The 64,507-nt window shown below is 36.4% G+C and overlaps 1 protein-coding gene across 1 annotated transcript; it reads right to left on the bottom strand.

Annotated features, from left to right (window-relative positions):
• Positions 1 to 37,950: 37,950 nt before the first annotated feature.
• Positions 37,951 to 38,259, bottom strand: LOC150038568 (uncharacterized). Its single transcript, XM_090313627.1, has one exon. The coding sequence runs from the start codon at positions 38,257 to 38,259 to the stop codon at positions 37,951 to 37,953; it is 309 nt and encodes a 102-aa protein (XP_090169753.1).
• Between the last annotated feature and the right edge of the window lie 26,248 nt (positions 38,260 to 64,507).

Consider the following 64,507-nt stretch of genomic DNA (forward strand, 5'->3'; position numbering starts at 1 on the left):
TCACGACTCTTCTATTTAGTGGAGCCTAATTAGCTCAAATGATCTGATACCAACCTGTAATGACCAAATCCTTACATATTATGATCTGACCGCTACGACATGCATGCTTAGACTTTTCTATTATGAGATGAGTTTTGGTAAAATCTCAAAAGAACATATCTAAGATTTTATTAATTAGGTAGAAAACTATATAAAAAGTTTATTTTACAAAACACCAGGATCCATAAAACACTAGCGTAGTGATACAAAAATGCATATGCCTATAATAGTGAGTTTGATGGTTAGCCATTTGAGCGACGTCCAATTCTGCCATCTACGCTGTGTCCTTACCTACAAAGTCTGTAAAAATATAGGATGAGTATATAATATACCCTGTAATAGGGTACTGACCAAATGCACAATCACAAGCAACATGTCATGAAAACATATGGTTGGGACCGAAAACGTATAATAACATGTGATGGTTGGTTATGCTTCTAACGTAAATTTCTTCGCCCTGATAAGAAGATGAGAACTTAGGTGGAAACTAAACCATCTGATGATCAGCGGGTCATGCAGTCAGTAGGGCTAGAGTCGCATCCAACATCAACCATTAACATAAATGTAAGATTGGACTAGAGAGGTGCAACCATACATACCCTGTTAGTCCCTAGCATAAACTTGACATAGAATTGGGTCTAGAGGGGTGCAACCATACATGCCCTACTAGCCCTAGAAGCATAACCTTTATCTAATTAAAATTTAATCTTATGAACAAACATAATGCATGAGGTCCCTTGTCGATAAACGTATTTTAAACATGTAATGCAACATAACAATAACATAATTATGCAACATATTAAAGGAACACTACCATGAAACACTTAAAAAGAGGGTGAGATAACTACTTACCTTGACTACGATCCTAGTTATTCCTTATTATTCCCTATGGTTAATCAGTAGAGTTTTCCCTCTTAAATCAGAAGGAAATTTGGGCAGCACTTCCCTCGCATTTCCTCCTTCAAACTAACAGAATTACTTCACCCTTTTCACACGATATTTACTACTGAGTTTTGTATGAGAATGAGTTTAACTTCCAGCCCAAAGCCTCCTATTTATGGCCATTTCCAGCTCTCCTTTGTGTGACAACTCATCCTACAAATGGCTTCTTTAAAATTACTTAGGTTTAAAAATTTCTCTTAATAAGACACCTAATTTTGGCTAACATTTGCCCTTACGTCTTCAACCTTTGTTTGTATTCAATTTTAGGGTTCTCCATGTATAATCTATAAGATCGTGGCCAAATACAATGCATAGTCCACGCTTTTGTCCAAATCTCGCTCTCTTTGTTCTCAGAATCTCGCTCTCTCCAGCTTTCTCGCTGGTTTGGCTCTCTTGACTCTCGCTCTCGCTCTTGCTCTCGTTGGTCTCGCTCTCGTTCCCGCTCTTGCTGTCGCTGTCGCTGTCGCTCCCACTCCCGTTCTCTCTCCCGCTTTAGCTCTCGATCTCGTGGCTCTCGCTCTCTCCCACTGTCTCGCTGAGGATCTCACGCTCTCCACTCTCGCTCTCTCCAATTTTCTCTCCAATCTCGCTAGTTTTCACACGTTGGTTGCCTTCATTGTTTGTGGATTCCACTTCCCCATTTTAACTCTTTCAAATTTTAAGAGTATATGGGCAATTAATTCACCTCCAATTCTTCCAATGAGCAGTGCCCAAACAAAAAGTTATCTACTGCCCTTTGTCTCTTGAATTAGCTAGCGTCCAATTTCTAATTAATCCTCCCTAATTCTACCCCTTTATTCATTATTTTTTGGATAATTAATAAATTTCTTAATTTTTTTCCAATTCTAAATTTCCACCCGATTTTCCTATTAAGTTTATATATTTTTCATTCTTAATTATATATTTTATTTTTTTTCCTACTTTCTAAATTAGGGTTAGGGTATTACATTTACCACCCCTTTAAATAAAATTTTGTCCTGCTTAACATTTGACATTTAATTTCCTGTAGTGTATGCGTACAAATTTGGGTTGTTACAAATTGAATATCAACACGATACTAGTAATAGATGATCTCCAATTCGTTTTAACGGAGGAGTGTCCTCCATCCACTAGTCCCAATGCAAACTGAACAGTTCGGGATGCGTATGGCAGATGGGTCAAAGCTAATGATAAGGCTTGGGTTTATATCTTAGCCAATATATTTGATGTATTGTCTATGAAATACAAGAAGTTAGCTACTACAAAGGAGATCATGGACTCTTTGCAAGGCCTTTTTGGACAACAATCCATATCTGTCAATGGACTCCAGATTTACAAATCTTTATTGAAAAAAAAATGGTTCAGAGGCATAAGCAAATATTGCTTCCACCTTAAAGGAAAAACCTCAGAAAGAATCTTCTTCTGGGAGTAAATTTGGCCCTTCTTTCTCTAAGAATAAAGGTATTCAAAAGAAAAAGAAGAAAATTGGGAAGGGGAAGGCTCCAATTTCACAGAAAGCTAAAAAAGAAAAGCTAGGTAAATTAGATTTACTAGTTACTGAAACATGTATGGTTGAGAATGGAGATTCTATCTGGATACTGGATTCAGGGGTCACTAATCATGTTCTTTTTTCTTCTTAGGAAACTAGTTCCTGGAGGCAGCTTGAAGAAGATGAGATTACTCTCCGGGTTGGATTAGGGGAGCGCATCTCAACTACAGCAGTGGGAGCTGTTAAGTTAAATTTTGGAAATAAATATTTGTATTTAGAGAATGTTCTTTATGTACCTTCTTGTAAAAGAAATTTGATATCTATTTCCTGTTTGTTGGAAGATTTGTACAAGGTAAAATTTTGTCTTAATGAAGCGTTCATTACAAAAAGAGGTATCCAAATTTGTTCTGCAAACATAGAAAGTAACTTGTATAAGTTAAATCCATCTAAAATTGAAGCTGTATATAACACAGAAATGTTGAAAACAGATGAAACTCAAAGAAAATGGCAACGCATTTCTCACAGTACCTATCTTTGGCACTTGAGACTTGGCCACATTAATGTTAATATGATTGAGAGACTAGCTAAAAATGGACTTCTAAACAAGTTAGAAGATGTCTTTTTACTACTATGTGAGTCATGTCTTGAAGGAAAAATGACAAAAAGATCTTTTTCTGGAAAAGGTCGTCGAACCAAAGAAACCTTAGTGCTCATGCATTCGGACCTCTGTGGATCAATGAGTATTTAAGCACAGGGAGGTTATGAATATTTCATTAGCTTTATAGATGATTATTCAAGGTACGGTTATATTTACCTAATTCGTTTTAAGTCTAAAGCTCTTGAAAAGTTCAAGTTATTTAAGACGGAGGTTGAGCACCAATTAGGTAAATCTATTAAGGCACTTCGATCAAATCGAGGTAGAGGGTATTTGGACTTGAAATTCAAGGACTATATGATAGAACACTGGATTCAACCACAACTCTCTGCACCGAGAATGCCTCAGCAAAACAGTGTATCTGATCGAAGAAACAGAACCTTGTTGAACATGGTTCGGTCCATGATGAGTTATGCTTGGTTGCCTAACTCGTTCTGGGGGTATGCAGTAGAGATTGCAGCTTATATTTTGACTAACGTTCCTTTTAATAGTGTTTCAAAAACACCTTATGAGTTATGGACAAGACGTAAATCTAGTTTATGTCATTTTCGAATTTGAGGTTGCTTCACATACGTGTTGGTGCGAAATCCTAAGAAATTGGAACATCGTTCAAAATTATGCCTATTTATAGGTTATCCTAAAGGAACGAGAGGTGGTCAGTTTTATGATCCTCAGGATGATAAGGTAATTGTATCGACAAATGCCGCATTTCTAGAGGAAGCCCACATTCGAGATCATAAACCTCGCAGTAAAATAGAATTAGAAGAGATTTCAAATAATGTTATAGATGAATCAACAAAAGTTGTTGATCAGCTTTGCTCATGAACAAGAGTTGTAGATAGATCAAGGACGTCTAGTCCATCACATCCTACTCAAGAGTTGAGAGAGCCTTGACGTAGTGTGAGAGTTGTGAGGCAGCCTGATAGCTATATGGGTTTAACTGAAACCAAAGTCAACATACCTGATGATGGCTTAGAGGATCCATTAACATACAAATAGGCAATGGATGATGTTGATCGAGATCAGTGGATCATAACCATAGACCTTGAAATAGAGTCTATGTACTATAATTCAATCGAGGGACTTATAGATAAACCTGATGAGGTAAGATTTATCGGTGTAAGTGGATCTAGAAGTGTAAAAGAGACTATATTGGTAAGATACAAACCTATAAGTCCAGTTAGTAGCAAAGGGTTATACCCAGGTTGAAGGGGTGAATTATGAAGAAACCTTCTCACCTATTGCTATGATCAAATCAATTAGGATACTCTTATCTATTGCCATTTTTTATAATTATGAAATTTGGCAAATGGATGTCAAGACTGCCTTTCTAAATGGAGATCTTAAAGGGAGTATTTAGATGTCCAACCAAAATGGTTCATTGAACAGGGTCAAGAGTAAAAGGTTTGCAAATTAGAGAGATCTATTTATTGATTGAAACAAGCATCCAAATCCTGGAATATAAGATTTGATACCGCGGTCAAATCTTATGGCTTTAAATAGAACTTTGATGAACCGTGTGTATACAAAGAGATCATCAACTTTACTGTAGCATTTCTAGTTTTGTATGTAGATGATATCCTGCTTATTGGGAATGATGTAGGATACCTGACTGACATTAAAAATTCGCTAGCAACCCAATTTCAGATGAAAGATCTGTGAGAGGCACAATATGTTTTTGGGATTCAAATAGTTCGAAACCGAAAGAAAAAAACGCTAAGCCATGTCTCAAACATCTTATATAGACAAGGTGTTGTCTAGGTTTAAGATGCAGGATTCCAAAAGAGGTCTTTTACCTTTTAAGAATGGAATACATTTATCAAAGAAGCAATGTCTTAAGACATCTGAAGAAGTTAAGGATATGAGACGGGTTCCCTATGCATTAGCAGTCGGAAGTCTGATGTATGCAATTCTATGTACTCGTCTAGACATTTGTTTTGCAGTAGGGATTGTTAGTAGGTATCGGTTATGAACATTGGACTGCTGTTAAGAATATCCTTAAGGATCTTAGGAGAACGAGGAACTACGTTCTCGTATATGAAAATAAGGATTTGATCCTTACGGGATATACTAACTCCGATTTTCGAACCAATATAGACTCTAGGAGAAATACATCGAGATCGATGTTCACTCTAAATGGAGGAGCAGTAGTATGGAGAAGTATTAAGTAGAGCTGCATTGCAGACTCCACAATGGAACCATAATATATTGCTACTTGTAAAGCAGCGAAGGAAGCAGTATGGCTTAGCAAGTTCCTAAATGATCTGGAAGGTTCCAGACATGCGATTGCCAATCATTTTGTATTGCGATAACAATGGGGCAGTAGCGAACTCCAAGGAACCTAGAAGCCATAAGCACAAAAAACATATTGAGCATAAATATCATCTCATCAGAGACATCGGGCTAAGAAGAGACGTTAGTGTGAGACAAATATCGTCTGAGGACAATATTGCTGATTCGTTTACTAAGGCCCTCCCGGCTATGAGATGCCATAGTTTATTGTATTTAGTTTTATCTCATAGCACTCAACTTTGTTGAACCCACTAGGAGTTTTAGTCCATATGGGAGTTTGTTGTATTGTATGTCCTAAAACTCGTAGTTTTGTAAGCAGTAAACATATATGAAGTTTATTCAGACAAGTGTTGTTGATTGTTTAATAACTCTAAATCCAATATACCACGAACCCTTGGTTATTGTCATGAATACTTGGACTTTAGTGGAGACATAAACTTGATCAAAATCGAGTAAAATAGCCTAAACCGTCTATAGTACTTGGATTAGGTTGGGTACCTATTTCTGGAGATACTATTGAATACGACTCGTTTTGTGATTGTTACAAATTTTGTAAAGTGTCATAAACGATGTGATCAGTTTGTTCATGTAGAGACATGTGAGCGGGGGTATTCTACACGATGAGATTCTATAAGACAGACCATGAAATAATCACTGTTATGTATTAACACCGTTTACTGTTAACACTGGGAAATTTCACTTCTTGATGACCTAGATAACTTGATTTGAATCCTGAGCTATTTATGAACTCCTGTTTATTTGCGATTGTCCTTTGATTTGCATAGGTGAGGGTAAGTCCAACATCGCTACTCGATATGCCTCCCATTTCAGGGATAAGACCGGGTAGATGGCTGGGGACATAAAATTTGCAAGATGGAATTCACTCTTACTCATTTCAGGGATAGTAGAAAGGTTGTTCCCTTAAAGGCTGATCCTGGGTCTTGAACAAGGGTCCTCATCCTCTCGTTGGATTGAGAGAGAATGAATTTAGTGATTATGATCCTAAATCAATTTTTCATTAGAGGGATAGTGGTTCTTAAGGAGAAAAGATGTAACTCAGGGTATTTCGATATTTGACCTAGCTGAGGTTATGAACAACCTGTGAAGGATCAACTTATTGATGACGGTTGTATCAAATGGACACATAATATATCTATAGTGAGGGGAGTGCAACTATAGGCTATAGTGGACAATCTTGTTAGTTAACGAATGTTGATTAACTGGGTTAAAGAGTTTGACCAATTAATCTCAATCGTTGGAGGCCATGATCTATATGTCTATCAAGTCTCCTTGCTAGCTAAATACGAATAAAATTGAAGAACTAGGTGAAGTGAGAATTTGAAATGTTCAAATTCGGTCTTAAGGGAAAATAGTATTTTATATGAGATATAATTTACAATTAAATAATTAATTTATCAATTAATTATTCTTGAGAGTATACTTAATCATTAGCACTAAAGTTTGTTTTTTAACTTCATTAATGCGTTTAGTCAAAGCTAGGTGTCTTAAACAATTTAATATGTGATATTAAATTTTTTTATTTTTATTTAATTGAAATTGTTTTAATTAAATAATTTCACAATTTTGAAAATTGAATTTCATTTTGATAATAAAAAAAATTAGTTAGTGGAAAAATCCAATTGTTGGATTTTCCCACTAACTAAGTGGACTTTGGAGTGGCATTTCCCAAGCTTGAAACCTAGAGATTACATGCTAATGAAGTTTGAGGTGGAAGACATGCAAAATGAGATTTTGCATGTGTTTTCTCTACAAAAGACTTTTTTTTTTTTTTTTAAATTTTCAAAACTAATGCTTCCACAACTTTTGACCTAATTTTTTCCACCTCTTTTCTCTTTATTCTCATTCTTTCTATAGTGAAATTCCCTTCTTTTCACTAAAATATCGGTCCCACAACCGTGTTCTTCAACCAGAGAATAATGGGATTTACTATTGGTGGTGTCGATCAAGCTCAGGAGAGGAAAATTGCAGTGGTGTCTTCAAAGGTTGTATTCTCTAACCCTTTGCATGCTTATTCTTATTTTTAATGCAATTAGAATGTTGTCGATTTCATCGCTTCCGTTGTGCATGCATTTTTTATGTTCCATCAAATTAAAGAAAGGCAAGAATCATCCACTAATCATTGAAAGAACAAGCATTAAGATTAAGGGCAATGCTAAGCCAAACAATTGATTAAAATTTAATCTTATGAACAAACATAATGCATTAAGATTAGAAATTAATGCTTATCAAATAAAATCGCAATTTGACTTCACAAACTTACTTAACCCTTGCTTCTAGGTGATTACTACCTAACGATTACAAATTAGGGTCAATCAAAGCAATCAATCACACTAACATAATTTGTCAGATTATCCCGTGGAAGATAGATTGTAGATCAAATTCAAGATAAATAAATTATCATACAATTAAGAACAATCTCAACGGATGAAAACGGAATGGAAATAAACTATGAAACCTAAGCTAAGTACTTACCTCTTAGCCACAAATCATCCTCTAAAATCAATGTTCAAGTTCTAATGTGCTCAAAGTGGCAAGAAATTACAATTACCAGTTTAGAGGAGAAGGAAAATCGAGTAAAAAATAGCAAAATTGCGTTTCTAAGCTTTGGACAAAAAAATTAATTTATATCAGGCATCGTAGCTTGCCTTCGTCTAGCATTGTGCATTGGCATCGCAACGCTGCACAAGTCATCTAGCATGCTTTCATCACGAGTTCGTAGCGTTGCAACATTGACCTACTTCTTCACGAAATAAGTAGCTTCTATCTTCTAGCATTGCAACACTCCGGTTGGGCAAATTTGCAATTATCTTGGCCTTCTTTCTTTTTCTGTGCAATTTAGCTCCTATATTGGCCATTTTGTCGTCTTTTCAGCCCGAATGCTTGATTCGATCTCTTGTACATTCAAGACCTATAAAGATATCAATTAAACACATTAAATAGCTTAACAATCCCGAATTAAATAGAGGGAGATAACATATTTTCGATGCTATCCAAAGCACCCAAATTTAGCTCTTGATCGTCCTCGAGCAAGGTAGAACAAGCAATCACACATAAATGATCAGTTTGCCAAGCTACAATGATCCCTACTTGATGGAAAGGAAATAACTTTTTTTTTATTGATGATTTGATATGCTTCGATGGTCATGCACTAACCATGCGTTGATAAGAAGAATATGCGTTAACATTATATGTGATGATTATGCGATAATCTTGATATGCAGAATACATTAATCATGTATGCGATGATTATGCGTTCCTACCACAAGTTTTCTTGCTTTCTTGCTAAGTATAACGAGAACGCAGGTTTCTCGGGATGATTCGAGGTAGAACACAGGAACTTGCAACTAAAGAATGCTTGTAAAGTAATGTGTTTGAGGAGATGAATAAAAATAAAAAGAAAGAAGTTAATTAGCTATGTGCGACTCCTACTCCTAGCTAAACAGACTAAGCAATTGAAATTTGACTATGAGAATTGGTAGAGATGCGACAACTGTTAATGCATAATGAGATGCATGGAGAAGTATAGTTGAGGGAAAATTTCACCAAGTCATTATTTTTGGTTGCAAGGGTAATCCTAGCTTGCCACACTAACGTATCGCACATCTCTCAGTGTTTGGCCGCATGCTTATATCTCTGTAATGCATGGTTGCATTGAGCGTAAGATTAATCCTATCTCTAGGAGCACTGCTTATTTTTCTTAGTGAGTTCCACTACTTACCCTCTCAAGCAGTTGGTTATAGCTACTCAGCTCATAGACAAGCATTGTGATATCCTCGCACTAAGCAAAGAGGATTGACTCACTATACTCGTGCAACGTATACCTCTCGGTGGCTTGCTACCTGTGTCATAACTCTATGCCGTATGATTGAGTATGCGATAACTCTTGCAATCTACACTTAACTCATTCTGATGAAAGTGAAAGATGTTAAAGTAGGAGAAGATGATGAAAATGGTGTTGAAGAAATTAAAGAGATGCATTGATTACAAAATGTATTAATGTCTTAAAGCCAAAATGTAATACAATATAGAGGTAAGAAGAGGGGTAGAAGGCTAGATGTAGGCTAGCTCTTGCTTGCATCAGATGTGTGTCAAGGCTAGTAGTGATGCCATGGATGGGCGGTGGAGTAGTCTTTCTCGAGCTCTATCTTTGGTGAAGCTCTAGTCATCAGTTGAAGAGGGATGAAGGAATGAAGAATTCTCAAAGACTGTTTACTCATGCTCTCGTCTGTGATCACAAGAATCTGCCTAAGGCAGAGACTCAGATGCTTTTAATTTGGGCTCCAAGGCTCTATTTATAGAGCTCAAACGCCGACAACATTGGTAATCCTGCGCTGAATCTCTGCTATCCTTGTCGCAGTAGGTGAAATTTCATCATGACCTTATCTCTTTGACACTCTTGAGGTAGGGGTTCATGATTGTTTCATCTGAAGTATCAACGCATCCCACCCACTTTGCGATCATCCTTTATCACTGAAGGAACTCTTATACAAGAGTACCTCTGAGCGGAAGTGGATCGTTCCAAATACATTGTGACAGAATTTCCACATTTACATTCGAACATACAAGATATGCATTAAACAACAAATTACTGACATGCTTAGAACAATTAACAACAAAGAGAAGAGATACATACCAGTTGAAGAACTTTTCTTCACAGTAAATCTCGCTCTCTCCAAGGAACAATTCCTCTCTCTCTCGCTTGAACTTCCAAGCTATTGTCCACCAACACCACCGGTCATCTACACACGAATGACCTCTATACGAACAGAGGAAAATGAGGATGACACCATCATTTGGAACCCTCGATATTCTCGGTGTGAGAATCCAAAGACTGGGCTCTGTTGGGATTTGGTAGAGGAGAGGAGGATATAAAGATCATATACAACGACCAAGCAAGTGAAAGAATGGTAGGGTATATTGTATAGACCGCTTGATCGTTTAGAAGAAGTACACGATTATGTAGTAAATAGGTTGTGATCGTCTACACGATCGTTCAGTATATGCTCAGCGCTAGACGATTGTTTAGTAAAATGTAGGTGATCGTTTAGAAAGATGCGCGTGCGTGTATGTGATCATGTGGTAAATTCAAGCTATTGTATTGTCTCTCAGTTTACTAAGCGATAGGCAGCATACACTTCGTGAGCAATAATACTTGAGCTTTTGCAAAAATGAAAAAACGATTTTCATTTTATTCTTCATGTATGAAAATAAATCAAACTTTCTAAAGAGTGTTTTGTACAAGTATATAAAATTGTGGTAAAGTAAAGGAAAGTGGTAAAATGCGATAATAAAATAAGTATAGTAGACCTAAGCTAGATGATACAAGATACAGGCTTCATGATACAAGATGCTGGGGACCCGGCTAGCTGTGAAGGTTATGAAAAGAGCATGGAATGCGATGGCAAGTCTTATGTACAAACAGAAATAGAAAGTTAACTAATATAAACAACTCAAGTTTCTTAATTGCATTGAAGTTATAAGTACGATTCCGTTTTTCTCTTAGTGTACACCTTTCAATGATCGACTACGCTCCCACATGTCTTTGGTGAATTAGAGACGAACGTAATGAACGCAAGGTTGCTTCCATGTCTAGAAGTACTACTCGCTTTAGTTAATGCGTTCTTCTAACCTTCTCTTGATAGATCAGAATGACATCTTCATTTCTACTCTCACAGGTGAAGATGTCGTCTAGCATGCTTTAGCTAGACGCCGTTATCTCTTTAACACAAGTTAAGTACTCGTTTAATTCATATTAACTACCAGGGGATTAAGAAGACATCATAGAGAAAGTGATCACAGAGGAACGGAAGTAGACAGAAAATGGAATATGAAAGCAATTGAAACATTTAATATGTGTATTAAGCGTTACATGGTGTGTGAATGAAGAGATAAAGAAAGTGAAATACAATGATGAAAAGAGATAGAACAGATACAAAAAAGCGCCAATGTCTTGGCATCGATTAGGGTGGAGATCTACTTGTCGGATTGGATGGATGAGATGGATGGATGAGCTTCCCTCTCAGGTTTGCTCAACCGGTAGCAAGGTTCTCAGCACAAGCTTCTCGGTGGGTATTCGGCAGAATAGAACTGAGACTCACCTCTCGGCCTTGTTTTGTCGTCTTCCCAGATTTCTTCAGTTAAGCACCCAGCTTAGCCTTTTCTCTTAACAATTTAGCAGCAATTAGCCCCGTATCCAGTAACATAAGTTTTCTCTGAAATCTATGGGGTATTTATAGGTGAGGATCTTTGACTCCGGCCTTGTGGTCCCCACTTGTTCTTATGGAAATTCCAAAGATGGAGGGATATTATTCCTTTTATTATGTAATTAAACCGTCAATTCTGCACAACCGTTAGTTGTACACATGTCTCAATCCTCCGCTTTTGCGTTGCTCAGCCGCATCTTTCAATTGTGAGTTCGCATGCGGTGTTGTTTTTTTTATTACCGCATGCGGTTGAAAGTCAGCTCTAGATCGACTATCGCATTGCGCCGTCATTGCATTAATCATCTCTTCGTTGTTGATTGATGGGCGTATTGTGACAGAGATGCATTGATCAGTTCTTCTTGAGCCTTGAGCGTAAGCGGTGACTCAGTTTCTTGCAAAATAGAGTAAAATCTCCTTTTCTTCCATCTTAAAGATGTCAGTGGGTGTAATTGCGATACTTTATAATTATTGTAATTCTGAGCTAGTTTTCATACAATCGGTGCATATTCACTATCTTTTGGCTGCAATATCTAGATAAGGCAGTATAAATAACTTGTATTTCTACAAGTTATCACTTTCCACTAACACACGGTTACAGAGAAAACGGCGTGCACAACTATCCCATAATTGTCAAATAAAAAAAAAAATATAATCATATTATATTCATTAACCTATTGTTTAATATCACATATAAACCATAGTGTTTTCTTCTCCACTAGATATAAATCATATCTATATCCATTTTACTCCAATTAATATATCTCATACATAAAGTCAATCATATCACATGTAATCGAACTTCCTCTTGTCAATTTGAACATTTCAAACTGACCCAAAAACTAATTCTCAACTTGAATCCATTGAGCTACCAAAGGGACTTTATCGACCTATAGCTCGAAGCTCCAACGGTACGTGAATAGCTGACTAAACTCTTTAGCCACGAGATCCACCATCCGTTAATTGCCCGGTATTTCACTAAAGACAGCCAACTGAACTCTTCTTACCACAGATATATTTTTGTGTCCATTGGATATAACCAATCAACATTACGATAACCCTTCACAGAAGCTCGTAAGTATAGTTGGGCCAATTTACCCTTTTGCCCCTGTAGTTACATCTAATTCCTTAAGTACCACTGATCCCTCTAATGAGCAATACAATATAGTTCTACTATGTGTGGCGCTACATCGTTCAGCCTCGGAATCAACCCTTTTGGGAGTAATCTATCTACTTACCCCTGCTTCGTAGAAGGAGTGAATTCCATTTTGTGTAGCTGAGTTCCCAGCTCCCAAAGCAGACGAATCCCCAAAGTGGTAGGTTTGAGTTGGTGATCTGGAAACTCGAACCCATGCAAATCAAAGGACTGCCCTTAAAGGCAAGATTTCCTAACTTAATCAGGATTGGGGTCATGTTACCTATAGTCATTTAGTGAAGTCTCTAGCATGAACGGTGTTATATAACGAGATGTTAACACTTCGTGATCAGGTCTTAAAAACTCTTTGTATAGGACACCCCCGCTTACACGTCCCCACATGAATGATCAGGATCAGACCATCTGTAGCAAGTCACAACACTTGTAACTATTCTACAAAGCGAGCCGCATCCGTAGCGTTACCAGGATAAGATTTCCTTCATATATCCATATACTACAGACCATTTTGGTTATCACTTAAGACATGATCCACTTGTATGTCTCTACATACATGCTTAAGTTACATAATGACAACCAGAGATTTTAGTTTATTGATTTGTAGTAAAGCAAATAAAACATCCAATGTTCGAAGACATGTAGTGAAGAAAATATCATATATTATACATCACAAGTGTTCGTACAAATCCGTGTTTACAAACTACAGGACACGAGAGTTTAGGGCATCATCCCCAACAATCACGGCTATCACTCTGTAATTGCAACATTCCATGTGACAAACTTGTCTTCATGAAAATCAATGCATGTGATCAACTTTGCGATGGTCTGGGATCAATGCATGCAATCGATTCTTGTCATAACTAAAAAAATAGACAGTCCGACGCAAGATAACGCATGATATAGGGTTAGCGGGAGTTTACGGTGCTGATCGACGCAAGCTCATGAATTCTTAGCAATATTAACGCATACTCTGCTCATCAACTCTCATAATTCGAAATAAAAGGCTGCAATTGCTTGTGTTTCTACAAACTATCACTACTCAAGCCTCAATAGTCAACTAGAATCATACATACAATTGATTTGGCAATAAAACAGCATTCAACCATTTCAAGACAAATTTGGAAATTCATTTAAGGCTTTGTCATGCATGTACAAGCACCGAGTTATTTATTTTGAACATGAGCTGACCCAAAATGGCTTTATGAATCCTCAGTTTATTTTCCCCTACTCTGGCTCAAAAGATCTAGAATTAGGTTTCGTAAGCTCAAAGTGGCAATGACATTGGATTGGAGTGGTCAAAATCTATCTATTCATCACCCTTTACTACATGCTTTCTTTTCTCTTCCCTTTTTTTCTCGTCATTTTTTTTCTCAAATGAGGGAGAAACTTTATCAAGGAAGACAACTTTCATTTTGGCTTGTCTGTATGGGTTATGTGAGAGACATCCAACTAGGGGTCGAATGCCTATGGTTTTATAACTCAATTCTAAGCAAGCAAGCAAAGATCAAGATAGGTATGCAAAACGCTTGGACATACATGAAGAAAATGATGGAATACACAAGTATGCAATGGAAGTAAACAGAATCAATAAGCATTCTAATTACATTTAATTTGAGTTTTAAAGCATGCATTTTCAGAAAATCACAATTGGGTTTCATGTTACATACTTTTCTTGATGAATTTTTCAATTCCAAGTTGCTCTTCACTCTAATTCAGCTTCAAATCCACTGTGGAACACCAAGAGATCTTCTCTACTATTCTCAGTTTTGAATTTTAGTAGTGGAACTCAAATTTGAGTGAAGTCGGTGAATGTTTTTGTGGGTTTGAAGAGAAAGAAGAAGATGAAGCAGAAACCAACTTTTCAGCTTCAAATCTCCATCCATTCCCCTCCAATTCACCAAATAGGTAGTGTTTTTATTACTCAGCTACATGCAAGCAACATCAGGAAAGGATTTGTCAATAGGTGCTCTATTAATTTAGTGGAAATTAGTGATTAAACATGAAGTCTACACCTCATGCTAGAGAAGAAAGTGGGATAAACCCACTTTCTCTAATTTTCACTTTTAATTTCAAAATTCTAATTTATTTTAATTAATTCTGAATTAATTAAACCTGATTTAATCAATTCATAATTTGATTAAATGAAAATCTAATTTCTCAAATTGAATTAAAGTTGGAATTAATTTGAATTTATAATTAATTAAACATATTTAATTAATTAATAAATTTAATATCAAATATCAAATTAATTACACACTAAATTTTCAACATGAATCTTATTCATGTAATTGATATTGAAATCAACATTTGAATATCATAAACTCCAATTTTGTTAAATTTCAACAAATTAAAATTTAATTATATCGAACATAATTATGCAAACCCTAATTTGAATTTGAACTAATACAAACTCAATACCCTAATTTGAATTTGAACATTTCAAATTTAAATTCAATTTGAACAATTCAAATTGATATCATTCCAAATTCACTCAATTTATTAATTCAAGGTGTTCATGTTTTACGAGCTAGTAGAGAGACCTTATAGACATACAGATCATGAGCTTCAACGATTAAGATTAATTGGCTAAATTCTTTAGACTGAATTAATTAGTATTCATCAACTATCGAGTCACACCACCATAGTTTTATAGTTACACTCTCCTTGCTATAGATATATTTATATCCACATGATTTAACCATAATTAGTAACTCGACCCTTCACAGGTTGTTCGTCTTACCGACTGGGTCAATGTGTTGTTTTACCTTCGATATTATGTCTTGTTCCTTAAGTTTCAGCTGATCCTCTAATGAACAATTGGTTTATGATCCAATCATAAAACTGAATCCTTCTCGAGCTAGTTAGAGGGTGGGCCCCTTGTTATAGACCTGGATTCAGTACTTAAGAGAACAACCTTTCTCCTATCCCTAAATCGGGTAGGCGTGAATTCTGTCTTGCACCCTATGTTCCCAGCTATCTACCTAGACTTACCCTTGAAATGGGAGGCTTATTGAGTCGGTGCTGTTGAGCCAACCCTCACCTATGCAAATCTAATGATAATGCTGAATAAAAAGGAGTTCATAGTTAGCTCAGGATTAAGATCGAGTTACCTAGGTCATCTAAGCAAAATAGTCAGTCTTAAACAGTAAACAATGTTAGAAAGTAAGAGTGACTTATTTCTTTGTCCGATTTTATGAAAACTCATTTCATAGGATGCCTCCACTCCTCATATCAATACACGAACGAATCTGGATCACTTCATTTGTAGTAGTATCTTTACAACAACTTGTAGCAGCTACAGAGTAGGCCATATCCAATAGTGTTACTAGAATAAGGTACACAACCTTAATCATATATTATAGACCATTTTGGCTATCTACTCGAACTTGATCTATCTCTATGTCTCTACATAAAGTTGAAGTATTCATGTAATAGCCATGGATTTTAGTTTATTGGATTTAGACCCTATGAATGCAATTAATAGATTCAATACCTTTATTGAAGAAATGTTGAATAACATCTTTGATTGATAATAGAATTTATTTAACTTTACAAACTGCGAGTTTTAAGACATAAAACCCAACAGAAAAAATAAGTAAAATTTTCAAAATTTCCATGAAAATCATGAATTCTTTCATCCGACCTATTCTTATGGAAAAACAATTCATACGAGTGTGTCATAGGCTTGTCATAGAAAGGAACAGGGCAACAAAGCAAACAACAAACAAGCTCATCATACAAACATGGTTCGAGAACAACGCTCAGGACCCTAAATAGTATCACCAAGAAAAATAAATCTACCCAAAATCCAAACACCGTACCCCCAACTTTTAAAGCTCACACTATCCCTAATGTGATTGAAAGTAAAGCACGAGGGATCATAATACTTTCCTGAACAACAGAGTGAATGAAGGATTTGGGACACTCAAATTAGCTCTTCTCTACCAACAATCCTAGCAATTCAAGAATGATAGAAAGTATTAGGCTCAATGATAAAGGAAAAGTTACATAAATAAAATCTAATCTAGGAAAGCAAGTAAATTTAAAGTCTGGTTGCCTCTAGGAAACACAAATTTTTAGGGTCAGTTTCTCGACCATGGTGGCTCATTGTCATATGTCAACCAGTAAGTCCAACTGGTAGGCAATGTCAAAGTAATCTAAAGACTCGCCATCATGAAAGACCTTCAGCATATGCCCATTCACTTTTGAAATTTTTCCTGTCTCAAGATTAATGTCTACTGCACCATAAGGGTAAACGTGAGAAATTCCAAATGGCCCGAGCCATTTAGATCGAAGTTTTCTAGACATAAATTTCAAACAAGAATTGTGTAAAATAACCTTTTTCCCTACCTGGAACTCTTTTGGTGCGATCATTCAGTCATGAAATTCTTTCGCTCTTAGTTTGTAGATCAGAGAATTGTCAAATGATTCTAAACTAAGCTCTTCTAATTCTTGGAGCTACAAAAGTCTAGCCTCACCAGCTACCTCAAAATCCCAGTTGCACTACTTTATTCCCCAATACGCCTTATACTGAATCTCAACTGGAAGATGATAAGCTTTTCCATAGACCATCCAATAGGAGAGATAACAATATGTGTCTAGAAGGCCATTCTATAAGCCCATAAAGCATTGCCAAGATGAAGGCTCCAATGTTTCCTTCCTAGGTTGACCACCTTCTTTAAAATAGTCTTCACCTCCTTGTTTGACACCTCTGCCTACCCATTCGTCTGAGGGTGGCATGAGTGACAATACGATGCTGTACACCATACCTTTAGCAAGGAAACAATGACTTGATTTCAGAAATGTGATCCTTGGTCGCCGATGATTACCTTGGAGAAGCCAAATCTGCATAAGATGTTAGATTTCAAGAACCCTGGAACCACCTTCGCATCATAAGTAATAGTGGCCTTTGCTTCCACCCATTTGGAAACATAGTCCACTTCCAACAAAATATATCTAAACCCACAAGATGAAGGGAAGGGTCCCTTAGATATATCCCCCATACATCAAATATCTCGCATAAAATAATAGGGACTTGTGGCTTTTAACAACATTCACAAGTCTTACAGAGGAAATATGCATCCTTAAACAAAGTATCTCAATATAAACCAGAATCCATGACTTTTTTAGCATTGGGACTAAAGTGTCCACCACATGCATGCTTATAGTAGAATTCTAAAATAGAAGGGAACTCATCATTAGGGACGCACCTCCTAACAACCTGGTCTAAACAGAATATCTATAAATAAGATTTTTTCCAGACAATATATTTCGACTCACTTTTGATTTTATCGCGTCTATGCTTATTCATTCCATAAGGGAACTCACCAGTGGTGAAATAGTTAACGAGGTCAGCATATCAGGGAGTCATGGAAGTACCGTCTGCCTGCATCTGTGTATGATCAGGGAAGTCTACATCAGAATTGAGACAACCACCTTTAGTGTTAATTCTGCTCAAGTGATCAACAAGGACATCTCACTTCTCTTTTTTTCTTGAAGATTCAGGTTAAACTCGTGGAGGAGATAGCACAATGTTGCATGATCAGAAAATACAACTACTTTAGATCCAACAGTATAAGAACAAACTCTTTTTTTTAGAGAAAATACAACAGCTAAAAACTCATTTTCTGTCATGGTATAGCTTCATTGGGCCAAATTCAAGGTATTTAAAGCGTAGTAGATCACATGATGTTTCTTATCAACCTTCTTGTGGAAAATCGCTCCAACAGCATGGTCACTCGCGTCGCACATGATCTCGAAGGGAAGATCCTAATGAGCAGCCTGAATAACCAGAGCACACTACAAGGCGTTTTTCAACACATTAGCTTGGCTTGCATTCATCACCAAATTCAAAAGCCACATCTTTGTGAAGAAGAGAGGTCATCGGTTGATTACTTTTGCTGAAATCTCTGATAAACCTATGGTAGAAACCTGCATGCCCAATAAAAGACCCAACCTCTCTCACATTTGTGGGGTAAAAGAGCTTAGCAATCATATTAACGTTAGTAGGATCAACCTTAATACCATGCCCATAAATAACATGTCCTAGTACAATTCCATGCATGAAATGACATTTTTCGAAATTAAGCACAAGGTTAGACTCAATACAACACTCTAGCATTCTAGACAAGTTTGACAAGCAATCATGAAATGAGTCCCCATAAATAATGAAATCATCCATAAATACCTCCATTCAATTTTCAATGAATTCAGAAAAGATACTCATCATGCAATGCTAGAAAGTGCCAAGAGTGTTACATAGCCTTAGTGACATCGTTTTGAAAGAAAAGGTGCTATAAGAACATGTAAAGGTTATCTTCTGTTAGTGATCTGATAGAAACCCGTAAAACCATCATGAAAATAGAAGAGAGGCTTTCTAGCTAGCCTCTCAAGAATCAATACATGTCTAGCTAGCCTCTACAAATGGGATGGGGAAGTGATCTTTCCTAGTGACAACATTCAACCTTCTATTACCAATACACATTTTCCACCCATTTTGAATTCTTACAAGAGTTAAACTATCTTCCTCATTTTTAACTACAGTAATACATGTTTTCTTAGGCATTATGTGTATAGAACTGACCCATTCACTATCAGCAATAGGATAGATAATACCTGCATCGAGGAGTTCAAAGACCTCTTTCATAACGACCTCCTTTAGCACAGGGTTCAAACGCCACCTAGGTTGCTGACAAGGTTTAGCTCCTTCTTCTAGAGAAATCTGATGCATACGCACAGCAGGGCTAATACCTTTAATGTCAGCCAACATCCACCTAATTGCCAACTTGTATTTTTGTAAGACTTTTACCAACTGCTCCTCTTGCTCATCACTCAAGTTCTTTGAAATAAGAACGAGCAACGTTTCAGCTTCTCCCAGATAGGCATACTTCAGATGGTTAGGAAGCTCCTTCAACTCCACTTTAGGTGCCTACATAACAGACCTTTTCAGATGAATCATTATCAAAACAAGAAGGCATACTTACCAATTCTATCATTAATAAAGTTGGAAGCTCCAAGTGAGATCAAATCGCCTAAATCATCATTGTGATCGTCATAGACATCCCAAACTACTTACTACTTAAGACAATCAAACACGTCAATCAGGCACAAAAACTACACATGCCCAATAATGGTGGGAGATGTCATAGCATAAAAAATATTAAATTTAACTACTTCATCATCAAACTCAACAGACAATGTACCTTCATCAACATCGATCTTGGTCTTGGCTATTTTCATGAAAGGTCGACCTAAGATCAATGCAGATGAAATAATGTAGGTTCTTCCATCTTAAGAATGTAAAAATTAGTAGGAAAAAGAAGATCATTTACTTGCACAAAGACATCTTCTATTATTCTTAACGAGTGAATAAAAGACCTATCAGCTAATTGAATTATAACTTTAGTCTTAGTTAGGTATTTTAATTTTAATTCTTGGTATATCGAGTATGGTATTACGTTAATGGATGCACCAAGATCTAACATCGCTCTCTTTATTTTTTTTCTTCCCAGTCACACAAGGTAAAGAGAACATACCTGGATCCTTTTATTTTTCAGGCAAGTTCTTTTGAAGGATTGCAGACACAGATTGACTTACCACCATCCTCTCTTTTTCTTTAGCCTGTCTCTTCTTCATGCGTAGTTCCTTAAGGAGCTTGGCATATTTTTGAATTTGTTTTACGGAATTGAGGAGAGGAATGTTGATTTTAACCCTCTTGAATATCTCCAATAGCTTCTTATCCTTGTCTCCCATGAGCTCCTTTGGCCTTGTAAGCCTTGAAGGAAAAGATGCTTTAGGCACATAAGCATTTAATGGAGGAAGAGGTTAAAGGATACTGATACTCCTTTTTTCTTATCTTATTGTGTTTTTTTTTTTCTTGCAGAGTCTGAAGAAGTGCTTTCTTGTTACTTCAACTCCAGTTTTTTCATTGTTTCCAAAAGTGGCTCCAACTCTTTGCCACTCCTGTGCATTATTGCACTTACATTCTCTCTTGGATTCAATTCTGGCTGAGATGGGAGCTTTCTAGATTGTCTCTCCAACTTGCTTATCGAGGTGGCTAGCTGGGATACTTGGGTCCCCAAAGTGCCAAGGGCGTTCTTTGTGTCCTGCTAAAATTTAAAAGAATGGTCAGTAAGATTTTTCACAGTATCTTCCATGGACATACCTGAGATAGATGAAGCTCCATGACTAAGCTGAGCTTGCTCGTTCTATTCGCCCTATTTGAACTTTGGGTGATCCCGCCACCCAAGATTGTCTGTCTGACTAAATGGGTCTTGTCGTCTTTTTTGCCCATTAAAATTATACCCTCCAACAACATTTACTTCAGATATCGTCCTTTGTGGAATGCTTGGGCAAACATCAGTTATATGTCCCGCTCCATGACACATTTGGAAAACCACAACAGGTTGTCCCTTCTCTGTCTTTGCTAAATGTTTCACAACAGAAAGTAAATCAGATATTTCCTTACGATGTTCACTTATCTTATTGGCTGATTTTACACTGGCCAGATTGTGCCAAACCGTCGAGAGTTGGAAGCCATGGTTTCTATCAGTTTCATTACCTTAGTGGAGGTTTTGATGACTAAGAGTCTTCCTGCCGCTGCATCGATGCTTTTTTTGTCAGCATGCATCAGCTTCTCATAGAAATACTAAATCAACATCTGGTTTGAAATTTGATGGTGAGGAATTTTGCACAGGTCTTCTTGAAAGGTTCCCAATACTTGTGAAGTGTCTCCCTATCAAACTGTATTATATTGTAGATCTCCTTTCTGATGTTGGATGCTTGAGATGCATGGAAAAACTTCTCCAAGAATTGCTTCTGTAATTCGTCCCAGGATGTAATACTTCCTGGTGGGAGGATGTAGAGCCACTCCTTGGCGTCTTCCTTTAACGAGAAGGGGAATGCTCTAATATTGATTTTCTCTTGAGTAACCCCATTCGGCCTCATGCTATCGCACACAACATAGAATTCCTTCAGGTTCTTGTGCGAGTCTTCACCTGGAATACTAGAAAATGAAGGCATCAAGTAAATAAACCCATATTTTACTTCAAAATTACCTATTGTTTTTGGATAGGCAATGCAAATGAGTTTTTGAGTGAATGCAACACGAATATTTCTTTCAAGCATGGCTTGTTGTCTCCTTTCTCTTTTGATTTTTCGCTCCTCCCGGGAAATTTATGTAAAATAGACTTTCCTAGAGCCCTTGAGACTGTAGGTCATGCATTAAAAGAGAAAACTGATTTGCAAGAAAGACACTACAAAGTACGGAGTTGATCCACAGAAAGCTGATTTGGATTTCTCAACTTTGAAACTTATAAGATGTAAGCAGGTGGACTGGGGATTGGGTGGGGGGGGGGGGGGGGTGTGGGGGGAGGGGGGGGAGGAAGAGGTTTTGTGGAGATGGTTAAAGTAAATTTCATGAAAATTGAAATGGATGGAGTGAATTGAGTGAGTTTTGGGTGAATATTAGTCAAACAAAACACTTAGCTTGGGTCGTTCTAGTTTATTCCATTCCCTTTCAATTCTATCATAAAGTTACTCATACAATTAATGTGTGATTTCCAATTAAAACTTAGCCTACTCATTTGGAATCCTAATCGGCAGTCCATAAAATCAAATTAAATTAAAAAAAGCGAGAATCTTCCACTAATCAATAAAACAACAAGCATTAAGATTAATGACAATGCTAAACCGAACAATTGATTTCCATTGTCTAATCAACTATTCAAGCAAGATTTATCTAGATTAGAAAGTAATGCTTATCAAATAGAATTCCAAATTGACTTCACAAACTTACTTAACCTTTGCTTCTAGGTGATAACTACCAAACTATTACAAATTAGAGCCAATCAAAGTAATCAATCACACTAACATAGCCAATTTGTCAGATTATCTCATGCAAGATAGATTGTAGATCAAATTCAAGATAAATTATCATACAAATAAGAAAAATCTCAGTGGAATTACAAACCAAGTCTTAAGAATGAAAACAAGATGGAAATAAACTATGAAACCCAAGCTAATTACTTACCTCTTAGCCACAAATCATTCTCTAAAATCAATATTCAAGTTCTAGTGTGCTCAAAGTGGCAAGAAATTACAATTACCGGTTTAGAGGAGAAGGAAAATCAAGTTAAAAATAGCAAAATTGCATTTCTAAGCTTTGGATAGAAAAATCAATCTATATCAGGCATCGTAGCGTTGCAACGTTGCACATGGGCATCGCAACGCTGCGCAAGTCGTCTAGCACGCCTCCGTCTCGAGTTTGTAGCATTGCATTGCTACATATAGCATTGTAATGCTGCCCTATTTCTTCATGAAATAGGCAGCTTATGTCTTCTAGCATTGCGCAATGCTCCTTTCGAGTGTTGCACTGCTTCGACTGGGAAAATTTGCTATTCTTTTGGCCTTCTTTTTCTTTTTGTACAATTTAGCTCCTATCTTGACCACTTTATCGTCTTTTCACCTCGAACGCTTCATCCGACCCTTTGTACACTCAAGACTTATAAAGATATCAATTAAACACATTAAATAGCTTAACGATCTCAAATTAAGTAGAGGGAGATAGCAAATTTTCGGTGCTATCAAGGCTTACTAGTCGTGTCTTGCTTGACATACAAGAAAAGTTACAGAGATCGTGATTACATGAAAATTTGAAGAAGGTTGAAGAAATTGTCTTCAAAGGTAATCTTTCTTCCCTTAAAAATCATCATATTTAAAAGCATTCTTAGTTAAATATGTTTAAATTTCTTTGTATTTTCTATAAATTCAAAACACATATTAAAGCATATGCGTTTATATACTTACGCACGGGATTTGATCCATTCAATTGGTATTAGAGCCAAATTGTACTTTTAATTTTTTTTTGGATTTAAAAATAGAGAAAATGAAGGTTGTTTTCTTCATAATGTATGTGGGATTGCAAAATAGTTGTTTTGGAATTTTGGCATTTAGATTACTATTTTGTGTTGATGAGATCAATGTAGGGGCCTGTTGTTTTAGGCATTTAATTCAGTAATCGATTTCGTAAGTTTGTGTCAACCGAGAAGCAAGTTTTGCTGAGGAATTTAGTTGAACATGGAGCAGAAAAAACGAAGAACAAAAGCTACTGTTTGTTGATTCTACAAGCAGCACCGAGGTGCTGACCACAATGTCGCAACATTATGGTACAACGTTGCAGAGCCTTCACAAAACAAAGTCTCGGGCAGCTGTGCCTTGCAACAACCCTGCGCAGCGGAAAATAAGGTGCAACAACGCCGCGACGCTATTCACCTTAGATGCGCGCGCTCATGAGTTTTGGCAATTGTTACAATTTTTTTTTTAAAATTATTTGTATTTTTTATCGATTAAATTAATATAATTATATTATTTTATTTAATCAATTATTTTAGGATGCCAAATTCGTTCTATTTTTGTTGTCTAATTTAATTTTTTGCATTTGATGTAGGAAGAAATTATTATTAATTATATGTTGCATAATGTATGTCATATAGTTGAAAATTCATCCTTAGGATAAACATATTCATGCATCATATTTTAATATAAATGCTATATTATATGATTGCATATTAGTTAAGCGTTTCATGCATCATATTTTAATATAAGTGTTATATTATATGATAGCATGTTTATTGTTTCCATTTATATTAATATAAAAGTTTGCATGATTAATGAAAAGGCTTGATCATGTATCATATTTAAATATAAATGTTATATTTAAAGTTTAGGTTAATTCCTAAAGTATATACATGCAAGATCATACTATATAGTTTGCATGATTATAACATAAGTGTTATTTGTTTTAATGCAGGATTAAAATCATGCACTAAGAAATATGAGTTTTCATAGGTTCTGAAGACGGTCTTTTATATAATAGGCTAGGAAAGAAGTGCTAGTTTTTTTCGTTGCCTGCTCAGAAACTTCTTCCACTTGAGACACCTTTATTCAACTTTCTCCCCAAATCCTAAAGTTCCATTCTTATCTAATTTCTTCTCTCTATACAAAGTCGCTTCCTGCTAGTAAACGAAGAAGCTGGAAGTTCTTTTATCTCCATGAAGCTCATCTCTTTCCTCTATCTCCACAACCATCTTTTCTTCTTAGAAATTTCCCCCTAATGAAGCTTGAATGCCTCTATTTCTTTCTCTTATCATCACCAGTAGAGCTCCAACAGAAGATATTGTACACTCATGTAAATTTTTCCTTCCTATTTCAATTTTAGTTTTTAGAAGGTAGTCGATGGTCTAGTAGTAGTAGTAAATCTTGCAGTTCTTGTCAAAATTTCATTGTTGGTTAGATTTTATTTTTTTGTTGTATTGTTTCTAATAGCAAAAGCTATGTTTCGAGCAACAAAAGTTGCAGCCACTTGAAATACAGGTAAGTTAGAGTTCTTGAAAAGTTTGGATGTTGATTTAGCTATTCCCTATAACAAGGAGAACATCAAGGACTTGCCCAAAAATTTTGTTGTAGCCTACGATGCCAATTGGTAAGGATTTTTATCATATACTAGTCTTAGGATTTGACCATATTGATATTAGATGATGAGATTTTGTTTCTCAAATGACAGGGCAATGTGATAACACAATGAATGGGCATAGTTTCAATGTTGTTTGTTATAGCATAAGATTAAAGCTATATATATATGATATAATAGCCTTGAAAAAAGGTTTCCATATATCAAAGAAAGCATTAAGAAAATGGTATTATATAGTAAAGATAGCATTGAGTCAAACTTTTATATGTTAAAGATAGCTTTAATGACTAATGCTATTGAATGTGTTCATCGTCATATATATATGCTATATCATCATACTCTACTATAGCATTCATTATAGATCTACAAAAAGGCTATGAAAAATCACAGATTTTTAATAATATGGGTTATCAGGACTTTCAAAAAAGACTATAAAAAATCTTTTATAGCCTTTTTCATTAGCTATCGTAACCCTTATTTCTTGTAGTGATGATTACTATATAATCTTTCATTAACAATAACATAAGAGTTATTTTATGTATGTTAATGAAAACTGATAGGCATGAAATTTGTTTTATTAATTAGATTATAAGTATTTAGTTAATAATACCGGAAAATACATATGATAAGATTACATGCTAGCATAAAGCTATAAGGATAAGATTAATTAGTTTGTTTTATATGGTTTAAAATTTGGTTAATTAATCTTCATTTTTATTTTTAATAATATTAGATTTAAATAAATATTTTATTTTATTTTAATAGGATTAAAATGAGAAAATAAAAGATTAAATTTATAAAATATTAACTAAGGGACCTTTGACTAAGGAACGTTGTATCTTGATTGGAAATACCTCTACCTAGGAACCGACCTGGGAGGTGAATTAGTCAACATATAATCTTTTGTTTGTTATAACATAAGATTAAAGCTATATATATGATATAATAGCCTTAAAAAGAGGTTTCCATATATCAAAGAAAGCATTAAGAAAAGGGTATTATATAGTAAAGATAGCATTAAGTCGAGCTATTATATGTTAAAGATAGCTTTAATGACTAATGCTATTGAATGTGTTCAGTCATATATACATGCTATATCTTCATACCCTACTATAGCATCCATTATAACTCTACAAAAAGGCTATAAAAAGTCACAAACTTTTAATAGCATGGGCTGTCAGTACTTTCAAAAAAGGCTATAAAAAGTCTTTTATAGCCTTTTTCATTAGCTATTGTAACCCTTATTTCTTGTAGTGACGATTACTATATAGTCTTTCATTAACATTAACATAAGAGTTATGTTATGTATGTTAATGAAAACTGATAGACATGAAATTTAGTTTTATTATTTAGATTATAAGTGTTATATTTAGTTAATAATTCCGGAAAATGCATATGATAAGATTGCATGCTAGCATAAAGCTATAAGGACAAGATCAATTAGTTTGTTTTATGTGGTTTAAAATTTGGTTAATTAATCTTCATTTTTATTTTTAATAATATTAGATTTAAAATAAATATTTTATTTTATTTTAATAGGATTAAAATGAGAAAATAAAAGATTAAATTTATAAAATATTAACTAAGGGACCTTTGACTAAGGAACGTTGTATTTAGATTGGGAATACCCTACCTAGGAACCGACCTGGGAGGTGAATTAGTCAAACTTTTATATGCATGCAATAAAGTAGTTAGTTTACTAAAGTGTTTAATGAACTAAACCTTATTGCTAAGCTATCCAATATAAATGTTATATTGGGTAAATTTAACAACACTTAGAGAAACTTTTAGTTGGATTTATCTAAATAATAAACCATTTGTTTAAAATACTTGGTGGAAGAAAATGATATATATGATATCTCTATTTTTCTACGTTCTTAGGTAGTTCAAACTGTGAGATTCATGCTTGGCCTTGGGGCACCTTGATGCATCCCCTTATGGATGGTGTTTGCATTGATCAATATCAAGGTGAAATAGAGAGCGTATTTATAGTAAGTGGGAGAGGATGTGTATCAACACTTCCCATGGTCTCCATCGTTAGTTAACAACGCGAGATTCATGTTTAGCCTCGAGGCCCTTTTGATGCGTCCCCCTACGGAAGATATTTGCATGGGTCAATATCAAGTTAACTCTTGAAAAAAATAGGATTATAATTTTTGTTCTCAATATTGTCCTTCCTTATGGTAGACTCGTTGGGGCAAAACTATAAATTCCAAAATGATAGGTTACACTTACAAGAATTCATTAACGTGGCTAATGCAATTCTGACTGAAAGAATGCTAAATATTATAAGAATATGAGTTATTTTGGTTTAATATTTGGTTGAGAATATCTCAATTTAGTGAATGAGTAACTAAAGGCCTTACGGTGATTGTTATTCTAAATTACTGAAATATCATTCCAAAATAAATGATCAAAAGGTTCATTACTAGTTTTCTAAAACGTGATTGAATTTGTTTTTTATGAGTTATACAACACATCTAATATAAATGATTTTGTTTGGTTTTAGCAATATGTCGAGTCCATTAGTTTTCTTATTAGCTGTTGAAATATTAATTGCTAAAAATGAAGGGATTGAAATTCCTCGCAGCACAAGCAATTAGATACATCGATCTCTGGATTTCGTTTTACAGAATATACAAAATTCATAATGACAGAAACAATGGAAAAACATAAACCTAAGCATGCTAACTACTGTGTTAATCAAGTAGAGAAGAAAGATATAAAGGGAATCACATACCTTTGAAGACAAATTCTTTGTATTTCTCTCTAATTCGTGTTGTCTTCTCCCGATCTCATGAACACTGCAACAGAACACCACCACGGTGATGGAAAAAACACATACACAGTTGAAGTAATCAAGGATCTAAAGTACTCTAATTAAGTTAATTTGTAAAGAATAAGCATGCAAGAGAAGATAAAGCAAAAAGATAAAAGAAATACAATCTTTGTAGCTTCAAAATGCTTCAAATCCGCTCCAACCTCCTCATGAATGGTTCATAAACCACCACAAGATCCTTCCCGACTATACTTCAGCCTTAGAACGGGATGATGGGATCCGGTGAGTGACTAATTTGGAGAGGAATAGGTTAAGGTTTAAGAGAGAATTAGGCTTAAGATGTTTTCTCAAAAATCTCATAAATGTCCAATTTGCCAAAAAAAATATATCATAGAACTCTTCTATTTATAAGTCATTGTCACAGTAGAGTTTTACTATGGTTTGACTTATTCCAAACTCTTTCAGCAATCCCTTAAGTCAGAATGCCTCCTTAATTGCTTTTGTTAAAGCCATATATTTAGCTTCTGTTGTAGATAAAGCTACCATAGGTTGTAGTGTTGCTTTCCAGTTGATTAGATTAGGACCATAAAAGAATAGATAGCCTGTTAGGGACCTCCTTTTTTCCAAATCACCAGTATAGTTCGCATCGACATATCCATATAGCTCTAAGTTTGGTTTATCTGATTTTTAGTAGACTAGTCTTGAGTTTTTAGACCAAACTAAGTATCTTAGGATCCATTTAGTAGTCTTCTAGTGTCTCTTACCTGGGTTAGACATATATTTGCTAACAAGGCTAGCTGAATATGGGAGATCAGATATGCTAGAAATCATTAAATACATTAGGCTTCCGACTGCCTGACTATAGGGTATAACTAACATCTGTTTTTTATGATCTTGGTCAGAATCTTTAGGAGAGTTGGCTGAGGATAACTTGAAGTGCTGAGTAATAGGCCAGCTTACAGGTTTAGCATCACTCATATTGAACTTTTTAGGATTTTCTCACAATAGTTAAACTGGTTGATGCTTAATAAAGACTCCTCCCTGTTCCTTAGGATTTCAATTCCTAGAACTTTGCTTGCTTCTCTTAAGTCCTTCATATCAAACTCCCCTTTTAAGAGGTTTTTAACATGGGTTAAATCTTCCTTGGACCTATCTGCCAGTAACATATCATCCACATGTATGAGTAGGTAAACCTTATCCTTGTAGGAACCTGTATTTACATAAACACATATGTCATATGAACTTCTATTGAATCTAATGCTAGATATATAGTCATTGAATCTTCAATACCAGCTCCTAGGTGATTGTTTTAACCTATAGATTGACTTGTTGAGTAAGCAATAGAGATTCTATTTTACTTTAACTTTAAATCCCCTAGGTTGCATCATGTAGATTGTCTCTTCCAGATGTCCATGAATGAAGGCAGTTTTCACATCTAGTTGATGCAATACTAAATTATTTTGAGCAACCAAGGATAAGAGAAATCTTCTGGAGGTTTGTTTGACAACTGAAGAGAAAATCTCCGAGTAGTCTATTCCTTCTCTTTGTGTAAACCCCTTTGCAACAACCTTGCCTTATACCTAGGTTTCTAATCACAGGATGTACCTTCCTTAAGTTTGAAAACCCATTTAGAGGCAACTTATTTGTAACCCTTAGTCAGAGGAACTAAAGACCAAGTATCATTCACATTTAGTAAATGCATTTCCTCATTCATAGCTTATATCCAGTTCCTTGCATCAGTACAACTTATTGCTTCTTCAAAGCTTGTTGGTTCTTGGTTAGTAGGAGCCACAACAATATTTAGAACTAAATTCATATAGTTCATTTTAGTATATCTAGTTGGAGGAGTAATGGTTCTCCTTTTTCTATCCCTAGCTAAGACAAACTGACTCAAGTAAGATTGCTCATTAATAATCTCCTCTTGTTTCCCTGAATCTTCCTCAGCTTCTCTTGTGTCACTAGGTAGGTTAGATTCTATTGGTTGCTCATTAGGTAACTCCACCTCAATTTCTGTGGTAGATGACTCAGCTTCATCCTCAAGTCTTTTCTCCTTTTGCATAAATATCTCCTCTTCTCTAAAGGTGATGTCTCTGCTAATTATGAACTTCCTCTCGATTGGATGCCACATTTTTGTCCTTTGACACCCTCTGTGAAGCCTACAAACATGCACACTGCTCTGGCTTTCAACTTTCCCGTATTTTGGTGAACAAACCCTACACATCCAAAAACCTTAAGGTTGTCTAGATTAAGAGGATGATTAGTCCATTTCTCCTCAGGGGTAAGCAACTCTAGAGATGTGTGAGGGCACCTATTTGAGGTATACATGTGTAGGTTGCAACTTTCGCCCAATAGTTTTCACTTAGGATAGCATCAAAAAGCAAACATCTTATCCTTTCCATTATAGTTCTGTTTAACCTCTCAGCAACCTCATTCTGTTGAGGTGTATACCTCACAGATCTATGCCTAGTTATACCATTCTCACTACATTATTTGTCAAAGTATTCATTGCAAAACTCAAGCCCATTGTCGATTCTAAAGTATTTTAACCTTTTAGATGTTTGTGTTTCTATCATAGCTTTCCATTCTTCAAACTTCCCAAAAACTTGGTCCTTAGTTTTTAAAAAGTATAGGCTCTTCCTAGAAAAGTCATCTATAAAGGTTAGAAAATACCTTGAACTACTAAGGCTTGGTGTAGAATATGGTCCCCATAGGTCAGAATGAACATAATCCAATGTTTCTTTGGTGGTACGCTGAGATTTTGTGAAGCTTTGTCTTGTTGCTTTCCCTAGAATATAGTGTTCATAGAAGGAAATATGCTCACTGATCCCTTTGGTTATTATACCTTGTTTAGACAGTGCTTGCATCCCTTTTTCACTGATATGGGATATTTTATTGTGCCACAAGTTTGCCTCTGTCAAGCTTGCTATTGAAATAGTGGAGGCACTAGTCATCATCTCTACATATTACAAGTTTACAATAAGAAAAAGGTATTTCTTTTAAGCACATGAGTATACTCTTTTTTTTATTTATTTATTTATATTTTTTCAATGACAATAACAGTATTCTTTTCTTTCCCCTTAATCTAACATTAAAAAACATCATGCAAGACACTCTCTAAACAGTGGGGCCTTTCGAGGTGACAAATTAAAGTCGCTGCTTTGTTCAGTTAGGGGTTCTAAATTAAAGTGGTTCGTGCTCAAGAACAAAAAACACTCAAGACAGGACTATGTTATCCAATTTCTACTTCAAAGCATCTCATACATCATGGGTGACTCATCAACCATCATAGTAAAACAAAGTAACCAAAGAACACAATTCAATCAGTCTTAATATTCTTTTTAACCAAAATCAAATCTTTTTCAAAATTTTCAAAAATTTTCAATTTTTCCTCAAAATCAACAATAACATGCATAAAATAATCAACTCAAACAACATGCATAAAAGCACAAGATTCAAGCACAAAGTACGCCCCCACCTCAAATGAAAAAAGATGCATTGTCCCCAATGCATAACAGCTTAAACTATCACACAATAGATGAGTGATACAAGTCTGGGCAATGAGCAAGGGATTCATGAATCTGGATGGCGAACTAGTGCTTGAAAATGTATGAGCATCCTTTCCAACCTGAGGACCAAAACAAGATAAACATGAGGTGGCTCTCTATCTTTTTAAAATAAAAAATCAAATAACAAATAAAATCAAATGGAATTAAAATAAGAACATTTGGGTTGCCTCCCAAGAAGCACTTAGTTTAACATCTTTAGCTAGGCTAGGTCTCTAATTCAGAAAACTTTCAAGGTGGCTTCATCATTCCATGCACAACAACACCTAAAATATATATTTTTCTCCTGCACTGACATTCACATAACAATCTAAATTATCGGGTCTAGTGAATTAAGTTCTCACTCGAGACATCTAATTAACTTAAGTTCATTCAATTAGAGGTCGGTTAATCAAAAACATTAAGCACAAATAATTTAGAAATCTATGCAAAATCAATCAATTCTAAATTCAATATTCAAAGTAACATCCCTAAAATCCATAAACCCCCTAGAAACAGAGTTTAGCCACGCAAGATCTCGATAATAGTATTCAATAAACAAACGATTATAATGGCGAAAAATAAATTAACAAAGAAGAACGATCTCCCCACAATAGATTCGAATCCAAATCATGATCTTTTCGACACTCGCCACAAATACCGGATCGTTCTTCAACAACACTTGCACAATCACGATCTTCTTCCTATCACGATCAATCCAGAAATACTCTCAGATCAACTTTCGATCAAAATCTCGAGTCTTCAACAAAAAATGATAAGAATTTCTCTATTTTGGCTCTTGTACGGACTAGAATATATCAAGTCGGCTCTCTATTTTTCCTCCTCTTAGACCTGGCAGCGCACTTGATATTTATAAGATGCTCGTAGTGTTGCAATACTGCAAACCGACGTTGCAACGCTGGCATCATGCCAGCCGCGCATTAAAGTCATAGCATTACAATGCTGGCTAGTTCCAATTTGTTCTCAGTTCTATAGCTTCAGGGAGCAGCTTTGCACTGTTCTTCCAGTGTTGGCTCCCCCAAATTGTCTTCCAAATTTGCCTCTTTTATTGATCTTTGGTCCTTGGTTTCTTCCTAATTTCAGTCAACTCGTAATTGCTCAAAATTGGTGTTTTGCTCGGTTTTTTTTTTTTTTTTATCATTTTCGCACAAATTGCTCCTGATGCTTAGTTTCCTAAAATTACTCAATAAACCACGTCAAACTGAACAACACTAGCAATATTAGTTCTAAAGTTGAAGATAAGAAAATCACTTTTTATATGCTTTTAAAAAATATTACTATAAACAAGGCATTGGGTTCAAAATTCCAAGAAGCATTTCTACAAAAGAGAATCTTCTCTCTTTAAAAGATTTGTTCCAGCCAAAGATACCGTTATATTTGATCCAATGTCTGAATCAAGCAAATGACCCTTAGGTGTTCGTGATCAGTCAGTTAAAAAAATGTGAGTTTGTCACCACTGTGGGAAGGAAGACCATATTAAACTCTTCTATTAGAAATTAAAGTCGACATCGATATGCAAGTAATTCTGTGTTGACTTCGATGCTCCCAATTTAATTAAACCGTGAATTTAATGCACATATTTAACTAAAATTTGTAATAGAGGACGACCAAACTTTTAATTTAAGAAAATCTCAACCTTTATCTCAGACTTAATTCGATTTGGAAAGATAAAACGTAGGAATTCTCAAATTTTTATTTTTTAAAAAAGTAAAAAAAGAGGAAAATTCAGGTTTCATCCCAAATTAATTTGATTTAGAGATGAAACTTAAAAAATTTATATTTAAAAAGAAAATTTAAGTTTCAACTCTAATTTAATTTGATTTGGAGGTTAAAACTTAAAAATTTGGTTCTAAGAAAGAAATTTGGGATATGGCCAAATTTACAAAAAAAAAAAAAAAAAAAAACTTTGAGCTTGGTCCCCAATTTAATTTGATTTTATTGATAAAAATAAAAAATTTAGATTTAAAATGAAAATTCAAGTTTCATCCCCAATTTAGAGGTAAAACTAAACATTTTTAATTTTAGAATGAGAATTCGAGTTTCATCCCCAATCTAATTTTATTTTGGAGACAAAACTTCAAAAAAAAAAAATCTTGAATTTAGATTGAGAATTCAAGTTTCATTCCTAATTCAGTTAGATTTGGAGAAAAAACTTAATTAATAAAAGAGGGTGGGTACATGGCCAATAGTTTTGGAAAAGGATGGGAAGAAAAATAATAAAAAATAAAATTTGGGTCTTGAAATAAAATTTTAAACCAAATAAAATCTAGATTTAACCAAATCAAAGATGTCCTAATTTGATTCTTAAAGCCTTATGCAATCTCATCCCAATCAATTAAAGGTAAAGGAAAAAACTTCTCCCCCTTTTCTTTTTCTTTTTCTTTTTCTTTTTTTTTTTCTCTCTTGAGCTGCCACATTGCCACTAGGAGTCGTTGAGGCGCCAACCCATCTTTTCAGATGAGCCGAGTTGCGATCTTGAGCCGCCAGCTGTGAGCCTAGCACTCTTCTTCACCGTGCACGTTGGCCAGCTCCTGATGTCGTTTGGTCATCTGCTCGCGCCGCCATCGCTCGCCACTCGTGTCGCCGACCGTCGAGGCGGGGGGGGGGGGGGGGAAGGGAAGAGGGAGGCAACATAGGGTTTCTCCCGTGTGCCCCCTTTTCCCCCCTTTTTTTCTATTTTTTAATTATTATACATACATACATACATACATATATATACATACATACATATATATACCTACATACATACATATACATATATATATACATATACATATACATATATATGTAGGTATACATATACATATACATATACATCTACATATATATATATACACGTATACATACATATATATATATTATCTTTCCTTTTTTCTTTTCTTAGTCGATTAAAAAAAATCTTTTTTTCTTTTTTTTCTTTTCTTTCTTTCCTTTTTTTTTTTTTTCCTTTTTCAGAAGATTTATGTTTTCTTCTTTTTTTTTTTCCTCTTTTTTTCTTTAATTTTTTCTTCAGTAAAGAAAAACTCTCTTTTTTTTTTTTTTCTTTCTTCCCTTCTTTTTATTTATTTATTTTTTCTTTTTTTTTTTCAATAGAATTTTTTTGTTCCCTATTTTTTTTCTTTGTATTATTATTTAAAATTCCAAATGCTAATTATCTTTTTACTAACTTGCCCCTATTTTTGTTTATCAGGAACCGAAGTCATCAATAGCTTGCAATTTGAGGGAGAAACATCTTTTTTGCAAGAGGTGGGTTTTTTTTTTTTTCTTTTGGCAGTTATGAACAAAATGACATGTGGCCTGAAGCGTTGAATTCAACATGCTTTCTGCAAGCCCGATCTCAGTTCGTGACTTGAAGAGTCTGCCCTAAGTCCTTGAGGACTTTCTTACCTTATTGGCTTCGATCATAGTACGCAGCCTATGGGGTTCCGTCGATTCCAGCCTTAGTCTTTAATTTGAGCATTCCGTCGGTTTCCAACTCAGTGCTCTAACAACTCTAATCTCCACCCCTCATTAGCTTTAATCTTAGTACGTGGCCTGAGGATTCTGTCGGTCCCAGCCTTAATCTTTTACTTGAGCATTCCGTCGGTTTCAAACTCAGTGCTCTAACGGCTCTAGTCTTCGCCCCTTACTGGCTTTAATTTTAGTACGGGGCTTGAGGATTCCATCGGTCTCAGCCTTAGTTTTTTACTTGAGCATTCCTTCGGTTTCCAAGTTAGTGCTCTAACGGCTCTGCTCTCCACCCCTTATTGGCTTCGATTTAGTACGCGGCCTGAGGATTCTGTCAGTCCCAGCTTCAATCTTTGACTTTATATCATGCCTTAGGAGTGATAATCGAAGCTTCAAACCCAATCGGGCGCACGGATTTCTGCTTCCCTATGTAGTATGTCAATGGTGGGGTTGCCAATTATTTTTACACTCACTACCTTGTTACTGTAGATTTTCGGGGTCCTAAGATGTCCAACTTTTTTGGTGAAGGCGGGATGATCTACTTTGGCGAATATGAAGCTCAAGATTTTATCCACAAGGGGGCAAGCATTAAGTGGCATGTGAATATTCAAGGCAGGAATAAACACGAGCAAGTGATTGATAATTAACACCTCTCCTTTAGTGGGTCTTCACATTTTTTCAGTATGCGATCCTGCTATGTATCATCCCAATGTGGGCACGCCTTAATTATTGAATTGTATAGCCCTTACCAATTCGGCAGAAAATTTGGCTTTTACCAAGACCTTCCTAATGACATAGAGGGAATCCCTCCTATCGCCACCCCCTAGAATGTACTGTATCACTGAAGGATTTGTACGAGGAGGAAGACCTCCTCCTAAGTATTCTTACCTGCCTGCACGTTAAACTCGCATAATCATGCCACCCCACGTTTCAAGGCCTGGTGGTGGGAGAAACATGGAAGCTATTTTGAGGAGAACAAGCATCATTTGGTATCTAACGCCATTCCTCTTCTAGCACAACCTAAACTGTCAAAAAGCAAACGGACCACCGAGGGAGGCAAACAACTTTGTTTGGTTGAAGAGACGACCTGAGCCCCACGAAAGAATGCTCCACACTCAACGAAAGAGGAAAGTCATAGCAGCACTAGCGATCGTCATTGGAAGAGGACTTCCAAGAAGCCAAATGCGTCAGGCCATGATATTTTAGCAGGGGATCAAAACGGTCTTAGAGTCCCCGATGCTCTTAACTTACTAGTACAATTCTTTTTTTTTTTACTTTTTATTATTATTATTCTTATACATACATACATACATATATATATATAACCCATGCTGTGTGGGTTTTTTTTAATCGCCTTTGAACACCTCACTCCAAGAGTTGGCAAGACCACAAAGTGAAGAGTTCTTAATGAGCCCCTTCGTTATTTACACAATCGTTGAAGGTACCAAAACTTTAGAGATGCTGCCTGAAAAACTAGCTACTCCTAAACACATTCACCATATCGAGAAGGAGACAGGCATAGGGTGAGTCCAAATAGACACAAGCCCACTTCTTCGTGTGCGAAAGCCTCTAGGGCCTCGGTTGGCACAACGACGACCCCGACTCATCTTCTTGTGGCCTGGGAACTCCCCAAACATGTGGACAAATCAACTTCTGCGGCTGTTTCTGGGGTGTTGAATTTTGTGCTGCCAACGTAGTTTCTCATGTTCGCCATGCTGTCTGGGCTATGTGGGAAACTATACAAAAGAAAATCATACGTACCCCCTTTGAGAAGGTCCTTTGTCTGAAAAAGGAAATAACTAGATATTTGCGGCAATTTTTGACATTTGTGTAGCCAATCTTCCCCCACTTCGAAAGCTCGTAGATAACTATTATTGAACGTGGAGAGGTACAATTAGTTCCAATCATCATTTTTTTTTCTCAATTGACCGAGGAAAATAAGAACCAACGTCTGAAGGAAGCCAAGTTTCACTTGGAGAAGAAATTATATGACGAAAGTAATGCCCTTGCTAAAAGAAAATCCCTATTGGAGTGTGATTCTCGAGCTTTGCAAGAAGAGGAAGAGTTGTTAGTGAAGCTAGCAGCAATTAAAGTTGAATGAGTCGAAATATCGAAGCAACTCTTGGAGAATGAGAATCTTCTGAATCAAAACAAGCTTGACAGCTCCAACATGAGAGGGGCCATAAACAACATAGAGACTACTCCTGCTATTTTTGATAAGGACGTGAAAGCCTTGAAGATGTTGAACCAAATGTTAGAGGCTATGCAACAGGAGCTGAAAGACTACAATTGGGTACCACGATCCAACCTTTTACACACTGCTTAGCCACCCATGTGGTTGTTGTTGGGGGTTCCAAGAATTTTGTAATCTTTATGCTCTATTTGATTGCTAGATTTATTTATCATATTGTAATGTTGGAACTTTCTTATATAGAAGACATTTCTCTTTATCATGTTGCAACTTTCAGGGCTTGGAGTTTCTTTTAAGCTCCCATCTTCTTCATGCACTTGAATTTGTTTTTTCACATGACTTAACTTAAATTGCTTTAAGCGGCCTACGTACCTTTTATAACGACAGGGATCAAGTCATAACGTAGTTAATTTTTTTATTACATTTGTTAAGTGTAAACTTCTTGAGAAACTTGTCGTTGATTGGGAACTTCTTGAGAAACTTTCCATTGATTGGGTCGATTCTTAGTCCGTTTTGACCAACAATCTTGTATGCTCCATTTGTATAGACTTCTTGGATGATGTAGGGCCCATCCCATTTGGGCGTGAACTTATTTCCCGTATGTCTTGTCATGATAATAGGTCTTCTTATAGCGAGAACTAGATCCCCGACTTGAAAAGATTGAGGCTTTACGTGCTTATTAAAACCTTTAGACATTCGTGCCTAGTAACACTCCAACGCTTGTTAAGCTTCTATTTCTCGTCCAGTGCATTCAATTCATGGAGCCGCAACTTAGCATTGTCTTCTATCATCAACCCTTCTTGTACTGCCATTCTTAGCGATGGAATTTCTCTCTCCAAGGAGAGGACAACCTCTACCCCGTAAATGAGAGAGTACAGAGTGACTCTTGCAGGGGTACGATGAGTGGTGCTATAAGCCCACAATGCTTCACAAATCTTTTCTTGCAAATCTCTTTTCGACTTGGAGACAATTTTCTTCAGTAGGTTGCACAACGTCTTGTTAAATGCCTCTGCCAGCACATTCGCGGCAGTGTTATACATGGATGACTTGTACTACTTGAATTTGAATTTCTCACACAATCTGTCCATCAAGCTATTGGAGAACTGTCTCCCATTATCTGTCACGATTAAGTGGGGGATACCGTACTGATATATGATATGAGTACAGATAAAGTCCACCACATTCTCTTTCTTAGCCTCCCTTAAAGCGATAGCCTCAACCCATCTTGAAAAGTAATCAGTGGCTGCGAGGATATAAGAATGCCCTGTTGATGACTTATGTGTTATATGGCTAACCAGATCAAGTCCCCATGCTGTAAAAGGCCACAAGGCTATAGTCGAGTGCAGAGGCTCGGGTGGCTGATCAATGAAATTCGCATGATATTGACACGCTTCGCACTTCTTTGCGTATTCCATTAAATTGTGGATCATCCCTGGCCAGTAGTAACTCATCCTTTTCAACTGGAACTATAACTTTGGACCAGATATGCCTTAATGCACTTCTTCTAAAGCCTTCGTCGACTCTTCTTTTCCAAGGCATCACAGAAAGAGTCTTTCAAGGGATCGGTAGTACTAAACCCCTTTATATTAAATGAAATGTGCATCCTTCCTTCGAATCTCGTTTTATGGCAAGTGTCGTCCGGAAGCCTTCCATGTTCAAAGTAATCTATAATAGGTTGCCACCAGTCTTCCTCGTCAGTTAAGTAGACTGATATCGCATTCATTTCTTCACATGCGGTCTCAACCGGAGGCATAACCCACCTTCGACAAAGTGATATACTAAGAGATACATCATCTAGAATCGTCAAGGTCATAGCCAAGTTTGCTAAAATGTCTGCCTTCTTATTTTCCATCATCAGGACATGCTCCGGTGTCATACTTTCAAAGTTTCCCATCAAATATTGAGAGTAAATGAAGTAAGGCTTCAAGTTGTCCTGCTCCACATCGTACGACATAAGAGCTGATTGATTATCAACTTTGAGTCACCGAAAATCTCTATGTAAGATATCCCAATCTCCAAAGCCATTTGGAAGCCAATTATCAGGGCTGGGTACTTGGCGTTGTTCGAGCATAATTCAGCAAGCACGAAGCTATAAGGCAACATGTGGTTTTCCGGCGAAATGAGGATGATGCTTTCCCCTGCACCGCTTCTTCGGGCCACCCCATCGAAGAACATGGCATAAGGCCCCGTGATTTCTATGAAGAGAACTTCATCGTCAGGCATATCTTCACTTAACATCCATTCTGATGGAACCGAGTGATCTCCAAGAAATCGGCCAATGCTTGCCCTTTAATCACCTTCTGTGACATGTAAACGATGTCGTATTATTGAAGCATGATTTCCCATCTGGCTAATTGTCCGAGATGATTGGCCTAGACAGAACGTACCTTATGGGGTCGGCTTTCGAAATTAAACTGATTGTGAAGGCTTACATGAAATGTCTCGACTTATCTATAGCGAAGAAGAGTCCAAGGCACGTTTTCTCAATAAGAGAATTAAGGTCCGATTAGGTAATAGAGAGCACGCTCTTTTCCCTTCTATCTTTCTTGTGTCAACAATGCCCCCAGTGACCTTTCCTGTGTTGCGATGTACAATATCAATTGCTTGCCCGCTATTGGGACTCCTACGGCAGGAGGACTGAGCAAGTACCTCTTTATGCTATCAAAGGAATTTCGACAAGACTCATCCCATTCAAATTTTTCTCCATTTCTCATCAGTCTTTGAAAGGGGTGACATCGCCTTGCCAGGTTGGAAATAAACCTTCGGATGTAGGCCAGACGTCCTTGCAAACTTCTTAACTCATATAGATTCCTTGGCCTCGGCTTCTTCTGGATGGCATTGATTTTGGATCGATCTATTTCTATCCCTCGACATCTCACAACGAAGCCCAGAAACTTCCCTGAAGTTATACCAAACATGCATTTGAGGGGGTTCAACTTTAACTGGTACTTTCACAGGCGATCGAACACAATTTTTAGATTTTTTAAGTGGTCTTGTCGTCGTTTGGTCTTGACCACAAGGTGATCCACATAGCATTCCATGTGTTTTTGCAACATATCGTCAAACACCTTCTGCATAGCACGTTGATAAGTAGCACGAACGTTCTTACCCCCGAAGGGCATTACCTTGTAGCAATATATCCCTTTCGGGTTCGAAATGCTGTTATTTTCTCATCTGAAAGGGCCATTCGTATCTGGTTATATTCAAATAATCCATCCATGAAGGATAAGGCCCCATTTTCCATTGTCGCATCGACCATGATCTCTGTAATGGGCAATGGAAAATCGTCTTTCGGGCATGCACTGTTTAGATCACAAAAGTCTACGCAGACACGAAGCTGCCCATTCTTTTTTCTAATCGAGACAATGTTGGCTATCCACGTTGGGTATTGGACTTCGCGGATGAATCCTGCTTCAATCAGCTTGTTGACTTCAACCTCAATCTGGGGGATAAGTTCCGATCGAAAGCGTCATTGAGCTCGCTTAACTGGTCGACATCCTTGTTTGATTTCAAGATGGTGGATCGCTTCCTTCGAATCCAGTCCCGACATCTCTTTGTATTACCAAGCAAAAATATTCTTATATTCAACGAGCAAACTCACGTATTCGCCCCCTTCCTCTTCATAGAGGGATGCACTAATGAAAGTTGGAACGGCTCCTCGGTTATGCCCAGATTCACCTCTTTGAGCTCTTCCACCATGGATTGACCATCGTCCTCCAGACCTTATGGAGTGTCCTCCACTTCCTCCTTGATCATACCTTCTTTGGATTCTTTGGTGATGGTGATGTGGTGGCACGAAGTTTCGCCTTCCTCCTACTCTAAATTTCCATTATAAGGATTGCTGAAGACAATGTCGCGCCTCTTTACATTGAGTGTGCCCTCACTTGTGTTTAAAGTAACGAAAGTTTTTCTCTTCATGCGTAAGGAGATGGTACTACTAATTTCTCCATCAATTTTTACCTCTCCTGATGGTCTCTTGTTTGATGAACTTTCAGCATCTTTAAGGTCGAGGCGTCGCCAAATTCATGCCCGTGGTATCGGCCCCCTCTTTCTTATAGTCGTATTGGGGGCATCATCGTAGGCCTTTCCTTTCCTCTTTGTCTCACTAGAGACATGTTCGTCGAGGCGATCTTCAACCCTCTCGTGCTTTAGGCGATAAAAAATGGGAGTGCGGGGTTTTCCTTCGCTTTCCTTTGGGTTGCTCATAAATCTTTAAGCTCTTGAACTTAGTGTGAGTTGTGAAGTCATAACCCGCCTTCGCCAACAACTTGTAAGCCTTGGGATCGAATCGGTCTTTAGTTCGCTTCTCGAGAAGATTTAACTTTGTCACTTCCACCTCCGGCTTGTGGACTTCCTACTTCGTTATCGGCATGAGAGGCGTGACGAAATTCTCCTTTAGAATTTCTATATCACCGACCTACAAACCTTTTGAGCATTCCGTAAAAGGTGATTCACCCTTTTTTCGTCTCAATAAAGGGATATAGCGGAGAATCAGAGGCTTTGAGGCTTTTTCGTCCTTCACCACGAGTGTCCCTCCAACACTGGGGGATGTCCCAGTCTCTTTTGGGCTAAAGCCTTGTATTGCTACTCGTTTCTTTCTCTATGTCTATTGGGGACCTTGACCCGAATCCACCTGCTTTCTTTGTCAGTGAGATCTTTACAGGCATTGTTTCACCAGAATTCTCGCTCTTTAAGTAAAACTTCGCATTTGCGAAGTGAGATTCAACCTCAGAAAATGGGTTAAAGTCTGCTTCAACTTTCTTAATCCCATCCTGGTAGAACTTGAAACATTGATGCAGTGTTGACGTAATCACACCATTCCCGTGAATCCAAGGGCACCCTAGTAGCAACATATAGGTGGTCTTTGAGTCTATAACGTGAAACAACGCATCAGCCTTTAGGTCGCCGATGAGGAGATCTAAGCGTATCATGCCTATCACCCTTTGGCTGCCTTGATTGAACCCTTGAATCACCAACTTGTTGTTCGACAACTCTTCCTCACAGATGCCTAACTGTTTCAAAGTTGCTTTAGGCATTATATTGACAGTGGATCCATTATCGATGATAATCCGACCAACTCTTAGTTCTTGAATGTACCCAAAGACGTATAAGGGCCTATTGTGCAACTTGAATCCTAGCAGTAGATCTTCATCTGAGAAGTCTATGAATGTACAACACGAGGCATACGCACGTGCTGCGGAGGTTGGTGCACCGGACGCATTGGACTCCAATAACGCCTCAATAAGGGTCATCTTAGCTTCTTGAGGGAGTGAGAGCAAGTCATCTATGCTGAATAACGATAAACCCTTCAATTCTCCTACCGATTTCAATGGGCTTGGAAGGGTATCTTCTTCTTTTGTGATGCTGACAACATGACATGTAGCAGCTTCTGGCGTTTCTCCTAAACCCCAATCGTAGAAGTTCTTTGCGAGGAAATCCGCTAATGTCACCTGTCGCCTTGGACGAGGAACATCCTCATCTCTCTCGTCAATAGCCTTGGGCTTTCGGGCCTTCTTTCTGCCCTTCCTTTTTTGTGTCTTGCTCCATCTCTTGTAACTTCAAAAGGAGCATGAATCTTTTTAGGTAGAGTTCGACCCTTTCTTTTTACAGCGTGTCACAAGAATCCAACCTTCATTATCGTTATCAGCACGTTCTCCTTTGTTTTGAGGATTCGTGGATTGAACCTCCTACTAAAATCGCACAACTACCGGTTCGAAGGTTGTAAACTAGACCAAACTCTCACTTTCTTCAAAACATATGATTAGTGCCAGTGTACTTGGAGTTACCATCACCACAACATGATTTTTTTGGACCACCTCGTCAAGATCTAGCTCTATTTTCCTCTCACAAGCAAACTTGAGGATCAGCTCCTTCAATACAAAACATTTTTCAACTGAGTGGCTAACGATCCTGTGATACTTGCAGTAATTGGGATCGTCCACTTTGCAAGCTTGTTCCAGTCGTTTACATTCCGGTAGCTGGATAAGGTGGTTCCGCAACAGTTGTTCAAGCATATCCGACGTCGGAGTCGTGGAACGGATAGACTTTTTCCTGCCGCTCCTTCAGAGTTGGGCGACGTCTTTCGCCTCCTTCATCTTTTTTTTCATCTTCTTTTTTTTCCCTTTTGATGGAAACTTGAATGGGGTCATATTAATGACCATTGATTCCATCGTGACACCATTCACAATCTTCTCGGCGACCTTTACTTCCTTATCATCTTTCTTCGGTTCGGGGATCTATAAGTCCTTTGTTCTCCTATTGCGATACTTAGCTCCATGTCGTGGGCGCGAGTCGTCAATTCTTCAAAGGTATGGGGCTTTATTCCCGCAGGATATAGAGGAGTCCCAGTGCATACCCTGTGTGCACATTTCCACAGCATAGAGTTCGGTGAATCGATCTTTGTAGTCCAGACTGAAAGCCCTCCATCGATGGATGTAATCAATGATCGACTACTACTTTCGTTGCTTGGCATTTGTTAACTCCATCATGCTGACGGTGCATCTAATACTGTAGAAGCGATTCAGGAATTCCCTTTCAAGTTGCTCCAGTTGTCGATCACCTCAGGCTCTAAGTTTATGAACCAGTCAAAAGTGTTTCCTTTAAGGGTTCTGACGAATTGATTCACTAGCAGATCTTCCCTTGTTCTTGCATTCTCACATGTTTCTACGAAATGGGCGATGTGTTGCTTTGGGTTGCCATTTCCATCAAACTGCTGGAACTGTAGGGGTTGATACACTATAGGCATTCTTAAGTTGTCGATCCTCTAGGTGTATGGCTTGGAATACATGAAGGAAGTCTGAGTTGGGCTTCTATACCGAGCCCATATGGAGGTCATGATCATGTCTTACAACTGTTGGACCGACAGAAAGGCCACCGAAGCCAATTTTTGCAGTTGGTTTTCTTGCAGCACGGTCTTCGTTTTGTCAGTTGCTTTAACCGAAGGTGATTCGCTTGATTCAGCAGCCTCTCGAGACTACATCTATTCTCTCAGGGCAGTAATCTCATGGTCTCGTTCCTCGACGACTTTCATTAGAAAGTTCATCTTCCTTTCCATCTCTGTCATGGTCGCTTCAGCCGTTACGTCTGCCATCATGATAGAAATCATATATGGCTATGAATCCCTTTTCGGCTTGCTTGAGGCGGAAGTAGAGTTGTCAAATAGGGGTCCTCCTTGATGACAAACCCGCTTTGTGGGGACTCCGTCATTTGCCTCAAGATGTTTTGCATGATGAGGGAGCTTTGCTCTTGCTCCTGTGTAACTTCCCTTGAGCAACTGCGAGTGACAAGCCCCGTGTAAGAGTTGTTTGTCGAGGAAGTTCTGGATGCCATCTTCTTTGGTGCCATTTATCTTGTTTGGATGCTAAGAGAGAGATGAAAGGTAGAGATGTCCCACTAGGCATGCCAATTTGTTCACACAAGGTTTCCTGAGAAACATATTTCATAGAGTTGAGCTTGAATTTGTGTTGATGTCGATGTTGATTTGATGCGATGTGGTTCGATCTCTAGTACTTGATCCTCTTATTCTCTCTCAATTGAGTGGATGTGCTTGACTTAAAGAAGAAAGGTACCGAACGTTCTTGAAATAGAAGTCTTGGAAGAATCTTTGTGTCTTCAAGGGTTTTCTGTCTTCTAAGATTGCAGCTTTAGGAGTCTTGGGAGTCTTCTGCTTGTTGACGAATTCTCTTTGGGCTCTCTGAATGTAGAATTGCTGACCCCTTGGAACGAGAAGAGCTCATGCGCTTGGGCCTAGTCTTTAGCCCCAATTAATTGGACTTGGGCCTGACCTTTGGGTCCTATTAATTAGACTTGGGTCCGAACTTTGGGCCCTATTAATTGGATTTGTGTCGTTTTTGGCATTTTAGGCTTAAATTAAGCACATATTGGGGCGTAACTGAACCAGCACCCAAATTATAACGTCAAATTGGGCTAAATTAATTTTACTCAACCCAACGTTCGTGACGAAAACACGTGACGTCATCAGAATTCGTCTTCAATTTCAATTTAGAAAACATGTCAACTCTTAACCAGTCCCAAATTTGATGATTTTGGCATTTCTTCGTTAATTTAATAAATGACGTGGTGATTTGCAATTGGTCCAAAATTTATCCTCCAACAAGATCGCGTAATAATTAGCTAAACGATCGCTTAGTATTCTCTATATGGTTGCTTAACAATCTCTATCCGATCGTTTAGTAATATCTAAACCCTCGCTTAATATTCTCTATCCGGTTGGTTAGTATTCTCTCAACAATCAAAAAATGAACAAAATGGAGGGAGACCCTATTAATGTAAAGTATTCATAGAGACGCGCGTTCAACAAACGATCTGAAGGCTTTTTAAAAGCTGGGGATAATTTTGAAATTTCGTACGGGGAAAAGGTATCGGTAGAAAAGTTTTTAGGAAGAGGTCATCAGTAGAAAAGTTTTTGGGTTTCGGGTGATTTTGTGAAATTTCCCATTTGAAACGTTATATACAATATAATTAAACATTTAATTATTAAATTAAACAAAATTAGAGAATTGGATAATATTTAAACATGATTTAAATATTAATTACATAAATAAAGATCAATGATTGTGGAATTGGTGGTTTAATAATTTAATATTAGATATTAAATTATTTAATTAATTATTTAAAATTATTTTTTTAAAATTTATTGTAAAATATTAATTTTTGAATTAATATTTTATGTAATTAGTTTTAAAATTTTTTTGAAGTTTGATTTCAATTGAAATTTATTTGAATTTTTTGTTAAAATTCATTTTAAATTTTAAATTTTGAAGAAGTGGATTTTTCTCACTTCTTCCACTTTACGTTACACCACATAAATCCACTTCTTCAAAATTGTTTGAGTGTCATTACCTCATGGAAGAAGGCTGTATAGAAACTAATTGAATTTCAGTTGTTATGATAGACATGCAATTTCAAAAAATTGAGGGTGGAAGGTTCTCTTCTAGGCCTTGACATTCGATCTGAAAATTCTCCAAAATTTTCTTTAATTGATTCTCATTTTGGATCTCACAGTCCAATCAAAGGTCCTAGAGAATAATAAGGAAGATTACGTAGGAGAGAATAATAAGGAAGATTACGTAGTGGAAGATTACATAATGGTCTACAAGCATTTGCAGTGAAGATTCAAGCTAGAACTGAAGGATTGAAGAATTCTTCAAAGGTAATATCTTGAAATCTTATCTCTTTGTTCTGAACATGTTTACTTGATTGCTAAAATTGATGGAATTAGAATGCTTAAGGTCCAAATTGCTTCTGCTTGTTGATTGTCAACACAACACTTTATTGATGACGGTGAATTACTTACATTTACTATCTACGAGTTTTAGGACATAAAATCTAACAAATGAGAAACTTTGGACTTACACAATAAGTCAGTTTGCAAAACCTAAAAACTTAGGCTCTGATACCAACTGTAATGACCCAACTCTAAGATGGGTAAAAGATCGTTACTACAAGTATGCATAAAACTTAAAAAAGGACATTTTTCGCAAATCCTGTCTAAACCCAATAAAGTTTCATAAAAGGAATTTATAATATAAAATCCCAATGAATATAATTTCATCACTCGGTGCCCTAAAATCAATTGGAAAACAAATTAAATAAATATATGAATAATTCAATCAGGGATTTAAATGATTAATTTCTAAATTAAAACATAAAAATATGAGAAAAATAAAACAGAGGCATAAGTGTTTGGTAAGTCCAGGACTCGGTCATTGATTTTTCTTGTCATTCGTCGTTTTGTTCCTTCCTTTATCCAAAAAAATAGATAAAAGAGTGAGTATAAAAAAACATAGTGAGTGAACCAGAAGTTGATTGTTGTCCCTTCCACTAGGTGTACATACTAATTGTCCTATCGAGATAAAAATGTGCATCTTGAATATAGGCATAGACATAGAAATAAGGGACGAACCAAAAGACACGCTTTCATAGGAAGTGATTCAAAAGAGTCACAATATCATAAACATGGGTGGCGACCCTATAACAATGTCAAAATATACATTGGAGTTGTACATAATTTTATAGGGGTACTAACAGTCACCATCAAGCTAACATACATCATACAACGTCCAATTTCATCTTAAGCCATAACATATTATAATTATCACGTCAAAACAACTCATGAGTTCCCAGAACAAGCTCAACCTATAACATAAATCAGCATGTAAACTTAACATTTAAGAATTAATATTGTGACTCGCTCCAATTTCACCTCAGCCCCAACAACTCTTTCAATCCTACGCCAAAATCACAACCAAGGATTATAAATCCAAATTTACCGCTTACTTAAAAGTAAATAAAGGGCCTTGAAACATTAAAATACCACAAGAACTTTACTGAAAATCTTAGAAACGAACCTGAAGTTGCTGGACAGTGTGCTAACTCCCCTTTCAAGAAAACAAATCCAACCTTAAAATCTGAGTTCCTGACGAGCTAAGGAGGCTGACGACGAAGCTGACGGCACGTGCCGACCGGCTCCACGTCAATTCTGGCGCAGCGGAACGGCTACGCAATGGCGAAATTAGATTCACAGGTGGTGTGACCTAATCTGAAACAGTGAAAGAAAGCGACAGCAATGGCTGCCCTTTGCGTGAAGTCGCGAGAGAGAGGGAGACAGAAGTGTCGCGCGCGACGGCTGGTAACAGTAACGTTGGCAAAGAGCAGAAACATCGGCTGCTTGATCAGGGACAGCGGTCGACAAACATCCAACGAGGACGGCGACTTTAGCGATGTGAGGAAAACGTGGAGGGTTTGCATGAGAGGGTGGAGCGATTCACTTCGAACGTGATAGAGAGGGAGACACGTATGCATAAGAGAAAAAGAGAGCGTTTTTATTTTTTTTCCTCAACTCATTTTTTCCCTTTTTTCCTTTTAATAATTAATTCTATAACCCAATATATGTATATATAAATAAAAACCTTAAATCCAAATTCTAATTGGATTTTAATTAAATACATATATATTCCTTTTCCTTTTTAAATTTCAAATAAAATTCAAATAAAACTCAATCTTTGCAAATCTTCGATCAATTTAAAATAATCCCTAATTCCTTGTCACACTAATTTAAAGTCGAATTATTTAAACACACTAACTCAATTTGCCTCGACTTCACAATATAATTCAAGATATTAAATAAAATTTCCCTCAAAATTTTGGGTTATTACATTTAGCTTTTTGAAGGCTAAAGTTCGAGTGGAAGTAGACGTTGGACATTAGTTTTCTTCTTCTATCATGGTCATACTCAATCTTTGGAAGACAGAAGATCGAGTAGTTGAAGGCTTGAAATGATTGAAGATAGAAGTTCTTTGCCCTATTTCTTCTGAGTTGTCGACTTCTTCACCAATTATATGATTCTTGTCGACTTTCGCTATGCTGACAAGGTGACATGCAATAACATCTGATACTTCCTCTGGATGATTATTAAGGAAACTTCTTGGGAGTAATTATACCAAAGTTATTGGCCGTCAAAGTTGAGGAAAGTCCTCGTCTTCTTCCTTAGCAAGTTTACACTTTTCCATGCCACCTTTTTCTCTTTTTTTTTTTTTTTTTGTCTTGTTCCCTCTTCTTTAACATAGATAGGAAGGCGACTTTTTATTGGTGGAGCTCTACTTTCTTCTCTTTTGACGAGTCACAAATATCCATCATTTGCCATCATGACCATCAACATGTTCATCTTTGTTTTGAGAATCCGACATTTGGATTGCTTGTTAACATCGAACAACTAGGGGTTCGAAAGTCCCAAACTGGATCAAGCTTTCTTTTTTATCGTATGATGCAGACAGTGTTGGAACACTTGAAGTCACTCAATTACAACGTGGTTAGTCTAAGCCACTTTATCCAACTTTAGCTCATTGTTCTTTTCACAAGCTAACTTTTTAGAATCAGCTTCTTCAATAGAAAATATTTCAACTAGGTGTTCGGTGATACTTGCAATAGTCGGGGTCATTCACTTTTCCTAATAGCTCCAGTCACTTGCACCTTGGCAGTTGAATAAGTTGTTTCTCTAATAGTTGGTCAAACATGTTTGCAACATTAGAACTAAGGAATGGATAAATATTTTGTTGGATTTTATGTCCTAAAACTTGTAGTTTGTAATATCATATTCTTGTTCAATAAAGCTGTTATTGAAAATCTTTAGTAAATTTAAATTCTAAATTCATGAATCCAATAAACTAAGGTTCCGAGGTTATTAAGTTTAAGTTTGAACTTTATTAGTCACATAAATGTGGATCAAGTTCAAATATATATAGCCAAAATGGTCTATAGTATATGAATAAGGTTGGGCGCCTTATTTTGGGGACATTGTGGATGCGGCCCATTTTGTAGTTAGTACAAACGATGTGATCCTAAACCGTTCATGTGGAGACATGAAAATGGGGGCATCCTATGTAAAGAGTTTACATAAGACTGAACTATGAAATAGTCACTTTTTATGTTTAAATGTCGTTTAATGTGTAAAATTGACTATTTCGTTAATTGATGACCTAGGTAACTTAATCTTAATCCTGAGCTAACTATAAACTCCTATTCACTCGGAATTATCTTTAGATCTGCATAGGTGAGGGCAGCTCATTATCACTGGCCCAATAAGCCTCCTATTTCAAGGGTAAGATTAGGTGGATAGCTGGGAACATAGGGTGCAAGACGGAATTCACTCCTACCCGTTACAGGGATAGTAGATAGGTTGTTCCCTTTAGTACTGAATCCAGGTCTTGAAGGGGCCCCACCCTCTCATTGACCTGAGAGGAGTTCGGTTTATAGGTTGGACCTTAAACCAAATGTTCATTAGAGGATCAGTGGAACTTAAGGAATAAGATGTAATCTCGGGGGTAAAACGACTTTTATGACCCAGCCGAGAATTACGAACAATGTGTGAAGGATTAGCTTACTAATCATGGTTATATCATATGGACACAAATATATCTATAGTGAGGGGAGTGCAACTACAGGACTATAGTGGAATGACCCGTGAGTTAACGAATGTTGATTAGCTCCATCTAAAGAGTTTAGCCAGCTAATCTCGGATCATTGGAGCCCATGATCTATAGGTCCATTAGGTTCCCCTACTAGCTCATATGGAATAAACTTAGAACAGTATGATAGAGAATTGTTCGAATTAGGTGAAGAGAGAGAAATCAACAAGTATATGTGATATAGTGGTCGATTTTTTAGTTTAAAAATACAGCTTTAATATTTAAATATCAAGAATATGAATACGTTCATATTCGGAAGCTCGAAAATAATCGAAATAGTCAAATATGTAAAAAGTGAAAGAGTTGACTTTTGACTTTGAAAAGTCAAACTTTGACCGATCTTATATTCAAATGTGATTTGATTTTCGAGAAAATGATTGCAGATTCATGCTTGGGAGGTCAAAATTAGTCAACACGAAAAAAATCATAAAAAGTCTAAATGTCGACTTTTTGATCAAAGTTTGACTTTGACCAAATGACTATTTTGCTCTTTGACTAAAGTTAGTGGGAAAATCCAAACTTTTATTGGATAATTCCACTAACAAAATATTGGAGTAGGTGTTGGCTTATAGTGGAGACATTAAGCCCACTTAGATAGTGGATTCTAGGTGTTGGATTTTTATGAAGTTGTTTCATGTAATTTTGCATGACCATTTTCTATAAATATGGGCTTGTCATTTTGGATTAAAGACTTTTGGATTTTTGCAAAAATTAGCTTTTAAAAATTGGGCTGAAAAAACCCTAAACCCAACCCAAAATTCATTCTACTATTTCCATCTCTTTCTCTCTCTCGGGTTCTTCATCCATTTGGTCCCACAACCCGGTTCTGAGTCCAGAGGATAGTAGATCAGCTCTAGTGGTTGTCCGATTTGTGTTCGAATAGAGATAGACGAGTTTCGGGAGCTTCAAAGGTAATGTTTCTAAAAAACCCTAATTAACTGATTTAGGGTTGTATGTTTAGTTTATGCAATTAGAGTAAAATTAATCCTCAATTCTGTTGCTGATGCCTACTTTTCCATCATGTGGTATCAGAGTATGTTATAATTTTACTCAATTGTATGTGGTGGGTATCAATTTATTAGATAAAATTGAGATTGGAAACTAAAATGGTTTTTAGGTTTTGGCAATTAAATTAAGTTTTTTTTGTAGTATTAATTTGTAATTGCTCACATGTTTATGAGCATTAATGTGTGAAAAAAGGGTCTGTAAATTTGCTAGAGTCATTAGATTTGAATTAGGATGTAATTGCTCGGTTCCGGGAAAAGGAGACAACTTCAAAATGAAAAAAAAAGCTCACAGACTCGATTTTACTCCCAGACCCGAGAAGGGTGCTCCTAGACCCGACCTAAAGCCTGGATCCGACTCGCGTGCTCCACGCGCTCCACCAGACCAAAGATGAGCTCCTAGATCTGACCCGGTTCTTCACAACCCGTGCGCCTGCCCACTCCGTCGACCCACCCCGCGCTTCCGTTGACTACGCTAACAAGCGTTGACCAGCCGGTCCAGACGGTCTGGAGCGGTCCAGTTGAGCCGGTTTGATCAGTTCAACCTGATTTTTGAGTTTTTGGGCTGGTTCGGGAGTTTTTGGGCTAGTTCAAGTGTTTAAAGCTGGTTCGAGAGTAGTTTTTTGTACTACACCAAATTATTATTATAATAATTTAGTTATTAGCTTAATTTAAGAGCCAAAACCAATCCATTTTAGGGTGTTTAATAAATTATGCATGTTGATGTATGTTTTAATTAAATTTTGAATCTTATTGTGCATATAGTATGCCATATAGATTTAAAATCCTACCATAGGTTAACATGTACATGCATTTGATATATGTTATAATTGTTATAATGTATATAGTATGCATGTTAAGTTTCTTTAATATAAAATGTTATATTAAAGCATGATCATCAAGTATGAATGTATGTTATAGATGTATGATTCTAGGGTTATAATGGTTATAATTTTATTTTATAATTGTTATAAAATAACCTAGACTTTAAAATCTATAACAAAGGTAAAAGTTGCATGCTCACCTAGGATTAAATTGGTGCAATTTCAATCGGCTTTTCTAAAGAGTTAGAATAGGTCAATTACTTGTTTAACAAAGAGTTATTTACTTACCCAGGAAGATCTTGTCTAAGGTTGGGGGTTCTTAAGGTGACGGTTTACGAAACACCTCCTACTTGGAGATCAAACTGGCATCTAAGTCAAATAATCCTAGTTTTAATGAGCATGCGTGAGAGATGTGAGGTAATAAAATTTGTTTATCACTTAGACATCATAGGTTAAAATCTAGTATAAGAGTTATACATGGATCTATCACCTACACTTCAGATATGTTTAATTTAGTCGAAATATATCTCTAAGCATTTTTTATACCCTAAACTGTTATAGAACACTTCAGCCAGAGAGAAGTAGCGTACTTTTAGCTCTAGCGTCCCTAAGAGTTCACATCGTGAGGTCCATGCAAGGCTTTGGGCCGTGCTTAGGAGCGGACTCCCTTCGGAGAGTGTTTGCATGGATCAATATCAAGGTGAATAGGGAAAGTAGTTCATAGTAAGTGGGTGAGGGGTATGTAACAACATATCCCACAGTCTATTCCATTAGGTCGCACCGTGAGATTCCTATAATGCGTATGCATGTCTACCCTGGAGCGACCTTTCCCTTCGGAGGGTTGTATTATAGGATTCAGAACACCACGAACTCCAAATCTGGATAGGCTCTCTTAGATCAGTTTTCACATTGACTTTCCACTTTCAGGAGCATGTTGATTTTGGTTTCTGAAATCCAAAAATGGAAGGTTACACTTACAAGAATTACTAAAATGTTAGTACATTCTCGACCAAAGTAGCGATAACTAAAGTGCTACAGGAATAAAGAGTTATTCTAGGGTTAGCATCTAGTCAAGATTGTCTTGGTTCAAAAGAGGAATAATCGACTACCGTTCGGTGGAGGTTACTCTAAACTTTTGAAATATCGTTGCAAAATATAATAATGAAGGGTACTTTATTAGTTTTTTTTTGCTAAACTTGATTGGATTTAAAAGATTAATGTTTTTTTACTAAAAAGGATATGTTTATCTTTTCAGCATGAATAGCTCGATAATTCAACTCTTAGCTTCCGAGAAACTAAACGGCGATAATTATTCGGCATGGAAATCAAATCTAAACACAATACTAGTAGTTAACGATTTAAGATTTGTCTTAACTGAAGAATGTCCTCAAGCCCCAGCCTCAAATGCTAACCGAACTGTTCGGGAAGCATATGATCGATGGGTCAAAGCCAATGAAAAGGCCTGTGTTTACATTCTTGCCAGCATGTCTGATGTTTTGGCAAAGAAACATGAATCCTTAGCTATGGCTAAAAAGATAATAGATTCATTAAGAGAAATGGTTGGGCAACCATCATGGTCCCTTAGACACGAGGCAATTAAGCACATTTACACGAAGCGGATGAAGAAGGGGACCTCTGTTAGAGAACATGTCCTGGACATGATGATGTACTTCAATATCGCTGAAGTAAATGGCGGACCCATTGATGAGGCTAACCAGGTTAGCTTTATCTTACAATCTCTTCCGAAGAGTTTTATACCTTTTAAGACAAATGCATTTTTAAATAAGATAGAATTTAACCTCACTACCTTTCTTAATGAGCTCCAGCGATTCCAAAACCTTACTTTAGGTAAGGGGAAGGAAATGGAAGCAAATGTTGCTACCACTAAGAAAATATTTATAAAAGGATCGTCCTCTAAAAATAAAGTTGGACCCTCTAAAACTCAAATGAAAAAGAAGGGAAAAGAGTAGGCTCCCAAGATAAAAAAAAAAAGGGAAAGAAGGATACAGATAAAGGAAAATGTTTTCACTGTAACCAAAATGGGCATTGGAAGAGAAATTGTCCGAAGTACCTTGCAGAGAAGAAAGATGAGAAAACGGCACAAGGTAAATATGATTTGTTGGTCGTTCAAACATGTTTAGTGGAATATGATACTTCAACGTAGATTCAGGAGCCACTAATCATATTTGTTTCTAGTTTCAAGAAACTAGTTCTTGGAAAAAGCTTGAAGAAGGTGAGATCTGAAGTTGTTTTTTGAAGATAGATATCTAGTACTTAAAAATGTTTTGTATGCACCTCTTATGAAGAGGAATTTGATATCTATCGCTTGTATTATAGAACAATTATATACAATATCTTTTAATATAAATGAAGTGTTCATTTTTTGTAATGGTATTCAAATTTGTTCTGCTACACTTGAAGACAACTTATATAAGTTAAGACCAACTAGAGAAAATTTTATTTTTAATACTAAAATGTTTAGAACATTAGAAACTCAGAATAAAAAGCAAAAGGATTCTTCCAACGCCTATCTATGGCACCTTAGACTTGGTCACATAAATCTCAATAGGATTGGGAGATTGGTCAAGAGTGGACTTTTAAGTCAGTTAGACGATAACTCTTTACCTCCATGGGAATCCTGTCTTGAAGGAAAGATGACCAAGAGATCTTTTACTAGAAAAGGTCTCAGAGCCGAAGTACCATTAGAGCTCGTACATTCGGACCTTTGTGGACCAATAAATGTCAAGGCTCGAGGTGGGTACAAATATTTCATCAGTTTTATTGATGATTATTCAAGGTATGGTCATGTTTACCTGCTTCATCACAAGTCTTATTCTCTTGAAAAGTTCAAAGAATATAAGGCTGAAGTTGAGAATGAATTAGATAAAACAATAAAGACATTTCGATCAGATCGAGGTGGAGAGTATATGGACATATGATTCCAAGACTATTTGATAGAAAACAGGATCCAGTCACAACTCTCTGCACCTAGTACGTCTCAGCAGAATGGAGTATCAGAAAGAAGAAACCGAACCTTATTAGATATGGTTCGCTCTATAATGAGCTATGCTCAATTGCCTGATTCCTTTTGGGGATATGCACTTGAATCTATTGTCCATCTTTTGAACAACGTTCCCTCTAAAAGTGTTTCAGAAACACCTTATGAGCTACGGAAAGGGCGTAAAAGTAGTTTACGTCACTTTAGAATTTGGGGTTGCCCAACACATGTGTTGGTACAAAATCCTAAGAAATTGGAACTTTGTTCAAAATTATGCCTATTTGTAGGTTATCCAAAGGAAACAAGGGGTGGTCTGTTTTATCATCCTCAAGAGAATAAGGTATTTGTATCGACAAATGCCACATTCTTAGAGGAAGACCACATAAGAAGTCATCAACCTCGTAGTAAACTAGTATTGAATGAAATTTCCAAAGATGCTAAAGACAGAGCTAGTTCATCTACTAAAGTAGTAGATAAAACTAGTACATCAGGTCAGTCACATCCTTCTCAAGAGTTGAGAATGCCTTGACGTAGTGGAAGGGTTGTTCAGTAGCCTGACCGTTACTTGGGTTTAACAAAAACACAAGTCTTCATACCTGATGACGACATAAAGGATCCATCGACCTATAAACAGGCGATGAAAGATGTGAACCGTGATCATTAGGTCAAAGCCATGGACCTCGAAATGGATTCTATGTACTTCAATTCTATCTGGAAACTTGTAGATCAACCAAATGATACAAAACCAATTGGTTTTAAGTGGATCTACAAGAGAAAACAAGACCAAGCCAGTAAAGTACAGACTTTTAAGGCTCAACTTGTGGCAAAGGATTATACCTAGAGAGAGGGAGTGAACTACGAAGAAACTTTCTCTCTCGTTGCCATGCTTAAGTCGATTAGAATACTCTTATCCATTGCCACCTTTTATGACTATGAAATTTGGCAGATGGATGTCAAGATAGCCTTTCTAAATGGCGATCTTGAAGAGAGTATCTATATGGCTCAACCAGAGGGGTTTATTGCACAGGGTCAAGAACAAAAGGTTTGTAAGCTTCAAAAATCCATTTATGGGTTGAAACAAGCTTCTAGATCTTGGAATATAAGATTTGATACTGCGATCAAATCTTATGGTTTTGAACAGAATGTTGACGAGCCTTGTGTTTACAAGAAGATCGTCAATTCTACTATAGCGTTCTTAGTTTTATATGTCAATGATATTCTACTCATTGGGAATGATGTAGGATATCTTACTGACGTCAAACAATGGCTAGATACACAATTCGAAATGAAAGATTTAGAAAATGCACAGTATATTCTTGGGATCCAAATTGTTCGGAATCGTAATAATAGAACTCTAGCCATGTCTCAAGCATCTTATATAGTCAAAATGTTGTCTAGATATAAAATGCAGAATTCCAAAAAGGGTCTGTTGCCTTTTAGACATGGAATTCATCTGTTAAAAGGAAAATGTCCTAAGACACCTCAAGAAGTTGAGGATATAGGAAATATTCCCTTATGCCTCCACAGTTGGAAGCCTGATGTATGTAATGTTATGTACTAGACCTGACATATGCCACTCAGTAGGGATCGTCCGTAGATACAGTCTAATCCTGGACGTGATATTGTGTGGTTGTTAAGAACATCTTAAAGTATCTCAGGAGAACTAGGGAGTACATGCTTGTGTATAGTGCTAAGGATTTGATCCTTAATGGATACATTGACTCTGATTTCCAAACTGATAAAGATTCTAGAAAGTCTACATCTGGATTAGTGTTCACTCTTAACGGAGAAGCAGTAGTGTGGAAAAGCGTAAAACAGACCTGTATATTGACTCCACAATGGAAGCTGAATACGTAGCTCCTTGCGAAGCAGCAAAAGAAGCAATATGGCTGAGGAAATTCTTGATAGATTTGGAAGTTGTTCCAAATATGCATCTACCCATCACCTTGTATTGTGACAACAGCGGTGCAGTTGCAGATTCAAAAGAACCTCGAAGGCATAAACGAGGAAAGCACATCGAACACAAGTACCACCTTATCCAAGAAATCATACATCGTGGTGACATTGTAGTGACCTAGATACCTTATGAGCAAAACATTGCTGATCCTTTTACAAAAACCCTCATGGTTAAAGTTTTTGAGGGTCACCTACAGAGTTTAGATCTACGGTGTTTCTAAACTAGGACAAGTGGGAAATTATGTTGGGCGTGAATGCCCTAGTTTATTGTATTCATATGTCTACTATACTCATATGTAATATTAATTTCTCACAATTAAATTCAGCATCGTTTGATCCTACTAGGAGTTTTAGTCCAAGTGAGAGTTTGTTGGATTTTATGTCCTAAAACTCGTAGTTTTAATATCATATTCTTGTTCAATAAAGCTGTTATTGAAAATCTTTAGTAAATTTAAATTCTATATTCATGAATCCAATAAACTAAGATTCTAAGGCTATTAAGTTTAAGTTTGAACTTTATGTTGTGACATAAATGTGGATCAAGTTCAAATATATATAGCTAGAATGGTCTATAGTATATGAATAAGGTTGGGCGCCTTATTCTGGGGACATTGTGGATGTGGCCGATTTTGTAGTTAGTACAAACAATGTGATCCGAAACCGTTCATGTGGAGACATGAAAATGGGGGCATCCTATGTAAAGAGTTTACATAAGACTGAACCATGAAATAGTCACTTTTAATGTTTAAATGTCATTTAATGTGTAAAATTGACTATTTCGTTAATTAATGACCTAGGTAACTTAATCTTAATCTTGAGCTAACTATGAACTCCTGTTCACTCGGAATTATCCTTAGATCTGCATAGGTGAGGGCAACTCATTATTGCTGGCCCAATAAGCCTCCCATTTCAGGGGTAAGATCAGGTGGATAGCTGGGAATATAGGATGCAAGACAGAATTCACTCCTACCCGTTATAGGGATAGTAGATAGGTTGTTCCCTTTAGTACTTAATCCAGGTCTTGAACAAGGGGCCCCACCCTCTCATTGGCCTGAGAGGGGTTCAGTTTATAGGTTGGACCTTAAACCAATTGTTCATTAGAGGATAATGGAACTTAAGGAATAAGATGTTGTCTCGGGGGTAAGATAGTTTTTATGACCCAGCCGAGAATTACGAACAACATGTAAAGGATTAGCTTATTAATCATAGTTATATCATATGGACACAAATATATCTATAGTGAGGGGAGTTCAACTACGGGACTATAGTGGAATGACCCGTGAGTTAATGAATGTTGATTAGCTCCATCTAAAGAGTTTAACTAGCTAATCTCTGATCGTTGGAGCCCATGATCTATAGGTCCATTAGGTTCCCCTACTAGCTCATATGGAATAAAATTAGAACAGTATGATAGAATAATTCGAATTGTTCGAATTAGGTGAAGAGAGAGAAACCGACAATTATATGCAATATAGTGGTCGATTTTTTAGTTTAGAGATACAACTTTAATATTTAAATGTGATTTAAATATCAAGAATATGAATACATTCATATTCGGAAGCTCGAAAATAATCAAAATGGTCAAAGATGTAAAAAGTCAAAGAGTTGACTTTTGACTTTGAAAAGTCAGACTTTGACCAACCTTATATTCAAATGTGATTTGATTTTCGAGAAAATGATTGTGAATTTATGCTCGGGAGGTCAAAATTAGTCAACACGAAAAAAATCATAAAAAGTCTAAATGTTGACTTTTTGGTCAAAGTTTGACTTTGACCAAATTACTATTTTGCCCCTTTGACTAAAGTTAGTGGAAAAATCCAAACTTTTTTTCGATAATTTCACTCATAAATTAGTGGGCTAGGTGTTGGCTTATAGTGGAGACATTAAGCCCACTTAAATAGTGGATTCTAGGTGTTAGGTTTTTATGAAGTTGTTTCGTGCAATTTTGCACGACCGTTTTCTATAAATATGGGCTTGTCATTTTGGATTAAAGACTTTTGAATTTTTGCAAAAAATAGTTTTTAAAAATTGGGCTGAAAAAAACCTTAACCCAACCCAAAATTCATTCTACTATTTCCATCTCTTTCTCTCTCTCAGGTTCTTCATCCATTGGGTCCCACAACCTTGTTCTAAGTCCAGAGGATAGTAGGTCAGTTCTAGTGGTTGTCCGGTTCATGTTCGAGCAGAGATAGACGAGTTTTGGGAGCTTCAAAAGTAATGTTTCTAAAAAACCCTAATTAACTGATTTAGGGTTATATGTTTAATTTATGCAATTAAAGTAAAATTAATCCTCAATTCCGCTGCGCATGCCTACTTTTCTATCACTTTTTTCCTGTCTTTCTTTAAGAGTTGGGCAACACTTCTCGCCCTCATTGTGCTTTCTTTTACATTTTGTTTCTTTTCCTTTAGAGGAAAATTTCATTGAGGTTGAACGAACGACTATAGATTTTTTTGTGGCACTATTCACGATCCTTTTAGTCCACTTGTTTTCATTCATGTCTTTTCTCACCTCAGGAAGCAAAAAAATCCTTAGTTCCCCTATTGGTGATGCTTAACTCCATGTCATTAGTGCGAGCTGCCAGGTATTCGAATGTAGGAGACTTTATCCGTTGTAGAATATAAAGAAGTTCCCAGTGCATGCCTCGATGATAGGATATACAAGCATGCAACGGAAGCAAATAGAATCAATAAGCAATCTAATTATGTTTAATTTGAGTACTAAAAGCATGCTAAAACACATTTTTCATAAGTGAGTTTCAAGTAACATATCTTTGATGAATTTCCTCCAATCCAAGCTGCTTCTTCAAGTAATTCTAGCTCCAATTCCTCAGTGAACCACCAAGAGATCATTTTTACTATTCTCAACCTTGAATTTGAGTGATGAAACTCTACTTAGAGTGAATTTGCTGAAGGAAAATACAATGGTTTTCAGGTGAAGAGGACAATAGCAACTGAAAACATTTCTCCAACTCTCTCCTTTTTCTTCTTCAGCAATTGAAGAGCTTTTTTATTAATCAATTACATGCAAGCACATCTGAAAGAGGTCAATGCCACCTTCAATTTGGATTTGAAGTGGGCTAGGTGGGTGGTTTAAGGAGGAAACACCTCCTACTCAATTGAAAATGGGAACTTCCCACTCAAATTCCAATTTTCAATTTTTGTTATTTGAAATTCAAATTTTAATTAATTAATTCATAACTAATTAAATTTAAAATAAAAAAAAATTCTCAAATTGAATTGAAATTGAAATTTTAATTTGATTTTTAATTGATTAAATAATTCAATATCAAATATTAAATTAATCACACACCCAATTTTACTCATGAATCAACACCCCAATTCCATTTAATTTCAATAAACTAAATGTTAATTATATCAAATATAATCATACAAACCCTAATTCGAATATGAACTTATTCAAATTCAAAACCTTAATTTCAATTTGAACATTTTCACATTCAATTTCTATTTGAACAATTCAAATTGATATTATTCAAAATTCACTAAATTTATTAATTCAAGGTGTTCATGTTTTACGAGCTAGCAGAGGGATCTTATGGACCTATAGATCATGAGCTCCAACGATTTAAGATTAATTGGCTAAAACTCTTTAGAGAAGATTAATCAATATTTGTTAACTATCAAGTTACACCACTATAGCTTGATAGTTTCACTCTCCTCATTGTGGATATATTTGTGTCCACTCGATTTAATAAGAATCAATATGTCGACCTTTCACAGGTTGTTCGTGATAAATGCTGGGTCAATATGCTGTTTTACCCCGATATTACGTCTTGCTCCTTAAGTTCCACTAATCCTCTAATGAACAATTGGTTTGTGATCCAATCAGTAAACCAAATCCCTCTCGGGCCAATGAGAGGGTGGGGCTCTTTATTCATGACATGGATTCAATACTTAAGAGATTAACCTTTTTTCCATCCCTTAACTGGGTAGGTGTGAATTCCTTATTACACCCTATGTCTCTAGCCAACCCTCACCTATGAAAATCTAAGGATAATCTCGAACAAACAGAAGTTTATAGTTAGCTCAGAATTAAGATCGAGTTACCTAGGTCATCTAATCGAAATAGTCAGTCTTAAATAGTAAATAATGTTATAAAGTAAAGTGACTAATTTCTTAGTCCGATCTTATGCAAACTCATTGCATAGGATAGCCCCACTTCTTCAATAATTAAGAGAACAACCTTTCTTCTATCCCTTAACTGGGTAGGTGTGAATTCCTTATTACACCCTATGTCCCCAGGCAACCCTCACCTATGAAAATCTAAGGATAATCTCGAATAAATAGAAGTTTATAGTTAGCTCAGAATTAAAATCGAGTTACCTAGGTCATCTAATCGAAATAGCCAGTCTTAAATAGTAAATAATGTTATAAAGTAAAGTGACTTATTTCTTAGTCCGATCTTATGCAAACTCATTGCATAGGATAGCCCCACTTCTTCAATACTTAAGAGAACAACCTTTCTTCTATCCCTTAACTGGGTAGGTGTGAATTCCTTATTACACCCTACGTCCCCAGGCAACCCTCACCTATGAAAATCTAAGGATAATCTCGAATAAACAGAAGTTTATAGTTAGCTCAGAATTAAAATCGAGTTACCTAGGTCATCTAATCGAAATAGCCAGTCTTAAATAGTAAACAATGTTATAAAGTAAAGTGACTTATTTCTTAGTCCGATCTCATGCAAACTCATTGCATAGGATAGCCCCACTTCTCATGTAAATACCTGAACAAACTAGGATCATTTTGTTTGTAGCATCTTTACAACAACTTGTAACAACTACTGAGTGGACCACATCCAATAGTGTTACCAGAATAAGGTACCCAATCTTATTCGTATACTATAGATTATTGTGACTATTTACTTGGACCTAATCCATTTTTAAGTCTCCACATAAAGTTCAAGTATTCATAAAATAGCCATGGATCTTAGTTTATTGGATTTAGACTTTATAAGTGCAATTTATGGATTTAATAACAACTTTATTGTAGTAATGTCGAATAACATCTTTATTGATAATAGAATATGTTTAACTTTACAAACTATGAGTATTAGGACATACACCCAACAATACTCCCACTTGGACTAAAACTCCAATGAATAAATATATACGATGTTGAGTACAATGAGAGAATGAAAGGTATAAATACAATAAACTAGGGCATCAGATACCTATACTTGGGTGCACATCTCCATTGCATATAATCCAGTGAGTCAATCTTTGCAATACAAACTCATAGCGCTCTATCGTTTGATGTAATCGATGACTAGCTCTCCTTTTCACTACTTGGCATTTTTCATCTCCATCATACTAACGATGCGTCTGGTGCTGTAAAAGCTGTTCAAAAACTCACTTTCCAGTTATTCCCAACTGTCAATCACTTTTGGCTCCAAATCGGTGTACCAATAAAAATAATTTTCTTTCAAGTTCGGACATACTACTTAACTAGTAGGTCTCTTCTGGTTCCTACATTTTGGCATGGTTTTAATGAAGTGAGCAACATGATGTTTCAGATTGCCCTTTCCATCAAATTGCTAGAACATTGGAGTGGAACCCAACTGGAATTTTAAAGTTGTCGATTCTCTTAGTTTACGACTTGGACTATATAAAAGAAGATTACGACAATCCTCCGTACTGAGCCCTTATGGAGTTTGTAATCATATCCTACAGCTGTTGAACTGACAAGACAACAATGGAGGTGATTGTTGTAGCTAGTTTTCATACAAGGAAATCTTTCCTTTGTCATAACCTTTGGTAGTTAGAGCTTGACTCATCTCAATAGTTTCTCAAGCCTGCATTTGATCTCTTAATGCAACGCTTTCATGATCTCACTCCTCAACATCTTTCATTAAAAAATTTATCTTCCTCTTCATCTCCACCATGGCTACCTCGGTTATTATATCCGCTATCATGATATAGTTGTCAAATAAGAGATTTTTTCTAATAATGATCCTGCCTTTTGAAAATTCCGTCAGCTGTTCCCAAATTTTCACCGCGATTACAAAGTCTTGTTCTTGTTCATACAGGATCCCCTTTGAGCAACTGTTGGTGACAAGTCCTATGTAGGTGTTGCTTGCAATAGTTACTTTGGATGCAACTCTCTATGGTGGCATTAGTTTATTTGAATGTTGAGAGAGATAAGAGGTAAAGATATCCCACTGGGCGTGCTAATTTGTTCGTAGAATGTTTCTGGAAAAACTTGTTTCGTGGAATTAAATTTGTGTTGTTGTAGATTTGATGCAGATGTGGTTCAACCTCTAGTACTTGATCCTTTTATTCTCTCTCAGTTGAATGTGTACACTTGACTTTAGGAAGTGGAGCATGTGGATGTTCTTGAAATGGAAGTCTTGAAAGAATGTTTATATCTCCAAAGGACATCAGTCTTCTAGTATGGCCAGCTTCCGAAGTTAGGGAGCCTTCTAATTCTTGGGAGAATTCTCTCTAGGCCTTCTGGAATGTAAAATTTCCAACTCCCAGTAATGAAGAGAACTCTTCTAGTTATAGAGTTCTCTAGCAGGCTTTATGGGCTTGGGCTTAATTGATCCATGGGTTTGGCTTCTTGAGCCAAACTAATTAGACTTGGGTCTATTTGGCATTTAGTCCAAAATAAGCCTATTTTGGGCTCTATTGAACTTTAGCCCAAATTATAATATCAAGTTAGACCAAATGAATTTTATTCAATCTACCAAACATGATGAAAATGTAGCATCATCGAAATTTGTCAATTTATGTCTTCAATTTAATTTGGGACACATGTCAACTTTTAGTTGGACCCAAATTTGATGATTTGGTAATTTTGCTCTTAATTTGAGAAATAATGTGAGAATTTGTGATTGACCCGAAATATCTCATTCAATAACCATATTTATTATTCGTATAATTATCATTTATTTATAATTAAATACATATTTTGTTAATAAATAAATTAAGGAATGTACGTACATACAAAAATGTTTCTCAAACGGATGAGAACCAAGCAAAGATTGACCTACCCTATTTAATTACCCACCAATGTAATTGATCTCTCTTCAAACAAATAAGAGTTTTTAAAAAAAATTAATGAGTACAGCTTTTACAAGAATATGAAATCCAACTCCAATCTCAAGAGAGATGAATATATACCAACTACCACTAACTAAACTAACATTCGGCACCAAGGCCTGTGTAGATCGTAAACATTGTTTGATAGGTATAGATATTAAATATTTGGGATTTGAATGTCTGGATTTTAATCTCTGGGATAATTAATGTTTATGTTTGGATATGTAGGATTATTAATGTTTGAGTTTAGATATGTAGGATAATTAATATCTAGAAGTTAAATGGGTATAATTAAAATAATATGATAGTTTTAAAAACTATTTATAAAAATATTGTAATTTTGAAACTATTTAGAAAAATATTGTTGTTTTTTTTAAAAAAATAGGTCGAGGGTTCAAAACTCGACCTAGGTAGGTCTAATTTTGAACTCTCGACCTTTCCTTCTTTTTTTTTTTT

The sequence above is a fragment of the Benincasa hispida genome, chromosome 1 (assembly GCF_027475165.1).
Source record: "Benincasa hispida cultivar pf3 chromosome 1, pf3_genome.v1.1, whole genome shotgun sequence".
Taxonomy (NCBI): domain Eukaryota; kingdom Viridiplantae; phylum Streptophyta; class Magnoliopsida; order Cucurbitales; family Cucurbitaceae; genus Benincasa; species Benincasa hispida.

Excerpts from the sequence above, each read along its gene's own strand:
- LOC150038568 (XM_090313627.1), bottom strand. The coding sequence starts at position 38,259 with ATGTATAACACTGCCGCGAATGTGCTGGCAGAGGCATTTAACAAGACG.